Genomic DNA, 72,089 nt, shown 5'->3' with positions numbered 1-72,089 from the left:
AAAACCCTGGTACTGGGCCCAAGTGGTAGCTGAGCTGGTCAGCCCACTGGCTCTCCCTTATCTGCACCACCAGTGGAGCTGTCTAGCACTGCTCCTGCTAAGCCACACAATGCTGCCATTAGCAGGAGGCAGGGCCAGCTCTTCTGCTCTCATATCCTTGGGGCTGGCTCACCTGTGCTTTTGCCTTGGGGCCAATTCCGCTGTTATACCCAGGTGAGATGTTGGGCCACTCTCATGACCTCAAGGCCAGCTCTCCTGTGCTCACATCCATTGGAACCAGCTCACCTGTGCCTCCTCTATCAGGGCCAGCTCTACTATGCTACCTATGCTAGGTGCAGGGCCCATTCTCCCAAGTGCTGCAGCTGGCAAGGGACAGGGCCAGCTTTTTTTTGTTTGTTTTGTTTTTTTTGTTTTGTTTTGTTTTTTGTATTTTTTTTCTGTGTATTGGTGCGAGCTGTCTTGGAACTCCCTCTGTAGATCAAGCTGGCCTCAAAAACTAATCTGCCTGCCTCTCCCTCCTGAGTGCTAGGATAAAAGGTGTGCACTCTCTTACACACACACAAACACATTCATGGGGGTGGAGGGAGAGGAAGGTAGAGAGAAATGTAAGAAATGTACGAAAGAGAATTTAGTCCTTAGAAAACAAATATTCAGCATTTAGGAACAAAGGGGATGTTTTTACAACTCTTCTGTCATTTTTAAATTTTTCAAAATTTGAGTATACCAGCCAAAGCAGCAGCTCTTCTCTGGAGAAATCTGAAGAGGGTGAAGCCTAGGGGCAGCAGACTCCAGGAAAGGAAGAAATCCTGAGATGACCATCGGAATCTTTAACCGAGAAACCACATCTGAGCTGGACTTGGTGGTTCACACCCTGGTCCCTGCTACATAGTATTGCTAATGCTAACGTTTTCTCCTCCTGTGACCCAGGCCATGGCTACAGTTTATTATGAGAACTCTCAGGGTCCTGTTCTGCTTTCTCTCCTGGATGGTCTCTTTAAGGCAGAATTTGTTGCTGGGCCTCTAGCTCAGTGGTATAGTGCTTCCCTATCATCTTCAAGGCCCGAGATCCCATCCCAAGCATCTCTCCAGATGCCTTATATGGGTTTTTCCAGGGATGGTGGTTCATGCCTATAATCCCAGTATTTGGGAGGCTGAGGCAGGAAGATTGTTGACAGATAGGCTTGGGCTTCATTGTGAGTTCCAGTACAGCTTGGGTACAGCGTTAATTAGGTTGGCAGTGGTGGCGCACACCTTTAATTCCTGCACTGGGGAGGCAGAGCAAGTAGATCCTCTGTAGTGGAAGTTTTGGTTTCTTTAAAAACTCAGTTATGTTATATAAGCAGTTTCTGTTTTAAACCCAAGTGTGGGATATTGGACTGCCTTACTTTGTCCACAGCTGATAATTGTCTGGTGCTTCACAGGAAGGGGTGTGGTCTTTGCCAGCTGCAGTTAGTATAAATATGAGAGCCCAGAGAGAGAAGGCATGAGTGCTTCAAGAGATGGAGGGAGAAGGAAGAAGGCTGCTTTTTCTTTCCACTTCTGATGTTTGCTGTTGCTGGACTGTTAGGCAGCCTGACAACTGATATTGGTATTTTCCTAAGGAGCCTGACACCCTAACCACCCAGAACTAAGACTAAAGAGGTCTATGTCCTCTTTCCCTTCTAACCTTCTTTCTCTCCTCTCTAGGGTTGAGGGGGCTGAAAGGGAGGTAGAGGCTTTAGGAATCCTGAATAAAATAGTTTAGAAAACAGTGCCTACAGAGCTCCTTGACTTTGATGCTAGCCTAGTCTACAGAGTGAGTTCCAGGATAGCCAAGGCTACATAAACAAATCCTGTCTCAAACAAACACGCACACACACACACACACACACACACACACACGCACACACACTTCAGATTGGCATGTTGGATGTCCTGTTTAGTGTTTAATGTCAACTTGACACAACCTGGAGTTACTTGAGGGTAGGAAACCTCAACTGAAGAATTGCCTGATTCTATTTGGTCGTGGCCATGGCTAAGGAGCTGTCTTAGTTGCTGATTGATGTGGGAAGGATCATGTTGGGTTCAAGGCCAGCCTGGTCCATGAAGCGAGTTCAGGACAGCCAAGGCTACACAGAGAAAATCTGTCAAAAAAAAAAAAAAAAAAAAAAACCTACCCAGGACTCAGACATGGGACTTAGGAAATGACCTCGGGCTGCTATCTGCCCACACACCTGGCAGTGCCATCCAGGCACGGAAGGAACACTTCACTCCAGTACAACAGACTAACCAACTCAGGGTGGCTACGCCTTGCCCATTGTGGAGGCTGAGGATCACACCACCCACCACACTTAGGGACTGGACTCCTGCCTCCCAGAGCCAGGAGGAAGAAGAACCCAGAGGCAAGTAATTAAGAGGCCAGCTGAGTTGGGGATATTCAGGCAGCTCCATGGCAGGCAGACAGACAGGTGGGTGAGCAGCAGACTGAGGAAGGAGTCTTTGGAGCTTGGCCAAGGCAGGGGCTTATTGCAGGGGCTTCTCCAGGGCTCACCCTGGCGCCAGCTCTGGAGTTAGAGGTGGGAATGCTGCAACAGGCCTGAGCCCCTCCCTTATAGTTTTCCCTGGGCCCCTCCCTGCCCCTCCCACCCTCTACCCCCGTTCCCATCCCGGAGCTTAGGGCAAGATGCATGTGGGTGGCTGTGGAGCCTCGCTTTAGCCTCCCTGGGTACCTCGGAGGCATCGGCCCAGCAAATGGGACAGATCTGGTTGACCTTCAACTACTTGTCAGCACATTTGGCATGGAACCCCTGTTTGTGGAGGAGGATTCGGAGCAGCTGCTGCACCTCAAAGTCGCTGAAGCAGACCACACAGAATCTTCTCAGACTGGTGGCCATCAGGGTTAAAGCAGTATGATGGCAGTTGTTCTAAGTCTGCTTTTCTGAGGCCTCCCAACCAGTGAGCCAGGGTTCACGAGAGCCTCACAATTCTTCATCTCCATGCCATCCACTTCCAGATCATCGGCCTCTGAGCTAAAATAGCCTTGGAAATCCCTAGTCCCGAGGCTCTGAAATCATCTTGTCAGTTTTACGTGACTGGTAGCAGAATCAACTTACCCTGAAAAGGCTGCTTCTGCTACAGTCCTCTCTAGCAAGTCTCTGAGACTGTTCTGTCATTCCTTCTAGAAGGCCCATTCTGTAGGCCAGGATGAACAGGACTTAACAGAGCTCAGTGTGGTGGTGCATACCTATAATCCTAGCACTCAGGAGGCTGATGCAGGAGCATTTTGAGTTTGAGTCCAGTCTGTATAACCGAGTTAGACCCTATCTAAAACAAATGAACTAATAGAAAAACTCTTCAGTGATGAAAAATAGTATGCAATAATAGAAATGTTCTGCATGTGCACAGTCCACTATAGAACCATTAGCAGCACCTGAAATGCTGCTAACAGTGCCTTTTCCCTGGAGTCTCTTGCTGGGAATGGAGAGTCCCCTTTTCTATTGCCACCCTTCTAAAAACAGTCCCCCACAGTTCTGATGACTTGTCTCACAGCTGAGTCTACACATGTGCATTTCCTGGATGTTTTCTTCTCTTCCATACAATTGTTGTTAGTACTGCAAGCAAGGCAGAAAGAAACAAAGAGGTCTCTCTCCTCAGTTCTGACCCCAACTGTAAATAAACCTTTTCCCCTTTACCAGTTCTCATTTTCTTTTGGTATGTTATGGCTGCATTCTATAGATTCACATTCCTATCTCCTGTAACAGTAGGACCAGGAACCATTTTTTTTAATTCAAATTTTTTATTCATGGGGCTGGAGCTATGGTTCAGTAGTTAAGAACATTTGCTGTCCTTATAGAGAACCCAGGTTCAATTCCTAACATCCACATCATGACTCACAACCATCCATAGGCGTGTACGTGGTAAACATACATGCAGGCGCAAAACACTCATCTACATACATATATACGTCTAAGTGAAATTTGTTATTATGACTGTATGTGTGCATGTATTAGCGTATCTGTGTGAGTGAGTGTGTGTGTGTGTCTACGTGTGCTCACGTGTGTGCACCATGGCACCTGTGTGCATGTCAGAGAACAATTTTCAGGGGCTGCTTCTCTCCTTTCACTATAGATTCTGGGCATTGAATTTAGGTCATCAGACTTGTGTGGCAAGCACCTTTACCACTGAGCTATCATGGTGGCTCTGTACTTTAAATTAAATTTTAATTAATTTAGACCTATATTTATGAAATTGTCACCTGCAGTTTGTGCCTTCTGTACCGGATGGTTCTATCTCACTTGCAGCAGGGACTTTAGTCAATTGTGAAGGAAAAATAGAAGCCCCCTGTGAAATGACCAAATTATTATGGCTCATTTATTAATTAATGGGCAAATATAGGAATTCTCTGGAGGACAGCGCAGGAGATGGAGCCACCGGTAACTACTTAGCCTGTGACAACCATGGGTAAGAACATAGTTTGAGGGGCTGGAGAGATGGCTCAGAGGTTAAGAGCACTGGCTGTTCTTCCCAAAGTATTGAGTTCAATTCCCAGAAAAACACATGGTGGCTCACAACCATCTATAATGAAGTCTGGTGCCCTCTTCTGGCGATCAGGTGTACATGCAAGCAGAACACTCAATAATAAATGAATACATTTTTTAAAAAGACATAGTTTGAAGGAACAGCTTATGAATAGAGAAGAGTTATACAAACTTACAGAATGTGAAAATCCACATGGTGGCACAATTGTCTGTAACTCCAGTTTCAGAGGATCTGATGCCCCCTTCTGGCCTCTGTGGGCACCAGGTGCCCACATGGTACATAAACATGCATGTATGCAAAACATACACACACATAAAATAATAATAAAAACCCATTTTGTTACTTTTATGAGCATGTGAGTTCATGTGGGTGTGCATGTGTCACTGGACAGATGTGGAGATCAGAGAACAGTTTATGGGACTTGTTCTCTCTCTCTCCATTACGTGGGTCTGAGGACGGAACGTAAGTTACCAGGCTTGGTGGAAAATTCCCTTACCAGATGAGCCCTTAGCCCTTCTTTCTCTTTCATTTAATTTTTCAATTAAATTTTCTTTGTGTTAGTATCTGTCACCCTGCACAAAAATCTATTCAAAATGGATAAAAGATTTTATTCAATATAAAATCCTAATCACTGAAACTACTCAAGGAAAACATTAGGGAAATGCTAAGATATGGGCAAGAACTTTCTGGAAAGGGTTCCAATAACACAATAAAAAAAAATGCCAAGTAATTAAAAGCCTTCTGCATTGCAAGGAAAACTTTCAGCAGAGACAAGAGACAGCCTACAGATTGGGTAAAAATCTTTGCCAGCTACACTTCAGAGGACTAATATCTAAACCATATAAAGATTGCTTCTCTCTTTGTCTTCACAGCTTTCTCTATACTGTGAATCCAAAATATAAAAGTCTATTATTGCATACATGAAGAATATATGAGCCAGCACAGTGATGCACTCCTTAATCCCAGCACTTGGGTAGGCAAACTCTGTGAGTTTTAGGCCAGCCTGGTCTACAAAGCCAGTCCAGGATGGCCAAGGCTACACAGAGAAATCCTGTCTCAAAAAAAAAATATGATATAGGGCTGGCAAGATGACTCAAGAGGTTAAGAGCACAAACTTCTCTTGAAGACCCAGGTTTGGTTGTCAGGGATCACATTAGGCAGCAAAGCTGTCTCTGTCTCCAGCCCCTTGGGATCTGACTCCTCTGGTCTTCTTACATAAACATAATTAAAACTAAAAACAATCTTTTTAAAAAAAGGGAGAGAGAAAAAGAATATATACCTAAGTGACTAAGTGACAGATTACTTACCTAGTATACACCCACTTCCACTAATTTTTTCTTTGTTTGTTTGTTTGTTTGTTGAGACAGGGTTTCTCTGTGTAGCTTTGGCTGTCCTGGGCTCACTTTGTAGACCAGGCTAGCCTACAAATTCACAGAGACTCTCCTGCCTTTTCCTCTCTGAGTATTGGGATTAGAGGCCAGCACTCCCCAGCTACTGGATGTGGTGGCAGGGACACGTGCCTGTAATGCCAGCATTCAGTGAGGCAGAGGCAGGAGAATCTTTGTGAATTCGTAGGCCAGCCTGGTCTACACAGTGAGTCAAGGAATGCCAGAGCTACACATAGAAACCTTGTCTTGAAATAAATAAAACAACAACAAAAAAGTTACATGAGCCAGGTTTGGCAGGTCACACCTGTACTTCTAGCAAACAAAGGGGGATCACTGCAAGTCTGAGGCTAGCCTACGTTACATAGGAGGTCCTAAGCTACACAGCAAGATGTCTCAAAAAGCACGTTATCATCACTAACATTTCCTATTACTGTAGTGATGAAGTTGGAACCCAGGACCTTGGACATGTTTATGACTTACCCCTCAAGCTCATAGTTACTACTTATGCTTTACTATCCGGTGCCACTCTTTTTGCTTGTGATGTGACAACATCAGGGTCATAAGATGAAGAAGCAAGGCTTTGGTAATAGTAATAAATGAGGAGAGCTACAAAGATGGGTGGAAGATGAGATAGCGTAACTGGAGTTCATCACAGTCTACACTCTTTTAAAAAAAACATGTTTCAAAAATGCATATGGATGTTTTGCCTTTTTGTATGTCCGTATACCAGGCATGTGTAAATTGTTCTTGGAGGGCAGAAGAGAGCGTTAGATATCCTGGAACTTAAGTTACAGATGATTGTGAGCCTAGATGTTGGGAATCAATTCTGGCTCCCCTGTAGCTAGTGTTCTTAACCGCTGAGCCACCTCTCAATCCTCATAGTCTGTACTTTTTTACTCAGCATTGCACAGCATACTTTTGTGGAAAGTTATGTGAAAAAAATCTCATACCTAGAGAGTCTGCAAAAGATAACATCTGGATGTCCTGTAACTGGAAAAAAGCAACTGACCTCACCGGTCTCAAAGGTTAGAGATAGCATCAGTAACTACAGGTTGGAGACAGTATCAGAGCCTACAAGTTGAGGGCTCTGTCTTACAAGACTCCTTTCCGCTTCAGGTGGCAATTTCAAGTACCAGACTGTGACCTGTAGTCCTGACCAGCCAGCCATTAAGCAGAGGTGCTCATGATAACCTCATATTCAGTTATTGCTAGGAGAGTTCATGTAGTCCAGGAAATAGACACTTAATGCTTAGCAGTCTACTCTAAAGGCTATTGTTACAAAAGGTGCAGACAAACATCCAGGTAAATGAGAAACAGAGTGGGGCATGGGTCTGACCATGGAGTACTCATGCTCTGTCTGGTCACACCATGTAGAGACAATGTGTTCAACATCCCAGAAAAGCACAACATCTTATTATTCAAGATGTTTTGAGATTGTGATATAATTACATTTCTCCCTTCAAACCCTCCCATATACACCTTTTCACTAGTTGTTATTGATGGTGTGTTTGTGTGTATTACCTCTAGTCTGTATAATGTTACTTGACTTTTTTGTTGTTGTTGTTGTTGTTTTTGAGACAGGGTTTCTTTGTGTAGCTGTGGTTTTGTAGACCAGACTGCCCTAGATCTCACAGAGATCTGCCTGCCTGTCTCCTTGAGTGCTGGGATTAGAGGCATGCACCACCTTTCCCAGCTTGTATAATGTTACTTGCATTTATATTTTCAGGGCTGACCATTTGGCACTGGGCAAACAGATGGTGTGCTCTTCCCTAGGGGAGATCACCTCTCCTGCTCCTAGCTTTCCATGGTTTCCTGTACTCCTCTGTGTCAGGTTGAGGCCTCATAGGCTTTTCCCCCATCCACTTTGGCATGTCTATTGGTGTCACCCTTGTATAACTCATGTATAGGCAGTCAGGCTGGTAAGACTTTATGGGTCCAGCTTTTGGCATTTCTAGGAGACATAATCTCACAGCAAACTCCCTGATCAAGATTCCAAGTTCAAGACTCTTTCATGGAGCTGTATTTCCCACACCCCAGATGTCATGTGTGAGACTCAAATTCCAAACCTCTAACCACTTAGTTGTCCATCCTGTGACAAGCCCCAAGGTTACCTCAGGTCTATATGTAAATCTCTATTAACACCCTCCCCTAGAATCAAATGGCGCTGGAGGCATAGCTCAGTGGCAGAGTGCTTGTCTAGCAGGTATGAGGTCCTGTACCACACACAAAAGAAAATGAGTTTACAGTGTTTGGCAGTGAGCCCCACATACCATCACTTCCCATTTTACTTTGACTAATCTCATCCCATCTGGACACAGGAAATACTTCTCCTCTGGGATGTGTGCCTTTTACTATGGAACATTGTGAAGAAACACACCATTAGTACAATATTTCTACTATTTACTAGGACACCTGAAATTTAATCACATGACATCAGACTAACCCAGCTGGAAGGGAATTCTGCAAGATAATTGGCTAGTACTCTTTAAAAATGACTAAATTGCAGCAGGCAGGGATTGAGAACTCCTGCAGGATAACAGAGATTAAGGAAATCAGGAAAGATAAACCAGGGATAGTGGTTTTGATCCGATCACTCAGGTGGTAAAGCCAAAGGCGGGTGAGTCTAAGGCCCGCCTGGTCTACATAGGAAGTTCCAGGCCAACCAGAGCTACATAGTGAGACCATGCCTCAAAAACAAACAAACAAACAAAGCTTTAAAAAAAGGAAAGATAACACATGCATCTGGATTGGAACCTAGTCCAGAAATATAGGGCACAACTGGATCTTCTAGCCAAAGACTCCTTACCTCTGGACCTGAATGAAAAGAGGGTAGAAGCAATGCAGATACACACACACACACACACACACACATATATATATATATTGGAATGTAATTTATGTAGTTAGTGCACACGTCTTTTACTCTTCTAATAAACTGAGCCCATCTTTTGAGAATGGATAGCCAGGTGTGGTGACATGTGCCTGTGATTATAGAACTTGGTGTATAGAGGCATGTTAGAAGTTCAATGTCATCCTAAGCTACAAAAAGAGCTCAAGGTGATCTGAGTTTTCTGACACTCTGTCTCTAACACACCTCCTCCAAAGAGTATAGATGGTGAGGGTTGAATGAAAACACATTGCTGAGGGGAACTTATGTTCAGTATATCAGAGAGGAGGTGACTTTGAACTCCTGATCCTACCTTTATCTGCCGAGTGCTGGAAAGCTTGTAAAGGATTACAGAAAGGTCCCCATGATGTGGAAATACAGTTAGGGTAACCAGAAGGAATTGCAGAGGAAGCAGATTACAGTCAGATTTGGTAAAGCATTACCCGTCCCAAGCTTACACCACCAGAGGAAGACTACACATCTTATTTTGCCTGTCCTGGTTTTTATGTTTTTCTAAAATTTCACTCAAGTCTCTCCCTCCCTCCTTTCCTTCCTTCAGGGTCTCTTGTGTCCAGGCTAACAAAAAAATTAATGTGAAGCTAAGAATGACCTCCAATTTCTGATCCTTCTGCATTTATCTTTCTTATGCTGGGATTACAGATGTGCAGCACACAATGAACAGATATGTGTATGTGTTATTTTGTGTGTGTTCCTGAATGTTTGTGTATGTGTGGTATTCTGTGTGTGTGCGTGCGTGGGTTCCAGAGGTTGATATCACATGTACTCTTCTATCACTTTCAGTCTTTTTGAAGCACAGTCTCTCCCCTGGAGGTTGCTTTTCAGCTAGGCTATCTGGCTAGTGAGCCCTTGGGATTCTCTTGCCTCTCCTTGCCCAGTACTGGAATTATATAAGCTTTTATATGGGTGCTGGGAAGTCATTGGCTACCCATCTTCCTGGTTGAGTACTCCTTGAGGTCTCTCTGTCACATAGGAGGTGTGGAGAGAGATTGACAGACCTGAGGTAAAAAGAGGGAAGGAGAGGGCTACACCCTCACCCATGAGCAACCAAGAAACACACAGACAGGGGGTGATTTTGCCAATGCTGAGTGGACCAAGGCCACATTGGCCTAGTTGGGAAAAGAGGCCTACTCACTGAAACAAGGTGTGTCTCACCAACATAGAAGGGGCCAAGGCCACGTTGGACACAAGATGTTGGTCCTCCTCCCAAGGGTCCAGCCCATGGGTGAGAATAGGGGGTACAGGCTGAAGGGCTGAAAGGCACGGAATCACCACAAAGACACCAGGAGTTGGGCGAATGTAATCGAAGGGTGAATGTAATCCAAGGGCGAATGGATACAGACCCATTTATTCCCGGAAGAAAGAGCATGGCAAGATATACAGCTTTGGGAGACCAATCAGGTTCCTCCAAACCATCTCCTAGCCTGCCATTTGGTTGTTGGTCTCCAGGAAGGGTCCCCAATGTCAGGTCTTGTACTCTCTGCCCAACTACTTCCATAGTCATGTCAGCAGAAGCTGCCCTAATGGCCCTTTGCTGGGGATGCCCACAAAACACAGATAACCCTTCCCCCTTTCTCTTATCTTTTCCAAATACAATATAACTTAAGATCCCTCTCTCAAGGGCAGCATGCAGAGAATCCGCTAATAACAGAACAAATGATTTACCTAGGGACACGAAACTCATTCCATTCCCAGGAGGGCATGGGAAGAGCACAGGCAGTTGTGTGCCCTGGTGCATATATGCTATACTGGCCAATTTTACACATGCCAAAGCCTAAAAATTAAAGGAAGCTGCTAGGTCATTACTCACTAGGCCAGTCCACAGAGGAAACCCATATGGACATGTTTGTAAAATACATTCAGGAAACAAAGATAAAGGAATTTTGTTAGAGAGTGTGTAGCTCGTAGTCTGAATGTCCTTGGTCCAATGTTTATGTTACTCATCATAGGAAACACATCTAAAACTCATTATTTGATTGATTGGTAAATTTCAAAATTGTGTAGAATAGTTTGGTATAGAAGTTCAAAAGCAAAAGCACCTAAATGATAAAAGATTAACCACTGAATTTGTTTCTCTTGAAAATTGATGACTGTGTAGCACTCAGACAACATTTGTCAATATTTATCATCTACCTTTTTGGCACAATATAATCAACCACACAAAAACAGGAAAAAAATCACATAAGAAAAGGGAATGCAATGCATCAGCAAATGCCTCAAGACCTGTGGTTATTTGTAGATGGGTATATCTAAAGGCAATGATCTACAAAGTTGCTACTGTCAAGAGGCTAGTTATACACCAACCTATGAATCCCATTTGCTTCCATAAAATAACTCTTTTTGCTCAGGTTCCATCTCAAGTTTCCTTGCACATTATGAAAAGCATTGTTACTAGTTAGTCACTGAACTTCACAGATAGTTTGAGAATGTGAGTCAGGTACTGGACATTTCAAATTTTATTTATTTTATGCATGAGTGCTCTATCTGTATGTGTGCCCGCATGCCTGAAGAGGGCATCAGACCCCAGTAATATATGGTTGCGAGTTACCATGTGGTTGCTGGGAATTGAACTCAAGACCTCTGGAAGAGCAGACAGTGCTCTTAACCATGGAACCATCTCTCTAGCCCAGTACTGGACATTTCAACTAGAAAATCATTTCTATTAGTTGAGGTTTTCCTTTTCCACAGAAACACCCTGTCTATCTATCTATCTATCTATCTATCTATCTATCTATCTATCTATCTATCTATCTATCTATCTATCTTATCTCTCCAGATATTTATTTGGGGAGAGATGAGGTGGGGTAAGAGAATTGTTAAAATTTGACTTACGTGACTGTGGAGGCCCTGGTGAGTCCCAGTTTGGTGGGGGTAGTCCCAATAGTTTGGAGACTCTGAGAAGAGCTGACATTCTAATCCAAAGGCAGTCGGATGGGAAAATACCTTCTCACTCAAGGAAGGTCATTGTTTGCTCTTTTGTTGTCATCAACTGAGGAGGCCCACCCACACTGTGGAGGGTAATCTGCTCTGGTAAAAACCCACTGATGTAAATGTTAATCTCATGCAAAAGTGCCTTCACATAAACATGCAGAATAACATCTGACCAAATATCTAGGGATTAACAACTGGCCAAGTTGACATAAAATCCATCATCACTTTCTTCTATGTCAGTAATGATTCAGTGTAGCATCCAATTCATGCAAAGTAGTTGTAGAGATGTATTTTGATGAAAGTCACTTTAAAAATTCCATCCTTGTGGGTTAGAGTACTTGCTGAGCAAGCATGAGGACCATGTGATCTCCTGTTAGTCTGTAATCCTAAAGCTTCTGGAGGTAGGGACAAGTGGAGGATGGTGACAGGACAGCATGGAAGTGGACAGCCCTGAATGGAGAGAGGAGAACTATGAGGCTGTCTGGCTGCCAGCCTAGTTTCAGGGTCAGTAAAAGATCCTGTCTTAAAGGAATAAAGTAGAGAGTGACAGAGCCTTCTGTCGCCTCCATGCTCACAGGGACACATTGGACATGAACACATATATCATACACACACAGACACACACATACAGACACACTCAGATACTAAACAAATTAAAACTGTTTTTTTGTTTTTTTTTTGATAAAGAGTTTCTTTGTGTAGATTTGGCTGTTCCGGACTCACTTTGTGGAACAGGCTGGCCTCAAACTTGCAGAGATCTGCTTGTTTCTGTCTCCCAGAGTGCTAGGATTATAGGCAAGTGCTACCACACCAAGTTAACTTTTTTTTTTTTTTTGAGACAGATTTCTTTGTGTAGTCTTAGCTGTCTGGACTTACTCTGAAGACCAGGCTGGCCTTCAAACTCACAGATATCTACGTGCCTCTGCCTCCCCAAGTGCTGGGATTACAGGTGTGTGCCACTGTTCTCTCCTTAAAAGTCAATGTTAAGTGTGTCTTTTTAAAATAGTATTTCTCATAGAAATACACATGTATATAAATTCTTCTTTTTTTCATTTTGAAATAGGGTCTTCTGTAGTCCAAGCTGCCCTCAAATGTGCTATAGCCAAAACCAGTCTTGAACTTCTATATTGTTTTATTATTTTTTATTTTTTGTTTTTTGAGCAGGTTTTCTCAGTTAGAGAACCAGGCCTGACAGCCCCCAAAGTCACCAGGAACTAAGCCATAAATCACCAATTCTAGAAACAAGGTCGTAGAATTCTCTATCCAAGGAACAGCCTGGGGATAATAACAAGAATGGGAAGGTATCTTATCTCAGGGTGGAGCTTCTATGCCAGAAAACCCACTGACCTTGTAGTAGAGCATTTCTTGGCACAGAAAACTCCTAACACTCCTGATGTCTACAGATAGCTCGCTCAATGTTTTATTAGTTAACCAGTCACCTTGTAATAAGCTTGTCCTTGCTGAATATCATTCAATTGTGTAACTGCTAAGCTGGGAATTCCCAGTTCTTGTTCAAACCTCAGCAAAATCCCTGCCATGCAGCTAGCTGCTTGGGGGCTCTCCTCTCTGATCCACTGTGTTGGTGATGGTGGAGAAACCGAGTTTAAGACCAAATAACACCCTTTGTTCTTTCATACGTGGTCCAGCTCCTGGTAGTCTTTGGAGACCTTAAGATCTGGGCAAGTATAACAGATCTTGGCTGTCCTGGTACTCTCTCTGTAGACCAGGCTGGCCTCAAACTCACAGAAATCCAACTACCTCTGCCTCCTTGAATGCTGGGATTAAAGGCATGGGTCACCACACCCAGTTTGGCCTTGAAGGTCACCACACCCAGTTTGGCCTTGAATTCCTTCTCCTTCAGCTTCCCAAGTGCTGGGATTAACAAGCATGAGCTATCACAGCCAACTCTCGAAATTTGAAGGCCTCTAACACCAAAGTAAAAAAAAAAAAAAAATGAGGTTCTTGAGAACTGGGGACATGGCTCAGCGTGTAAAACACTTTCTCTTAACTGGTGAACCATCTCTCCAGCCCGTAAAACACTTTCTATATCAGCATGAGAACCAGAGTTCAGATCACTAACAACTATATAAATGTTGGTCGATGGGTAGTAGCCATCTGTAATTCCAGCACACATTAGGGAGAGACAGAAAATACCTGGAGTAAATTAGCTAGACTAGCCAAGTAGCTCTGTGACCCTGCTTCAGTGTATAAGATGGAGAGTGATTGAGAAAGATGGCAACATTGATCTCTGACCCCCACATGCACATATCTTTTCCAACACACATACAAACATACACATACACATGAAAACAATAAGAAGAAAGCCAAGGCTCGTGCTTGACATAGTGACTTATGTGTATAATCCTAACACTTCAGGGTGCAAAAAAGCAGGCAATCACCCTAAATTCAAATCTGTCTACATAACGAGTTATAAAACAGCATGGGCTAAGAGGGATGTCTTTAAAAAGAAAGAAATCAAAGAAAAAATGAATATTAAATTAAGAAACTTGTGGGGCAGAAACATATTTGGAAATGTTTGCCGTGCACAGAGAGTTCATAATTAAGTCCAGACAAAGGTAGGAGTGAGGTGTTATTTTTCTCTTTTTGAGGTGCTTAGCACCGGTCTCAAGCCTGGCTCATGTTTAGCAAATGCTACAACTGTGCCGCGCCATATCCAAGGCAGAGAAAATCTGATTTCAAACAAAATTTTGAATGAATAAACTTAAAATTTCAGTTTTCAATGTAATGTTTGATTTCAGTGAAGCAGTTCATATATGAACTATTTGTTCACTTTCCAAAAAAAAAAAAAAAATGGCATTAACTTCTTTCAGCTTGCACTCTGTGAATTGCTTTCCACTATGCACTGAGGCAAGATGTTTGCAAGTTACAGGCCATCTGGGACTACATAGTGAACCCTGACTCAAAACAAACAAAACAAAGCTGGGCAAGGTGGTGCACTCCTGTAATCTCAGCACTCTGGGAGGCAGAGGCAGAGGCACACCCAGTTTGGTGTGGCGACCCATGCCTTTAATGGGAGCATTCAAGGAGGCAGAGGCAGTTGGATTTCTGTGAGTTTGAGGCCAGCCAGCGTGGTCTACAAAAACATGTCCTGGACAGCCAGGGCTACACAGAGAAACCCTATCTCAAAAATCCAAAAACGAACAAACAGAACCCAGTAAATGCATTGTTAAAATGTAGGAAGAAGAGCTGGGTGGTGGTGGTGGTTGCACGCCTTTAATCCCAGTACCCCAGAGGCAGAAGAAGGGGAACTCTGTGAGTTCAAGGCCAGCCTGGGCTACTGCCAGGGCTACAGCCAGGGCTACACAGAGAAACCTGTCTTGGAAACAAAACAAACAAACAAATACCCACCCCCCAAAACCCAAACCCTCCAAAATTATGATCTTATTTCTCATTTCAGTATCCTTAAAAACAGAGAGGCCACTAACTATGTACAGTTCTGTGATGGGTGCTAGAGATTCCATATTGGACAATGAGCTGCCTATAATCCCAGTACTTGGGAGATGGAGACAAGAGGAACAGGGGTTCCAGGGGATTCTCAGCCACATAATAATTTTGTGGTCAGCCTGGGCTATGGGAAGGCCTGTCTCAAAAACAAACTAATAAACAAACAAAATATAAAACACATTTCATGTAGGAAATTCTGGAGACAAAATAAATGTCAATAACAGCCATAGTTTTCATATATTGTGCACTTTATGTTGTGTCCCTTATGTATGCTCACACAAACCACGTGTAATCTTTTAATTCCTATATTCTGATCATGTACTGTTAGTGTGCTCATTTTACTATTTATTTGTTCATTCATTCTTTTTGTGGTATAAAAGATTGAACCTAGAGCTTCCCACATACAATACTGCTGCATTATGTTCCTGGATCTTTTATTTTTTTTTTTCAAGCATTAGTGAGTTAGTTGTGTTTTGAGTCAGGGTCTCACTTTGTAACCCAGGCTTGCCTTGAATTCACAATTACAGCTCTCCTACCTCTGCCTCTGTAGTGCTGGAATTACAAGTGTGTGTCACTACACCTGGCTAAAATTCCACATGGAAGAAATGACAACATTTTACTTGGCAACACATGAATATCAGCATTTCTTTCCTTTGTGTGTGTGTGTGTGTCACCATCATGTGCAGGTGCTTGAGGAGTTCAGAGGTTGATGGCAAGATGTCTTTCTCAATCCCTATTCCACCTTATCAAATTTTATTTTGAAGAAAGATCTTGCTAAATTGCTGGGGTAGGTAGAATATGCATGCATTCCTCCTTTCTTGGTAGCTGGGCATATAAGCTTTGTCACCATACCCGGCTTAAAATGTTCATCTTATGTAAATTAAAAGAGCAGTTTGGGGTCTAATTTTCTTTTTTTCTTCAAGACAGGGTGTCTCTGTGTAGCCTAGGCTGTCTTGGACTTGCTTTGTAGACCAGGCCGGCCTTGAACTCATAGAGATCCACCTGCTTCTGCCTCCTTGAGTGCTGGGGTTACAGGTGTGCGCCACCATGCCCTGCTTGGGGTGCAATTTTCATAAGGTTACCAGGCATTCTTTTCTCTTGATTTGTACCCAGATATGGCTGTTCAAGGGCTGCACATCTCAATTCTTACAGCTAAGTAAGGATTTTTGTAATAACTGCGCTTAAATCAAGAAAATGGAAACCAGCCACCATGTAGGCGTAGGGAAGGGGAAGGTAATGAATGGAAGCTTCAAGAGCTGATGACCAGTTCAGAGTCATGAGGAGGGAAAAAATTGCGGAAGGAGGTAAGTTTGGTTATTTGGGGCTCCTCCAGGATGCTACAAGGGGGTTGGAGGCTGCAGTATGGCCAGTACAAGATTCTTCTAGAAGAAAATTCCCAAGGCCACCTGGCCTGAGGAGACACCAGTAATGGCCAGTGGAGGCGCACAGGAGAACCGCCAGAGACGCCGCTGGGGGCTGTGTCTGGGCGGGCTTAGGGCGGGCCGAGGGGCGGGGTCTGGCCGGCGTTGTCTCTGAGCGGTTGCCGAGGTGGCGACGCGGAACGTAGGGGCTTTATCTTACGGCTTTCCTGGAGGTGTTGCGCCTCCTCTGCCGCCTTCCTCTTCAGACCGCCTTTTTCCCCCGTTAGTTCACGGGCTCCGTCATGGCGACCCGCAGTCCCAGCATCGTGGTGAGCAGTGGACTTCTCAGCAGAGGCGGGCCCACGCGGCGGGCGGCCCAAGGACGCGGGCCGTGGGCGCGGGGGAGGCGGGAAAGGCCGGGGGCCGGGGGCGGTCACAGGTTCCTGGAGCCTGGTGGTCCCCACGGGGGCGGCGGGCTGGAAGGAATGACGGGCTTCGGGGGTGAGCTGTCCATCCAGGGAGCCCCCCGAGAGAGAGTGGGAGAGAGAGAGGGCTGGCTCCGTGTGGCCCAAGAAGGTGGAAATGGCGTTGGGCTTGATGTGTGTGGCCGGCGGGCGCGCCGCGCGGACAGGCGGAGGGCAGCTTCGGGAATGATCCGGCGCGGGGAGGGCGGGGGAGCTTTCTCGAGAGAGGCCCAGCTCTGGAAGTTTTGGGGCTTGGCGACTTCCGAGCACCTCTAAAAAGGATCTTCAGCACCCAACACGACAGCATGGGAGGGCATGTTCAGGCCTGGGCTTTGCCTCTAATTCTGCAGATGCCATCATTCATATTTGTGGGAATGCGCAGTTGCTCCATTTAATCCGAGTTGCAGCCAGGGTAGGGGGAAATCACGCCTATTTTCCACCTGAAGAGTGGGAAGGCGGCTCATTTCCCCCATGACCCAGAATAATGGGCTTTAGATTCAGATACGCTTGGCTCAGTAACCTATGCCCTTGGATGCTACGGGTAGTTTTTTGAAAAACAGGGATTTGGTTTTTATGCTAAAGGACAGTTTTTCCCACTTCCCCAGTTGGCTCTATTATCTCTTATCTTTCCTCTTCCCCAGTTGGCTCAATTTTTTGTAACCTGTCAAGCTGCTGTCCCCCCATTCTCCTCCTACAACCTTGCTGATCATGCTTATTAAAGTCGCCCAAAGCTCCTGCCTCCCATTACTTTAGCTTGCTTTATTCTGATTATTGCCCCTGCTACTACTCATGTTATATTGTGCTTTATATAATGTCAGTGTCGTACATTTAGCAGTTACCTGGTTACTTGTTGATTGTCCCACTTACACAAACTTTATTTTGATGTTTTCAGGCAGGGTCTTACTGTGTAGCTCTGGGTGGTCTGGAATAGGTGATGCAGACCACCAGGCTGGCCTTGAACTTGTGACAGTCCTCTTGACTCTTGCCACCAAGTGCTGCTCCACCATTTCCTGCTATTTTTTTTAATCCATTCTTGGAGTTGAACCCAGGACCTTGTTCCTGCTAGGTAAGCTTTCTACCACTGGGCCAAAAGCCTCAGCCCTGTAAACAAGCCTTATAAGGGCAGGGCGCAACCACTGTAGCTCTAGCATATATCCCAATGTATGGTTAGTGGGAAGTTTTCACTAAGTTTGTTGGATGAATTAATGGCCATTTGATCCCTGAAAAAAATGCTGTCTCGTATTGTATGAGGCATTGTGGCTTAAGGCAGAAACACTGTTTTTGTTTTGTTTTGTTTTTTGAGACAGGGTTCCATGTAGCCCAGGCTGCCCTGGACTCTTTGTAGACAAGGTTGGCCTCACAGAAATGCCTCTGCCTCTGCCTCCCAAGTGCTGGCTTGAAACCATGCCCTGCTTGACACTGTTCTTAATGACCTGGAATCCTGCTTGTTTAGAATATGTTCTGTGTGGCCTTCAGTATCTTCACCTAGGCTCAAGCTTTCATTTTAGACAATTTCTTGCTGTGTAGTCCTTGATACCCTGTGTAGACCAGGCCTTGAACTTACAGCCATCTTCTTGTTTCTACCTCTGTGGGGGATTATAAGCAAGCATGTGCTACCATCTGGTTTTAAATTTTCTTACATCTGAGATAGTGGCTGCTGGTGGTAAGACCATAAGATAATTTATGCAAATATAATCCTAATTAGTCTTCAAAGTAACCCTGTAACAATGGTATGTTCACATTAACAAATACACATAAGTTATTAAGAGGGGAGAGCTCTTAATGGTACTAAGCCCTGGTTTAGATGACCAGCACCAGAAGCAAGAATAAGTTTTAGAAAGTGGAGCTCTGTCTCAAACCTAGGTCTGTCTCTGGAGTCTATGCAAGTAAATACTGTGGTAACATACACTAGGTACTGAACAAATGGTAATGGCTGTTATTTTTATTCTGTTACTGAGGGAGTTAATACAGATGCTTTTAAGCTTTGAGATAGGGTACTTGGTCAGTGTAGAGTTAATTAGTTCTTACTGCTAGAAGTGGCTTGGCTATTCTTAGTTTTGTTTGAACATGAAGAAATTCACTGTATTTTTAGTTAGTAAATTCCCGTTCCTTTTTTTTTTTAAGTTTCCTTCCCCTAAATTGTTTGCATGTTAGAAATAACAAACACTTAAATAGTGCTTACTATGTTCTAGTTGTTATTCTTTTTTTTTTCTTTTTAATTTTTTTGAGACCTGGCTGTGTAGACCTGGCTGTCCTGGAACTCACTGTTAGACCAGGCTGTCCTCCAAACTCCCAGAGATCCACCTGCTTCTGCCTTCAGTGGCTTGTGCCACCACCACCCAACTCTAGTTGCTATTCTAAGTCCTTTAACTGACTTGACATTTTTATTTCTAATATTTTCTTTATATGGCTGTTTTGCCTGTATGTATGTATGTGAACCAGATGCTTGCCTTGTTCCTGTGCAGTCCAGAAGAGGTCATTGGATCCTCTGGAACTGGTGATAAATGATGATTGTGAGCTACTATAGGGCACTGGGAATTGAACATGGGTCCTCTGAAAGAGCAGTAATATTCAACTGCTGAGCCATCCTCCAACCCCTACCCGAATTGATCTTTAAAGAAAGTACACAGAGGAGTTAGTAACTTGCCTAAATCATTTGAACCTATTATCTGGCTCCAGATTCTACCCTTAAGAGTAAACATAAGGAGCTTCAGTAGATTAAATACTTGCTCTGTCTTAGGCATTGACAAATATTTTTGCAGAGTTTATCTGATGTCATTACCCTAAAGTTACGTAATATGTACCCCATTGTGTAGATGAGTACTAACAGGAGTACTAACATGACACAAGGTAGATGAAGAAACTGCGCTAGATCACTTTCATGAAGTTGGCCTCTAAATGTGCCTGATTTAAAACGTGCTGCTAGTAACTATTAAAATCTAGAAAAATCTTCTGGCTTTTTGCAGACTTATGTGAAACATCAGATACATTTCATAGGGCATATCCTTGAATTTCAGAATGGCTCAGATAAAATGTAATTTATTAACCAAACTTGAAAGCTTGTGAAATGATTTATTTTTTATTTGTAATGTTTCTTTTAGACAAAGACTTACTCAGTAGATTAGAACGGCCTGAAATTTACTATGTAGCGCCTGCCTGGCCTTAAACTAACATTATTCTCCTGCCTTAGTCTTCCACATGCTAGGATTACAATCATGAAGTACCACACTTAAATGATTTTTTTTTTTTTTTTTGGAGATACAGACTTTCTTTGTAGTTCTAGGCTGATCTCCCAACTCACTTTATTCTCGAGTGTGGGAAATAGATAAGTTCTCCCATGCCTAAAGTGCTATGAGAGAGTGAGGGTGTGTGTGCTGGTGATCCAACATGTACGTGTATATGTCTTACATGTACTAAGCATATATTTTACCACCGAGCTATCTACTTTATTCGTCTGCTAATCTTTTTCAGTTTTTAAGATCTATTTTTATGGATTGGAGAGATGGCTCAGAGGTTAAGAGCTCTGGCTGCTCTTCACAGGTCCTGAGTTCAATCCCAGCAACCACAGGGTGGCGCACAACCATTTATAATGAGATCTGGTGCCCTCTCCTGGTGTGTAGGCATACATGCAGACAGAACATTGTACATAGGATAAGTAAATCTTTTTTAAAAAGATTTATTTTTACCTCATGTGTATGAGTGTTTTGCCTGCATGTATGTATCTGTACCATTAGCATGCCTGGGAGGTCAGAAGAGGGCTTTTGATTCCCTGGAACTGGAGTTAGACTATTGTGAGCCTCCATGTGAGTGCTAGGAACCAAATGTAGATCCTCTTGCAAGAGCAACAAGTACTCCTAACCATGTTTTTTTTTTCTTTCCAGAATTGGTTAAAATATTCCAATTTTTGTCTATCACTATGTTATTATTACTAACGATGTTTAAAAGAACATACATGTATAAATAAGATCAACGGACTATTTTCATCACCAAAAAAATGAGAACAGTTCCTCTTAGGTTTCTTTATGTAAATTTTGTACTGTTACCTATGTTATATATCCATCTTAATTATTTAGTATCTGGATTATTGTAGCAGGTGTGAGATGCAGAGTTTTATTGTTTTGGGTGGGCTTCTTTTTGTGTCTGGTCTCTAGCTTGGAACCCTTCTTAATTTCTTTTTAAAATTTAATTTAATTTTATATGCATTGATGTGAGGGTGTCAAACCACCTGGAACTGGAGTTACATTTGTGAGCTGCCGTGTGGGTGCTAGGAGTTAAACCTGGGTCCTTTGGAAGAGCAGATAGTGCTCTTAACCACGGAGCCATCTCTCCAGCCCTCATTCTTAGTCTCTTTTTATTTATTTTTTTTCTTAGTCTCTTAAGTGTTGGGATTATAAGCATATACTACCATGCATGGCTCTTGTGGTTTTACTTTTTCATTTTGTACTTTTTTAGAAGAAAGCGGAAAAAGCCCAACTAATTAATTTTATTACAATGGCTATTATGAATTGAATTTTTATTTTTTTTCTTTTTTGTTCATAGTTCAGAGATCTTTACATTTTTTTAAATTCTATCCATTTTCTTTTTTAATTTTCACTTTTTATTTTATTTTAGTTTTTTGTTTTGAGACAGGGTCTCTTTATCTAGTCCATGTTCTTGGAACTCTGGCCTTGAATTTGAAGAGCTCTCCCTCCTGAGTGCTGAGATTAAAGGTGTGTCAGGAGTCACCATACTTGACAAATTTACACTTTCAAAAAATTGAAATAGAATTATTACTTTCCCTTTCTTTCTCCAGCCCTTTCCATTTGCCCTCCCTAGCGTCCCTTTCCATTGTTCCTACTCTCAAGTTGATAGCCATTTTTTCTTTGTTACTGTTACATATATACATATGTATGTATGTAGTGTAAATATATATCCTTGTTTGTGTGTAAATGGTTGCAAGGTTGATATCTCTGCAGTGGGTAGCCAGTAAGGAGGCTCTTCCCTGGGAGCAGCTCATTTTTCTCTTGGCAGTCATTAGTTGCTTGTAGTTCTTTGTCTAGGGGTGGGAGCAGAGACATTTCTCAAACTTGGAATCCTCCTGCCTTTATCTTCTAAAGGCTGGGATTATAGGCATGAACCCCCATGCCCAGCTTGGTGTATTTAGCTATTCATTTATTTATTCATTCATTCATACATCCACTTATTTATTGATTCATCCATTTATTTATTTATTTAGGTGGCATTATATAGCATCGGCTGTTGAGGAACTCTCTATGCAGACCAGGCTGGCCTCAGACTCAGAGGAAGATTCACTTCCCTCTGCCAAGTGCTAGGATTAAAGGCATACACCACCACACCCAGTCTAGTTGTTTTTTTAGTTTTTTTGAGACAGGGTTTCTCTGTGTAGCCTGGCTATCCTGGACTCCCTTTGTCAACTAGGCTGGCCTTGAACTCAGAGATCCACCTACCCCTGCCTTCCAAGCACCACATTAAAGGTGTGTGCCACTATCGCCGGGCATTATTTGTTTTTTTTTGAGACAAGGCTTTCTGTGCAGCCTTGGATGTCCTGGACTTTGCAGACCAGGCTGATCTCAAAGTCACAGAGATCCATCTGCCTCTTCCTTCCTTAGCACTGGGAATATAGGCGTGCACCGCTGTGCCTGGCTCTCTTGTATTTTTTTTAAAGATTTTTAAATTCATGTGTGTGTGTGTTTGTGTGTTTGTGTGTTTGCTTGCGCACAATTTTGCAGTTGTGCTTGTGCTTTAGCTATTATGTGTGTTTTTGCTGGGGTGTGTGTGTATGTAGAGCTCAGAGGACAACTTGCCATAGTTGATTTTTACCTCCATTGTGTGAATCCTGAGGATTCAAACTCAGATCAAGTTTGGCAGCAATTGCTTTTACCCACTATGCCATCTCAGCAACCCGAGATGGGGTCTGTCTGTGTTGCCCAGGCTAGCCCTGCCTTAACTTTTCAAATAGTTAGGACTATAGGCACATCACCCCATACCCAGTGGAAAATTTTTTATTCTTCCATAATTAATTAGGTAGTCAATGGTCCATGCCATTTTTCTCTTTTAATAAGGGGGTACTAAAAATGTGTTTGTTCAGTCTTTCTGTAATGTGTTATATGGATTCACTAACAGTGATAGAGTACATGATAGCATTAATTACTACCAATGATAGTAATATTGAGCCTCACTTGTTATTTTCCTGTTGAGGACTGCCAAAATAATTAGCATTTAAATAATCTGCTGCTGATAGGGTTTTAAACACTTCAAATTGCTTTGAAACTACCTTCAGTTTTTGTTATTATATAGTGTGGACTTACCTATTTTACTATGTATATTACTAAAAGGAAAGATGATGGTGTTCTTTTCATTTATGTCCTTCCAGATATTACCATGCCTGGGGTGGTTATAATTTATTCCTGGGCTGAATAGTTCACTAACTTATTTAATTTTTTTTTTATAGCTTTAACCCTTGGAAGGGAAGCAAGCACTATATCTAACTTATTTGTAGGTCTGATTAAAAAGGAAAAAAAAAAAAACTAAAAGATGAGCATAGTGCTAGTTTAAGTTTTCACATTTAGGGCTATCAATAAGTTGTAATTTTGGTTTAATCATATCCAGAGGTAATATAAATTATTTCAGAAGGATAGCCTATCATCTGCTTAAATGTTTGGAGAATATTTACATTTGAATTAAGTTAGTGTCTCACTAGGTAGCCAAGGCTGGCTTCAAACTTGTGACTCTTCTGTCTCAATCTTCTGAATGTTGAGATTATAGGTATGTGCCACCATGCCCAGCACAAATCCCTATTATAAACTATGCACATTTGTTTTTTAATAAATATTTATCTTATGTGTATGAGTGCTCTGTATACTTGCATGCCAGAAGAGGGCATGAGATCACATTATAGATGGTTGTGAGCCACCATGTGGTTGCTGGGAATTAAACTCAGGACCTCTGGAAGAGCAGACAGTGCTCTTAACCACTGAGCCATCTCTCCAGCCGCCAAATATGCACATTTGTAATAATGGCAGTCACATGAAAATTCTTACAGTCTACACATAAAATTTCTTGTTACACATACACATCATCAAAAATTATATCAAAAAAGAAATGAACCTAAGATAATACAATCTTTGGAACATTGGTTCATCATCTACAAGTAGGATTGTTTAAGTCTCTTTGTATTAAAAAAAGTCATTATTCATGAATCCAAACAAGACTAGATTAATGGAACTGAGTCTTAAAATGAACTATGTGTGTTAAGCATGGTGGTAAAAGCCTGTAATGACAGCATTTGGGAGGCTGAAACAGGATGGCTTCAGTCATCCTCAGCTACATAGTGAGTACAAAGCCAGTGTGAGCTCATGAGACTATCTCAAAAAAGAAAACTTGTGAATTAAGAATAAGCCAGGTGTAGTGGAACATACTTGTAATCCCCGAACTTGAAAGGTAGAAACAGAAAGATTGCTAGATGAGGATACATAGTGATGGGACAGGAACATGGGGGTGAGAATAACAAATAAATAGAAAAATGCATTTAATTTTATAACTGGTAATTAACATGTCCAAACTTCTAGAATGGACAGAACTTGCTGGGTGTGGCCTCTGTATATGTGCACCTGAGTTTACACCTGCATACCCACATGAATACCCACAGGTATCTCAAGTGACAATAGGTAAGACTCTTTGTTTTTGCCTTTTAGGGAAGAATTGTATCAGTATGGTTTCAATAAACTAGATATAATAGCTCATCCCTGTAAACCCTATCATTTGGGAAGCTGAAGCAGGAAGATTGCCCCAGACTTGAGGATAGCTTGTACTGTGTCATAAGATTCAGATTAGGGTAGGCTACATAGTCAAGACCGCCTGATGTCATCATAAACAAACGCTTACTTTTTTTTTTTTCGAGACAGGATTTCTCTGTGTCCTGGCTATCCTAGAACTTGATTTGTAGACCAGGTTAGCCTTGAACTCAAATCCACCTGCTTTTGCCTCCCTAGGGCTGAGATTACGGGTGTGCACCACCAAGCCTGGCTAAAACTCTTACTCTTTTTTTTTTCAATTTTATTTTTCTTATTAGTTACATTTTGTTAACTTTGTATCCCAGCTGTATCCTGCTCCCTCATTCCCTCCCCAACCCCATACTCCCTCCCTGGTCTCCTCCCTGCCCCTTTCCAAGCCCAATGATAGGGGAGGACCTCCTCCCCTTAAACTCTTACTCTTGAAATAACAAAATATCAATATTTTGAAGGAACAAAATAAGAATTCTGAGACATAAACCTGTTTTAATTAGAAATTTTGCATTGGAAAACAGTTTGTGTTGCTAGAAGTGGAATTCTTATTTTGGGGTAACTCATGCTGATCTGTTATATTCTTAGAATACATGACTGGGAGTTGGATGCACACCCGTAATCCTAGCACTCAAGAAACAGAGGGAGGAGGGTCACAGCAAGTTTGAAGCCAGCTTGGTCTATATATCTAGATCTAGGGCAGCTAGAGTTTTTATACTAAGACCCTGTCTCAAACACACATAAAAAGACTGGGATGAACTGGGCAGAGTTCACACTGAATTTGTCTTTTGACAGAAACAATCCTAGAAGTTCTTAGGTTACTTGAGGTACTGAGCCATTTTAGTAGGTGGAGACAGTGGTCTGAAACTTGGGTGTGATATGGTTTGAACTCATGCCAGAAGCGGAGTGATTGGGTGGAGGACATGAGGGTGCCTCAGGAAAGACATTGTGGTATTCTAATCTTGAGTCTAAGGTACTTTGAAATGATTGAACTTCATTTTTGCTAGGTTATAGTACATACATTCTGACATGAATGTTTATTAGTATAAAATTGAGTAGTCTATCAATCTTTTATAATACTTACAAAAATGCTTTCTTGTAAAATACTGAGTGTTAAGCAGATACATTAGCTCTTCCAATTTTTTAAGAAATTGCCACGTATCCTAAACATTTTTTGTTATGTAAAAACATGTATATTTAAGAATAAATTAATATTTACTTCTGAAATTAAATACAATTCTACCAATAGACTTTTTGGGACTTAAAAGAGACTCCATAACCCTCTTTTTTTTCCCCCTCAGGGTGAAACCTCAAAATATATCTAAATTCTGAGCTGGGTGGGTGTTCACAGTTCCAGCACTTAGGAAGGAGAAGGGTTGTGAGTTTGAAACCAGCATGAGCTGTATGATGTGATTCTGTCTCAAAAACAATAGGAAGTGAATTCTGCAAAGAATGTAAATTTATGTATTTTTCATTTTTCAAACTTAAACTACTTGATGCCAAAGGATCCAATGCAATATTAACTGAAACAAACAAACAAAATAACTCAGTAGGAGCCAGGTGAAGTGCGGCATGCCTGTAATCCCAGCACTTGGAGAGGTGGAGGCAGGTGGATCTCTGTGAGTTTGAGGTCATCCTGGTCTACAAAGCAAGTCCAGGACAGCCAAGGCTATAAAAAGAAACTGTCTCAAAAAAAAGGGGGGGGGGCTGGAGAGATGGCTTAGAGGTTAAGAGCACTGGCTGATGATCCAGAGCTCCTGAGTTCAATTCCCAGGAACCACATAGTGTCTCATAACCATCTATAATGAGATCTAGTGCCCTCTCCTGTCATACAGACACACATGCAGGCAGAATACTGTATTAAAAAAAAACAACAAAAAATAACAGCAAAAAAGAACTCCGCAATGAACTAATAGGATGAGATTTAGTTATGATTTGATAATATTCCTTGAAAACTGCCAGAGCTTTTTACAACTAGGTTTTCTTTATTTAGGCTAGTTAGTTTGAAGGCTTTTTTTGGATTGGAGGAAGGAGCTCACTATGTAGGCCAACTTGGCCTCTAACTGTGATAATTCTGCCTTTGTCACCTGAGAGCTGGCTTTAGAAGTATGTGGCACCATGTGTAGCTTGATGTTCTAGTTCCTGTGATACATTTCCAGGTACTGCCAACTTATTAGATGGGGTTTGAAAGTCTTGAAGAATATCATGAAAGATACTCTTCCTGGCTTATTTCTTTCAATAAGTTTTGATTATTAGATTAATGATCTTTTAAAGTTTTCTTGTTTTGTTGTGTAACTAGGGCTGGGAATATAGCTCTGTCGGTAGAGTGCTTGCCTTGTATGACATGAAGCCCTGAGTTTGCCACCTAACCCCATAAACTGGCAATGATAGCTCATTGGCCAGGGAGAAACACATGGTTCAGATGTCTATGGTCATCTACGTAGTGAGTTTGAGGCCAGCCTAGGATACATGAGACCCCCATCTCCCTATAACACTCGCTGTCAAAGATAGCGGCTTTTATGATTTTGAAGTTTGGAAGTATTTTTAAAGACAGGATCTTGCTTTGTAGTCCCTAGCTGGCCTGGAATTCACTTAATAAACCATGCTGGCCTCAAACTCGGGAACTTCTACTTCAGCTTCCTAAGTACTGGGTTAACAGGTGCGCCCAGCAGATTTAGCCTGCTTTTATGATTTTGCTGTACTTTTCCCCCCCTGTGTGTCTAGGTACATGTATATTTATAAAATGACCACAATATATTTTTCCAAAAATGTACCGTATCATTAATGTCACTGAATGTTCTATATACTGGGCTCTGGGCATACTGATATAACCAATATTATACAACTCAAAACAATTTTGGAGTATCTTCTGTGATACCATCTCAAGACTTTTGAAAGTTTGAGTTTTTAAAGAATAAGTTTCTTTTTCTTTTCGCTTTGTTTTGGTCACACACACACACACACACACACACACACTTTAAGAGGATTCTTTGAATTTGGATGCTTAACACCAGCTGTAGTTTTTATTCTGTATGATGTTTTAACTTACTAAAATATACTGTGTTGAGTTAAAACATATTTTTAGGGATTGGGAAGATGGCTCACTCTATAATGTGCCTGCCATGTCATCTTCATTCAGGACCTGAGTTTGGAACACCAGTACCTGGATAAGAAGCACATTCTTATGACCCCAGCACAGGGGAGGCAGAGACAGGGGGTTTCTGGGACTTCCTGACCAGCTAGACTATCCAAATTGTTTAACCAGGTTCAAGGAAAGATCTTGTCTCAAAACATAAGTAATTTTTTCATATTTTTATTTTAAAATAATTTATGTATTTTTTAAATGTAGAAGTCCTCTGTCTGCATATACACCTGCATGCCAGAAGAGGGCACTAGATCCCTTTATAGATGGTCTTGAGCCACCATGTGATGCTGAGAAAGAATTGAACTCTGAAAGCACAGCTAGTAAATTTTTAGAGCCAGTTTCAATCATATTTACGTGCACCTGCCTGTAAATATGTACACATACACAAACATACACAAAAAATGTTGAAATGTACTCAAAATGTATAAAGTAGAAACTGCCTGTGTATACTAGTCTTTCATGCTTAAAATATTTTTGCCACATTTGTACTTCTAAATTTTTCTTTTTGTTACCCAAAGAATATTCTATGTTGTTTTACTTCTCATTCTTGACTTTATTTAGCAATAAGAGACCTGGCTTTCTTAGAGAAGTGTAGTTTATTACAAAAACGATAAAATTAGCTTCCCTTCATACCCTCTCATACCTAAATTCCTCTGGTGAATTAAGACTTATTATCTAAATTTAATTAAACATGGATATTTTGTAATACTCTGCTTTGAAACACTGTCTTTCTTTTTCAGATTGGCGATGATGAACCAGGCTATGACCTGGATTTATTTTGTATACCTAAACATTATGCCGAGGATTTGGAGAAAGTGTTTATTCCTCATGGACTGATTATGGACAGGTTAGTAAGCGCTCAGTTGAAGGTTGATTTTACTTCTAGGTGTTAATGTGTGTGTGATATGTGTACATGTGATATGTGTATATGTGATGTGTGGGTATGTTTGATATATGTGTAGTGTATGCATATATCAGGAAGCTAGAGAAGGACACTAGGTGTTCTGTTGCTCCGTGTCTTATTCCCTTGAGTCAGTGTTTCTCACTGAACCTGGACATTACTGATTTGGCTAGGCTGCCTGGCTAGCAAGAGCCAGGGATCTGTCTTTCTCTGCCCCCAAGTGCTGAGATTGCAAGCAAGTGCAGCCACACCTGGTTTTCATATTAGTACCGGGGGGTAGGGGGAGTCTGAATTTACGTTTTCTATTTTTATTTTTATTTCTATTTTTGAGACAGTTTCTCTGTGTAGCCTTGGCTGTCCTGGAACTTGCTCTGTAGACCAGGCTGGCCTTCAACTCACAGAGATTTGCCTATCCCTGCCTCCCAGAGTGCTGAGGCGTGTGCCACTGCATCAGCTAGATATTTTAAAGTTTTTTTTTTTTTTAAATTGTTGTTATTTTATTTGTATGTGTGAGTACCTTCATGTATGTATGTGCAGCATATGTATTCCAGGAGGCCAGAAAAGTGTGTGTAAAGGATCCTCTGGAACTAGAGTTGTGAACCATTGTATGGGTGCTGGGAACTGAACTTAGGTGCTCTCCAAAAACAGCAAGTGCTCTTACTTGCCTAACTCTCTAGCCCCAATATTTTCTGTTTTAAAGTCCTTTTTTTCGGGGGCTGGAGAGATGGCTCAGCGGTTAAGAGCACTGTCTGCTCTTTCAGAGATCCTGAGTTCAATTCCCAGCAACCACATGGCGGCTCACAACCATCTATACCCTCTACTGCCCTCTTCTGGCCTGCAGGTGCACATGCAGATAGAGCACTGCTAGGCATAAAATAAAATCTTAAAAAAAAAAAAAGAAATGTTAAAACAAAGGTCCTTTTCTCTCTATCTCACTCACACACAGACACCAGCAGGAAGCTAATTAATTTTGAGGTGTAAATAGTGGGAATCCATAGAGTACATTGAAGAGAGGCTACAAGAATAGTCTTCCAATAGTCTATCTATGGAGGCTATAAATGAGATTATAATTCTGTTTTCTTAGCTCCCTATACACATTTCCTACCTAGACACTGCCTGTGCTCATATACTGTATGTAAAGTGTACACACAATCACACACTTTACATATTATCATATAGTACTAAATTGTGGACTTTTTAATATTAGTACATCTAGAGCTATTCAGATGTTTTTTATTATCTTTTAAACATAATCGAGGAGTGTGTGTGATTGTGTGTGGGCATGTGTGTGTGAAATATTTGCTCTTTGAGATCGGGTCTCACTGTTTAGCTCAGTCTGGCTTGAAAGTTTGTGTGTACCCCAGATTGGCCTCAACTCAGCAGTCCTCCCCAACAGCCTCCCCCGTGTCGGGATCACAGGTATATGCCCCGGTGCCCAGCCATACATGTTACTTTGCTTTTGAAATGGCGCCTCGAATTGCTTGGACTGGCTTCAAAATCACTGTAGCTGAGGATGGCCTGACTTTTCTGTTCCTACTGCTTCAACTCCTGGTGTCCATCATGCTCAGTTTGCAGAGTTCTGAGGATAGAACCCAGGACCTCCTGTGGATACTAGGCATGGACCCTACCAGCTGATCCCCACCCCCATCCCCAGTGATATCCATGGATGTACCATAACTGATGTAACCAGTGTACTGTTGGTGGACACTTAAGATCTCCATTATTTTGCACTTACAAGAGTATATTAGAGGGAATATCTTATACATATTTTGACACTCGCTCAGCTTTAGGTAAGGGAAAATTAGGGAACAAGGAATGGGTATTTATTGAATTTTTATACTGCCAGATTGTCCTCTAAAAAGTTATATCATTTTATACTTTCAATGGTATGTGAGAGTTCTTTTTTTTTCTCAGTCTCGTAATATTTTATATTAGAGAAGTACAGTTTCATTTTGACAGTCTAGTAAGCTTTGAAAAATATCCTGTTTTTATTTATATTTTTAAATTTTATGATACATGTTATAGTGTACCTGTCTTCTCGACAGGATCTTGTTTTGTAGCTTAAAGTGACTTATTACTTACTCTGCAGTCCAGGCTGCCCTTCAACTCAGGAATCCTTATGTCTCAGCCTATAAAATGGTGGATTATAATAATATACCATCATGCCTAGCATGTACCTTGTTTTTTCCCCCTAAGACAGAGTTTCTCTGTGCAGCCCTATCTGTCCTGGAAATCTTTTGTACACCAGGATGGCCTTGAACTCAACAGAGATCAACCCGCCTCTGCTTCCCAAGTGCTGGGATTAAGGCATGTATCACCGCACCTGGTTATGTGCCTTGTTTTTAAAGATACCGAGTTTACTTTTGGTTGAGCTGCGTGTATTAGTGTTTATCTATAATCTCAGCATGATTTATAGTCTAGCCTGGTGTATATAGAGGGATTCTGGGTTACCTTCCCCTACCCCCCAAAAATCTTACCTTTGGCATATGGGAAATTAAGTGCCCAACTTTATAAAACATTGCTTTATGAAGCAATAATCCTCTTCATGCTGACAAAGAGGAAGTTTAATGCTTAAGAGATTTCTTATAAAACATATTCAGAATCTTTTTTAATTCTTGATTGTATTTCTGCAGGACTGAAAGACTTGCTCGAGATGTCATGAAAGAGATGGGAGGCCATCACATTGTGGCCCTCTGTGTGCTCAAGGGGGGCTATAAATTCTTTGCTGACCTACTGGATTACATTAAATCACTGAATAGAAATACTGATAGATCCATTCCTATGACTGTAGATTTTATAAGATTGAAGAGCTATTGTGTAAGTATAACTTTATAATTTTTTAAAAAATAGGGCAATTTTAGTTTTATGTATATTTTCTTTAAAGTTCTCACCTGGTTATAGTGGAGTCACTGTGGTTATTGCATTTTTCTCTTCTGACGTTGGAACCCAAGACCTGACTAAATACTCCAAAACTGAGTTTCATCCAATTCTTTTTTTTTTTTTTTTTTTGAAGATTTTTATTATTTATAATGTTCTGCCCGCATGTACACTTGCATGATAGAAGAGGGCACCAGATCTCACTATAGATGGTTGTGCCTCCATGTGGTTGCTGGCAATGGAACTCAGGACCTTTGGAAGAACAGCCAGTGCTCTTAACCTCTGAGCCTGATCCCATTCATTTATTAAAATTTTAGTTTGAGATCCTTTTTCACTAACTTGCTCAGACATTTTTCTGTTCCTAGTGCTCTGTAACCTTCAGAAAAATGTAAATTTGATAAGTACACAAACGTGTTTCTTTTCTTTTTTTATTTCAATTTGATAAAATTCTACTAAAATGGTTGGAGAAGAAAAAATGAGACCTAGGAAGAAAGGATTGTTAGTAAACAATGTTTTGAGTTTTGTTTTTAAATTTGTAATTATTTTATTTTGAGTGTAATTATTTTATTTTGACTCAAGTATGCTAAGCAAATATGCTCTAAAGCTGGAGCTCTAGTTGTTATTAAGAGGTTTTCAGAAATCCTAGGGATGGAAAAATAGAAATGAACCTTTCCTGTCACCCCCATTTTCTCTTCTGGACTCTAAGAGATAGACAAAGAAACAAACACTAAATTTTTATTTACCGACCCCAAAGCTTCTCTGGGAATTATATGTGTGTGTATATATGTATATGAGTGTTTTGCCTGCATACATGTTTGTACCGTGTGTGTACCTGAAGTCCACAGAGGTTAGAATACAGTGTCTGATCCCCTCGAATTGAAGTTACAGAAAGTTGCTAACTGCCATGTAGGTGTTAGGAATTGAACCTGGATCTTCTGGAAGGCGATGCTCTGAGCTACCTCTTTGGACTCCTAGAAATTCAGGTGTAACTGACAGTGAATGAAGGTGTAACTGACACCTGAATGAAGGATACCTTGGGCACTTCTACCTAATGAAGGGAAAGGGGAAAAAAAAGGGGAAGAAGGAGAGCAGAACAAATCTGGAGAGGACTGTCCTTTCATTCATTCCAGTCATGTCTCCATAGAGGTTTCCGTCATAATTAAAGACAAGGACTCTGAGAGGCACCAAGTTAAGGGGTACAGTGAGATTTGTATTCCTAACAGGGGTGGGTTGCTGTAGGTTTTCTAGTCATTTAGGTAGTTTATTAAATGAACCTTTTTTATTAGCTTCCATGTAAAAGGAGGCTGTTTCCTTGGGAAAACAAACAAACAAACAAACAAACAAACTTTCGAAAACCATAAGCTGAAACATTGAGGTTAATGGGACTGTAGAGTGCCAGTGTTTTGTATGTGTTGGAGTTCTGTTGCCTCAGACCGTATAGTCATAGCCTTTGGATCACAGTTCCATTCTTAGATATTTCTTTTGTCCTCCTTTGCAAAAGGAAGTAATTGACATTAGACTGTAATACCACCTTTCTGCAGAAGATGTCAGTATTTACCAAGTTCTGTTTTTGCTATGTCTCACTTAGCTTAATTCCTTCTTAAATAGTTTCAGGTTTGGTACAGTTCTTTTTCTTTGTGTCATTAATCAGTTCTGTGTGTTTGAAATTCTGGGTTTTAGGCTAGATTAATACAAGAAATATTATGAAGAACTTAAATTGAAAAGCCATATATTTAGTTTATAGCATGGACTAATAGAATATTTGTTCCTCTTTTCCTAACTCCCCCTTACACATGCTAGGTAAACATTTTACCAACTGAGCTATCACTTAAAAAAATTTTTTTTTGAGATAAGGTCCTTTGGAAGAACAACTAGTGCTCTTAACCTCTGAACCTGATCTCACTCTTTTTTTTTTTTAATTTTAGACTGAGATCCTTTTTCATTAACTTGCTCAGACATTTTTCTGTTCCTAGTGCTCTGTAACCTTCAGAAAAATGTAAATTTTTATGTAGCCCACAGTGATCTCAGAATCTCAGTCCTTCCTCAGCCTCCATAGTGTTCTGATTACAGATATCATGAATGTCATGAATACCTTTCCCAACATACTTTAAATACAGAATAAAAACAGTTATATAGTAGCATATTGGTCTGCTACTTGGTGATATTAATTATTATTGATCCATATAAGTATACATTGTGTGATTATTTTTAATAGTTCCATCATATTACTGTTACGTTTTGTTTGTTTTTTTGAAACAGGTTTTCTCTGTGTAACAGAGCCCTCCTGTCCTGATCCTGTAGAGCAGGCTGGCCTCGAACTCACAAAGATATGACTGCCTCTGCCTACCAAATGCTAGGATTAAAGGTGTGTGCCACCAAGCCTGGCTATTGTTTTGTGTATATTAACCTCATTGATTTATGTAATTCCCTATTAAGAGACATATTGATTTTTTTATGAATAACTGATAATAGTGAACATCCTTGAATGTTCCTTTGCATGCTTATTAATGTTTTTTTTGTGACATTGATTCTTGGAAATGGGATAGTTATACCAATATGGTTTGCATGTTTACAATTTTAATAGACATTATTTTTTTTTCAAAAGAGTTCATAATTGGTTTCTCTAATTGGAACCAGCAACTTGAATATGTGTTTTCCCTCAGTGTATTGCCAGGCTTAAGTTCTGTAAATGTGGATGGATGAACAGTTGAATCACATTTAGTATTTGTTAAGTAGCCGTCATTTATGGACTTCTGTAAATGGTCTACTTTTGTTTGCTATTTTCCAGTAGTTCTTTTTAAAAAAAAAAAAAAAGGCTTGTTTATGTGTTTGGGTGATGTCAACATGTAGTGCACCGTGTGCATGCCTGATGCATTTGAGGCCAGAAGAGGAGGTTAGATCGCCTAAAACTGGAGTTACAGGCAATTGTGAGCCACCATGTAGGTGCTGGGAATTAAACCCAGGTCCTTTACAAAAATCAACAAGTGCTCTTAACGGCTAAGCCAGCTCTCCAGTGCTATCTGGTGGGTTCTTATTTTGAAGAGTAATGTGCATTAGGGATACTGGTTACATTAATTTGGGTTTTGACTAACTTTTTGCCCTTTCTAAGAATGGAGGTAAAAAATATATCCCTACATTTTCTTCTAATCCACTTATAGTTTTATTTTTTACATTTAGATTTTAATCCATGTGGAATTTATTGTTGTGCATGGTGAGGTAGGAACCATGCTTTATTTTTTCCCAAATGGACAAGTAATTGATCAGACACCATTTGTTGAATAATTCATCTTTTAATTACTGACTCAAAATACCATCTTTGTCATATACTAAATTGACATGTTTTTGGGTCTGTTTCTGGGTTTTACTTGGTTCCTTGAACTTTTTGTCAGTCATTGTGCTGGTACCATACCAAAGTAATTGCTGTGATTTATGATACACTTTGCTATTCCAGTAGAGCAAGTCCAAGGTCTTTTACTCACCTGTTTTCAATTCAGTTTTGTCTTGATTCCAGCACATCCAAATTATAGTTATTCCTACCAATTATAGTGAGTGTTAATCACTCTCCTTTGAAACCCCTGTTAAGTTTTCTGCTGATTTCTCTGAGAGCAGAATGTGAGAACCTAAGCAGTATGTTCTAACAGACTAGTAATGAGACCTGGTTTCTCAGACAGTTCAGAAGATGACCTGGATATGGGCATATCCAGGATATGGGCTTATTTTAGGGGGCCATATCCTCAGGGTGACATGTGACAAAGACTAGCTCCTATTAGTAATGTGATTCACAGGAATAATACAGGGCCAGAAGCAGACACCTGCTGTGCTAATAAATTGTCCTTTGTGGTTGGGAAGTATTTGATGAGTAGCTATAATATGGCCACTCAGAAGTGAATGTTCTTGATTTTTAGTACTCTTCAGAGCATCAAATACTAGGAATGACCATTTAGGATTTTTAATTTTTACTAATCTCTATGTGAAATTTACCTAGTCATTCATTTCTAGAAACCTAATTCTTACAATTTTTATAATTTAAGAATATGATAATGTTGTGGCCATTAGATAGCTAACTTCTTAAATCTTACAGCTTATATCTAATAATTTGAGAAGTTTATTTGTACACAAGAATATGCATATATATATATTTTTTTAAACTAGAATGATCAGTCAACAGGGGACATAAAAGTTATTGGTGGAGATGATCTCTCAGCTTTAACTGGAAAGGTATGTATCTTTAACTGGAAAGAAAATTTTATACCAGGAATTAATAACTGTGCTTTCAATCACTCATTCAGAGGGTCTGTATTAGTAAAAATAAGCAAGTATTGTTTACTTTTAGAAGTAACTAAGATATAGTTTGATATTATCTCCTGTACCCCTGAGCCATCTCAGTAGCATTTATTTTGTTTTTCTGAGACATGGTCTCACTTTGTAGTCCACATCAATCTTAAACATCTATGTAAGCTAGATAGGCCTTGAACTCATGGTGGTCCTCCTGCCTCAGCTTCCCAAATGCTAGCTAGGATCACGAGACTGTACTAATAGACTACATGTTTTCTAAGCTGCTAGTTATTGTTTACTTGCAGAGAGTGTGCCATATGTAAATGTAATCCGGTAAATTTCACAGTAATCTGGTGTGGGGAGTTATATTTCCATTTTACAGATCAGGAAATTAAGGAGTACACTTAAAATTTCAAAAACTGCATGGGATTATGAGATGAAAACCGCCTCATAGTCTCCAAGTCACACAACACAAGTAGAAGAGCTTGAATGCAGACACCAAAGCTCTTTCTTTCCTCTAGCTTTTAGATTTTAGTGCTCATTAGTCACTTCACTGAACATCTGTAGGGGAACCTTAACCTAAAACACTTGTGAAATCCTATAATTCTCTATTGGGGTCATGCCAAACTAATGTTGCCTTGAGCAGTGTTTAGAAACTAAAGAGGAGAACTTGTCATGTGTTGGTTCTTTCCCCTGCTGTCCATTTAATGTACACCTGCCAGACCTCCTTCCCTTTCAGCACACTTTGTCCATATTTAGAAGCTATTTGAAACCTGCACTTCTATAATCAGTTTTCGGTGCTGGCAGGTGCCTAGCCTTCAAATCCTTCTGTGATTTAGTTTGACCTTGTCTTTTTCGCCTAATGGCTCTGTCCCACTACAGAGCTCTGTGATTGTAAACATATCTCTTCTTCTAAAATAACTTTATGACAGCCACAGTAGATTCCATTTATTATGGAAAAGAAATCAAGGAATAAAAATTAAGCAAAGTTAAATCTTGGTGATGAGATTATGGATTATTTGAAACATTTTTATTTTTTTCTTTGGAAATGTATCTAAAGTGCGTGCAAGTCACAGAAATGCCAACATTTTCCCATTAATGCTTAAGAACACAGGCTTTGGATCCAAAGTTCACTTTTATTCCAATCCTTCCTTTTTTCTATGTTTACTACTTTTAGGTAAGTCATTTGATGCCTGAGCCTCATTGTTTAATTATTAAGTAGACATGTAGACATGTAGCTAGCTGACATAAAATAAATTAAATTCTCAGCAGTAGCAATTCTCAGTCTCTGTATTAGAATAATAGTCTAGTACAGTTTTGTACTGTTCATTTAATCTTTCTGGGCTTTATTGATTTGAATAAGGTGTCTTATACTAATAAAATCTAGTGATGGGCCAGCAAGATGGCTTGATGTGGGAAGACACTTGCTACTAAGCCTGATGACCTCTACATGTGAGTTGTGTTACAACCTCCCAACTGAAATGTAAAATAAATGTAAAGAATTAAAATGCATAATTAGATCTCAACCAAGGTTATTTAGTGTTAGGCACAAGTAATTCAGTCTCTGTCCCAGAAGCCCATGCTGCTTGCCAATCTATAACTATTAGGTGACAGAACCACAGTTTGAACATATGAATGTCTTAGTCCTGTATCTAGGTTTCTTATACTATACTGGTTATCATTTAAATAGATAAATTGCTTTTTTCCCTCAGTATATTAATGTATTTTGAGTTCACTCAGAATTTATATACGACCTCATAATAAAAAAAAAAAAACATAATTGCTTTGTACCTTAAGATTGTCCCAATTTTTTTTATATCTGTTTTCTTTTCTATGCATATCCTGAGATTTAAAGTGACCTTTTTTCCTGTCTATAGAACAGGCTTCAGTTGTGGGTTGCCTGCCAGAAGTTCTGAGCTAACCTTGCTTGATTCTATTCTTAGACCCATGCAGGACAATGAGATACTGCCTTCTATGATAAACTGCTTTGAAACATAGGCATATTAGAAGTTTTTCTTTATTATAATTTACTTTTAATGCATAAGCTGTGATCCTCCAGACTTTGGTTTTCGTGCTCAGTTGCTAAACAGTTTTCAAGGACTTACCACAGCATATGTATTTATACATTAAATATGAATTTTGGTAGTAATTTATCTCGTAAAGTACTTAAAACTATAGGTTAAACAAGATGGAGTATGTCTTTAGTTTCTTTTACTGTGAATATACATCATGACCAAAGTAACTTAGGAAAGAATGCATTTAATTGGCAGTTTGCTCACAGTTTCATAGGGTGAGTCCATAGCCTGGTGGCAGACAGCATGGCACAGTAGTAGCTGGGAGCTTATATTTTATCTGCATGTTGGATACAGAGAGTACTAGAGCCTGTTGTGGACTTTTGAAACTGCAGAGCCCACTCCCAGTGACACACCTCCTACAACAAGACCCACACCTACTAATCCTTCCCAAAACATCCACAAACTAGAGACCAGGCATTCCAATGTAACAGCCTGTGAGGGCCATTCTCAAAGTACCACAAGGTAGAAAAGAGTTTTGAATTTTCATGAAACTGAAATGGATTCTGTGTACTCTATTTTGATAATCACTAGCTTAAAATAAGAGAGATCTGATGTTAAGGTTGTTTGACAGAGTGCATTGAGAACCACATAGATAAACAGTATAGAATAAATCTGTACAGTCAATATTGTGGGCATGTGAAATGCTGCCTTGTTTCTCTTAACTAGTATAAATACAGGTGGGTGAGTGTGGAACCAGGCATGGTAAATCATAGCTGTAATCTTAGCTTTCAGCCTAATGAGACAGGAATGTTACCAGTTTAAGGGCAGTTTTGGCTACATATGAGTTCTGGGCCAGCCTGGGCTACAGAGTAAAAGAGTAGGTTGAGATGGGCTTAGGGTTTATAGTGGAAGTAAGTATTCGTATCTTTACTTATTGCAATTTCCCAAATATGTGCACAACCATACTAGTTTTAGCTTATGGGAAAGTAAAACTTTAATTGTATTCTCTGTTATATTAAATACATGATTTTTGGAGGCATTTATACTGTTTACATTTCATGGAATATTAGGGTCAAGATATATAAAGGGCCAGCTGGTTCAAGTTTATTGTTTTACATATGGGACACTGAGACCCAGAGAGATTTCAACAAGTTGCTGAAGATCTTATATAAAGGGTTAAAAGCTTTTTTTTTTATAAAAAAGTGAACATATAAACTAAATATTCTTTTTATGAAAGACTTAATATTAAGAACTTCTGATTTCTAATAGTCCACTTTTTCAAGCAGGATTCAGTATAATAAAGTACTTATAAGAGTTTGGGTAGTTTCTTAGAGTTTGTTATAATTTAACTGATAATTGGAAATGCAATCTCACTTTGTACTAATTTTCATTTTTCTTTTTTCTTTTAGAATGTCTTGATTGTTGAAGTAAGTTCTGCATCAACTTTTAATATACTGTTTACAATTTTCTAATTAGTGTGTGACATAATAAAGGTAAGCCAGGGAGACTTGTGTTTTCTAACACTAAGAGAAGCCAGGTACAGTAGGGCATGCCTGGAATCCTAGACACTCAGGAGGTTCACGAATTCCATATAGGTTAGCCTGGGCTACATAGTGAGTTCAAAGCCAGAGAGAGTCCTTGTTTTAAAAACAACAAAAAGACACAAACAAAAAAAATGTTTTTTTCTAAGTGTTATATTTTGCTGCTCATGAAAAAAAGTTATATGCTTCCTCATTTGGTTTTGATATTTTTTTCTTTTAAAACTAGCAGTGACTATGGAGGGATGTGTCTGCATGTGTGTGTGATTTATTTAGTGTCTTAAATTTCATTTTATGGAGTGTCATAAGGTTCCTAACATTTCATTTAAATAATATGAGTATCAAATATTCTTATAAAGGAAAGAAAAAATAAAAAATACAGTCCGTTTGTTATCACATCCTTGAGTACTTTGTATGTAATAACAGTAATGTTTATCCAGTGCTCACTTTGTCAGCTACTACTGTAAATGATGGAGAATCAAGCACAGGGAGGGCAAACAGATTCCCAAGGTTACCAGGCAGTGAGTGGAGTAAAAACTCAAACCTTCACTATCTGTAGCTCATTGCTTTTCAGTGAGCAAAAGCAAAATCCAAAAGCATCAGCCGGGAGCCTGCTGACTCAGAATCTTGATGAAAACCAGCAAACCTTGGGCAAACCTTGAGCTGATTCTGATGCAGGCTAAGCTTGAAGAACCATTGTTTATCTAGAAGTCACTTTCTCATTAAGGCTTCTTTGGCTATCCTATATAAAATCTTCCATTTCCATGTCTCCTACTTCCTGTTCCTTTCAGTATTTTTTTACTCACCATTGTTTAACAGCACACACATGTGCCCAAACTTATTTTTTTGTCTGTAGTCTTCCTATTTATTATATATCTGCTTTACTGAACTATACATACCTATACAGCATATATTATGATCATCCTCCTGTCTTGACTCTATTCTTCAGTTCTTCAGTATACATTTTCCAGTATGACTTCAGAATACATATCAGCCTCATTCTCCATCACCTTTCGTTTTCTCTATACTTTGCCCATTTCCCAGACCATCATTTTTCCATCATCATTTTCTGCCCCTAGTTGCTTATTTCACTCTTATTTCCTTTCTGCTTTTTGTAATATTACTTTTGTACATTGTTTTGTGTGCTTGAGTGTATAATCATGTGTATGCATGTTTGCATGCCCATGGACAAGAACAGAGGCCAGGAGAGGATGCATGCCCTCCTTTTGTGCTGTCTATTCATTTGAGGCAGGGTCTCTCCCTGAACCTGGGGCTCACCTTTTCTTCTGTAGGCTGGAAGCCAGTAAACCCCAGCAATTCTCCTGCCTCTTGTCTTCTTAGACCTGGATTGCAGGTCCGAGCAAGATGCTGGTTTTTGTAAGTGCTGAGATACAAAGTCCAGGATTGGGGGTTTAGTTCAGTGGTAGAGCACTGGCTAGGCGCAAGGCCCTGGTTCAGTCCTCAGCTCTGGAAAAGAAAAAAAACAAACAAACAAAAAACAAGCTGAGATACAAAGTCCAGTTAGTATATTTAACCACTGAGCTACCTCTCCAGCCCTTTTTATTTTTTAACAAAAGACATTTTCTTTGTTTTTATGTGTGCTGCTAGGGATCAAACCCAGAGCATGCTAAACAGGTATTCTATCACTAGGCTTCACCCTCAGGTTTTGTTTTGTTTTGTTTGTCTGTGTGTTTGTGTTTGAGAAAGAGATAGATAAATAGCCCAGGCTAGACTCTTTTTAAGACAGGGTTTCTTTGTGTAGCTTTGGCTGTCCTGGAACTCACTGTATAGACTGTCCTCGAATTCACAGAAATCTACCTGCCTCTGCATCTGGAGTGCTGGGATTAATGGTATGCCCACCACTGCACACCCCAGGCTAGACTCTTAACTCCATCCACCTTCCTATACCTCCTAAGTCAAGTGCTGGGATTACAGGCATCTACCATCATTCACCTCCCCTTTTCCCTCCCTCTCTTTCTTATTCCATCTCTGCTGCCCACCTTCCCATTCTCCCTCCCTCCTTTTTCCTTCAGCAGGAACTTGTTCAACTCAAGATGGCTTTTTTTTTCCCCTTAGTGTAGATGTGGACCAGGATGACCTGCCTCTGCATGGCAGAGGCATCTGGTGGACCGAAATTAAGTAACAATATAAAAACATTGTTTCTGGTCTGAAGAAATGGCTCAAAGGTTAAGAGCACTTTCTGCTCTTCCGAAGGTCCTGAGTTCAATTCTTAGCAAACACATGGTGGCTTACACCATCTATAATGAGATCTGGTGCCCTCTTCTGGAGTGCTGATGTATGTGGCGGCAGAACAATATACATAATAAATCTTAAAAAGAAACAAAACATTGTTTCTCTACAGAGAGATCCAATTCCTTTGGCCATCATTTCTTACTTCTTTCCCCTTCTCTGCTTTCTAAGATTTGCTTTTTGAGGACATACATAAATGGAATTACATAGTAACTGCGTTTTGTATCTGGCTTCTTTCACTTTTTTTTTTTTTTTTTAAGATACGGTCTCACTATATGGCCCTGGCTGTCTTGGAACTTGCTATATAGACTAGGCTGGTCTTGAACCATGGCAGGTTTTATGTATGCACACCCCACAAATAAATACATGGAAATTTTAAAAAAGAGCACTCAGGATGAAAGCACCTTATAGTTCTTCTTTGTTTAATTGTCCAAATGAGGGACAGTTTTCTTTCTGATTGGCCCGGGGTGGCTATGAGCTACAAAGATCATCGCTCATGTCTTGCTACTCAGACCTGTCACAATCTGTCAGCTGACTTCTTCAAAACCAGCAGTAGAGTTCTCTCTCTAGCTACTGAAATTATTTTATATAAGGTATGGTTACAGATCCCAATCACCTCCCGGAGGTAGAAGTTCTTCCAGTGTGTACTCTAGAGGGCAGTAATTTCGGCACCTGTCAACCTTCTTTCCTGTCACACCCTAGAATCTGCATTTTTCACAAGTTGCTATCGCTGATATTTCTTGCTTTATGGATTTTTATTTCCTAATTATTTTTTATAGTGCTGGCGATCTCAGTCGCAGTGGATCTTACAAGGGTGTTTTACCACTGAAACAGACATTTTATATAGTAAAACTTAGCAAATTGGATGCCTTTAAAGATAAAGTGAAGCAACTGGGCGCCATGGCACACACTTGTCATCCCAGCACTCTGGGAAGCAGAGGCAGGCGGATCTCTGAGTTCAAGGCCAGCCTGGTCTACAAGGTGAGTCCAGGACAGCCAAGGCTACACAGAGAAACCCTACCTCAAAAAACCAAATTAAATAAATAAATAAAATGGAGTAGGATTTCTTAGAATATTAAGAGTTTGGGATGAAGAATCCTTATATTTAATTTACAAAGAAAAATGTAGTATGTCTTTTATAGACTTAAACATGGTAGTTTATGCCTGCAATCCCAACTGTTAGGAGTCTAAAGCAGAAGGATCTTGAGTTTAAGGCCACCAACCTGAGCTAGACCCTGTGTGAAAAAACAAAAGATTGTGTGTATGTATAATGCTTACATGTACACAGTTCTTTCGTTTTTCTCTCTGTGTTTATCCCTGGCTGTCGTGGAATTCACTCTGTATACCAGGCTTTCCTCACAGAGATCCGCCTGCCTCTGCCTCCCAAGTGCTGGGATTAAAGGCATGTACCCCTACAGCCTGGGCATGTACACATTTCAATTCACTGTTTTTGACCTTGCCACACCTATGCAATCTAGTTCTGGGGACTGACATTCCTACTGCTTCCTGACAGCCAGACAGGTTACAAGTTTCAGCTTAACTCTGTGTTAATTGTGAGATTTTGTGTATGTGCTGAAAAAATAATGTTGTACCACGAAATTACTGGGTTCTAGTGTTTTGTGTTTGTATAATAACTGATTTTAAAATTATGCTGGGTTTATTTACCATTAAATATCTCCCTTTTTTTAAAGGATATAATTGACACTGGTAAAACAATGCAAACTTTGCTTTCCTTGGTCCAGAAGTACAGTCCCAAAATGGTTAAGGTTGCAAGGTATGTATGATATTTTAAAGTGGAATGTTTTCTTTAGTTTGAGCATTAAGTAATTGCTTTTTTGTAAGGAGAAATGCTTTCCACTCTCACTTTATCTTTAAAGAAAAATGTAATATTAAATATTAACCCTTTATAATTTTATTGTGTGTTAATAAAGTCCTTTATTATAATCAACTTGTCTAATCCAGTATGTACTGGGCCTTGGAGTCAGAACCACCTCAGACACTAAGCTCACTAGATGCTCAAGTCCTTCATAAAGAATGCTAGAGGGGCTGGTAAGATGTCTCAGTGGATGAAGTCACCTGCTGCCAAGCCTGACAGCCTAACTTCAATTCCTGGGATCCTTGTGGTGGAAGGAGAGAACTGACTCTGACCTCCATGTGTGTACCATGACACATGCTACTACCACACACACAAATAAATGGAATTAATTTTTTAATTTCAAGAGTGTTTGGACAGAACCTATGCATATTCTCATATATTTAATACCTATTACACTGTTAATGTCGTGATTATGTTAATCATCTAGGAAAATATGTATATCTGTGGTATAGTTACTTAGAATATTTTTTTATTTATGTGTGTAGTGTGCGAGTTATATGTAGGTGCATACACACTCAAGTGCACAGATGCAAAGGCCAAACCAGGAATGAATATCTTCCTCTATTGTCATTTACTCGGTCTGAAACAGGGTCTCTGAAAACTGAGCTGTAAGCTCAAAGTTTTAGTTGTGTAGGCTGGTGAGTGGATTTTTGGAATCTATCTCCAACCCCAGTGCTGGGGTCACAAGCACATGTAGCCATGGCCAGCTTTTTATGTCAATACTGGGAGTCTTTTTTGTTTCCCCTCAAAACAGGGTTTCTCTATGTAGCCTCAGTTGTCCTGTACTCACTTTGTAGACCAGGCTGGCCTCGAACTCACAGAGATCCTCCTGTTTCGACTCTCCAAGTGCTGGGATCACAGGTTTGTGCCACCGCATCAGGCTCCGAATACTGAGTGTATATCTAACTTGTCCTTAGTAGCATGGCAGAGGATCCAGGGTCCCCTTGTGAAACTGAAACCAGTCATACCAAAGATGGTAGCAAGTGGTGGGCTCTGAACATTTGCATCTCCTGGATTTGAGTGGTGAATAAGGCATCCTGTTTTGTGTTGTCATTGAAATTTTATAATGCTTGCTTCCTTTTTCTGAAGCAGTCTCACATCTTGCTATACCTGGATGTTGGCTTTTGCTTTCTTTCATAATTCTTCCTGTTTTTATCTTTAGTTTTATAGTTTGATCCTACAACAGTTGTTATCTCTACCTTATAGTTGAGGATGCTGAAGCCTAGGAAATTGCCCATAGATACAGAGTTAATAAACTATAGAGAGAAGATGTGAACATGGGGAACCTGGTTCAGTTGATGCTCCTGTGATTTCAAATTTGGTTTTATTGTTAAAAGCAATATCTTTTTAGTTTTGTTGCTGATGGTTTCTGCTTTGTTTTTACTTTATAATTTCATTTTTATTTTATTTTTGGTTTGGTTTGGTTTGAATTTTTTGAGACAGGTTTCTCTCTGTCCTGGACTTGCTTTGTAGACCAGGCTGGCCTCCAACTCACAGGGATTTGCCTGCCTCCCAAGGACTGGGATTACAGGTGTGTGCCACCGTGTCAACTGACTTCATTTTGTTTTTTAAAATCTTAAAATCTTTTATTCTTAAAATCTTAACTTACATGTGATTTGTGTGTGCGTGTGCCCGAGTGTGTAGACAAAAGGTCAACTCTTTTCCTGAATGATTAACTGGTTCTCAAATTTTTAATTACACTTATTTATTGTGCCTGGGATATGGGCATGTGGCACGTGCACTTGTGTAGGTCAGAGGACAGCCTGGGGGGAGTTGGTTGTCTCTACCTTGTTTGTCCTGGTTCAGGTGGAACACAGGATGGCAGTGTTTGTAAAGTCTTTGAATCTCTATAATTTTAAAAAATACTAGAGCAGTTCATCCTCATGGACTTTTCTGATAGATGGTGCAAATATACCTCAGTGAGTTTCTGTCTTGCTGGAGGTGAGATGTGCTCAAAGAATACTTGAGTATGTACTTGTCCTACACAAGTGTGTTTGGTCTTTCCCAAACTAAATATGAAAATTTTTTTTATTTCATAGGAATGTAAGATAGTATGGCCACTCTAGAAAGCAGTTTCTTTTCTTTCTTTCTTTCTTTCTTTCTTTCTTTCTTTCTTTCTTTCTTTCTTTCTTTCTTTCTTTCTTTCTTTCTTTCTTTCTTTCTTCCTTTCTTCCTTTCTTCCTTTCTTCCTTTCTTCCTTTCTTCCTTTCTTCCTTTCTTCCTTCCTTCCTTCCTTCCTTCCTTCCTTCCTTCCTTCCTTCCTTCCTTCCTTCTTTCCTTTCCTTTCCTTCCTTTCTTTCCTTTCTTTCCTTTCTTACAGGATTTCTCTGTGTAGGCCTGGTTGTAAACCAGGCTGGTCTCAAAGTGAAAGAGATCAGACTGCCTCAGCCTCCGTGAGTGCTGGGATTACAGCTGTGTGCTACCACGCCCGGCTTACAAAGTAGTTTCTTTAAAAACTACACACTTCACTACCAGAAGGCCTCAGAAACTGTACTGAGTACTTATCCCTTAGAAGTGAAAATATATGTTGATGTACAAGTCTGTATAAGTTGACAGCCAGGTATGGTAGTTCACCCCTGTGATCTCAGCATTTGAAAGTGGAGGCAGGAGGATCACATTCATTGAATTTGAAACAAGCAGCCTGAGCTATATATAGTGAGGACCTGTCTTATACCTCCCTACTCAAATCTGTATATGAATGTTCACATCATTTATGGCAGGCCAGAATTAAAAGCAACGAAATTTGAACACAACTGCAGTACACCTATGCGATCAAATCAGCAATAAGTAGGAACAGCTGTCAATATGTCGCAGCTGAGATGAGTATTACAGGAACCATACCAATTATGGCACTTTCAGCAGTGTATAAAGCAGGTGTTTTGCTCTTTCTGTTTAAACTGCTTATCTGCCCCTGTTTTTGATATATGTAAAAATTCCCCATTTTTTTTTCCCAAGGCTAGTAGGACACTGTCCCCAAGGGCAAAGTAATGAAACTATGATTCTACTTATATAGTCCTGGTTGAAATGACAAAATTATATAGATAAGAACAGGTCAGGGTTGCCACGGCTTAAGAGAGTACAGGGTGGGAGCCTTGTATGAATCAATGTATCTTGATTGTGATAGTGATGGGATTAATCTATATGTGATTAAACTGTCTGAACTGGACAGAGAGATGTAAATTTGGTGAAGTCTGCACAAGGTCACTTAGGTCACCAATGCCCACGTTCGGGTTGTGACAATCTGCTGAAAAAGGACCCAAGAGACCTCCTTTCTGTGATTTTTTTTTTTTCTTTTGTGACTTAGTGCGAAAATTTGAAAGCCATTGTTTTTTTTGGGGGGGGGTGGGGGTACTACGGATTCAACTCAGGTTGTGTGAGAACACGACAAGCATTCAAATAATTACATTTAACTTTATATATAGTTATAATTATATAATTCAACTACATTTGCAAAGTCATGATTTCTATAAATAACGGCAGTGTAACTTTAAAAAATAAAACTGCTCAAAACTTATTTTTAGCAAGAGTCAAATAATTGAAAATGTAGTTAACTAAAAAATGAAGTGGGTGGGGGATTCAGCAGTAGAGTTCTTTCTTCCTTCCTCCTACCATCCCTTCCCATTCCCACCCCCTCTTTCTCTCTTTCTCCTTCTGGTTTTTCAAGACAGGGTTTCTCTCATTCTGACTGTCCTGGAACTCCAGACCAGGCTGACCTCCAATTCATAGAGAATTCCCCATCCTCTCCCTCCCAAGTGCTGTCATTAATGGTGCGCGCCACCACTGCCCAACTTAGAGCACACTCTCCTCCTCCGCCCCAGTCAGGATTTCTCCCTTGGCCTTGTAGACCTGGCTGGCCTCAAACTAACAGAGATCTGCCTGCCCCTGGTTCCCTGCATGCTGCGATTACAGAGTGTGCCATTGTTCCTGGGTACTACAGTATGTTCTTAGCATCAACAAGGCTCTGGACCACACAAAAAAAAAAAATTTTTTTTTCACACACTACTATTTTTTTCTTTTAAGACTTAAAAGCAGAATGTTGTATAAATAATAAATTTAAGTCTATTAAGTAGTAATACACCAGATATTACTATAGATGGTTATGAGCTACCATATGGTTGCTGGCAATTGAACTTAGGACCTTTGGAAGAGCAGTGAGTGTTCTTAACCTCTGAGCCATCTCTCCAGCCTCCACACTTATTCTTTGCAGCTTGAAGTTCCCATTTGTGAGCCAGTTATTAAAAGTCCTGATGAAAGAGCATTTTTTACCCACCTTCTTTACTAGTTTAAGGGTTGTTTACTAGTTAGGTTTCTGGATCTAGATCCCTTCCTTTGCTTATTGGCACTCCCCAACCATTCATCCCCCTCAGTAGCAGTGTTTCAATAGATATACAGGTAGTTAAAATTCTGCTCTCAGAAGCATCTTACAAGGTTCCAGGTGCTGATCAGTCAGGGGCCATGACGTTCATGTGAACTCAGATTTAGTTCTCCATTTCAGTCTCCCTATGGGTATTCTGAATGCAGATGATACTAGTTAAGATCACTGATGTTTTCTTTTGTAATGCTCTGTTGTCTTTCCATATGTCACATGTAATTTTTGTTTTTTTTAATTAACAGCTTGCTGGTGAAAAGGACCCCTCGAAGTGTTGGATACAGGCCAGACTGTAAGTAGATGCCCTTTGGTCAATCATTAAAACTGAAAAAGCTAACTATGGAATGGCTTAGAGTTACTTTACAGAACATTTGTAAAGAAGGCACATTTGCAAGTATTAAATTTGAAAGTACGAGTTTCTCTACCTAAAGAATAAACTGATTCTTTGTTTACAGTTGTTGGATTTGAAATTCCAGACAAGTTTGTTGTTGGATATGCCCTTGACTATAATGAGTACTTCAGGGATTTGAATGTAAGTAATGCTTTTTCTTCTTCTTCTTATTTTTTTTTTCTCGCTCTCATTTTTCAAAAACCCACATAAAAATTTAGGAAAGGGAAGAATTGTTTTCTCCTTCCAGCACCTCGTAATTTGACCAGACTGATGGTTCCCATTAGTCACATAAAGCTGTAGTCAAGTACAGACGTCCTTAGAACTGGAACTTGGCCAGGCTAGGGTGACACTTCTTGCTGGCTGAAATAGTTGAACAGCTTTAATATACAGTAACTGTCTCGTTGTTATTTCACATGATAAATATGGTCATAAGTAAAAAAATAAACGGTTTTGTTTAAAATCTCATAATGGACTCTGCTTCAGATACCCGCCTCCCACTCTCTGGGAGTTCATGAACATGGTCCAGGAGCAGTTAGGAACAGTTAGATAATGCTGTTAGATATGGAAGCATTCGCTAAAGCATAGGTTTTAGTACATCTTTTTTAATCACTTACCCTGGCCACTAATGTGTTTCTTTTCTTTTATAGCATGTTTGTGTCATTAGCGAAAGTGGAAAAGCCAAATACAAAGCCTAAGACAAGAGTGCAAGTTGAATCTTCAAACACGAGGAGTCCCGTTGATGTTGCCAGTAAATAGCGAGCTTTCTAGTTCCGTGGCCATCTGCTTACTAAAGCTTTTTGCATGACCCTTCTGAGTTTTATGTCTGTTTATTTTTAGAAATGTATGTTGCTGAGGTCCTGAACTTTTGATTTGCACTATGAGCCTATAGGCAGTCTATCAGTTCCCTTCGGTAGGATTATTGCTTACCTTGTGAGTAAAACAAATCCCTTAAATTACCACTATTAAATAATAATACTGAGATTGTATCTGTAAGAAGCATTTAAAGAGAAGATATATTAGTTTTTTAATTGGTATTTTAATTTTTATATATTCAAGAGAGAATGATGTGAATGAATATTGTTAATTATGCTACCATGTGTCTAGAACAGTCTGAAGCACTCAGTTTCATGTCAGTAACAGTATCTAAGAGGTTTTGCTCGGTGAGATAAACACATTTTAGCAGTGTTGGCTGTATTTTCCCACTTGAATTATTTCAGTGAATCTTTGTCAACAGTTCCTTTTCAATGCAAATCAATAAAAATATAAAATTTTATCACTTTAAATTCTTTAGTGTAAAAGTTCTTAACTAAGGGCTATCTCTTAAGGGAATGCTACATGCCTATTATTTCTCTAGAAATTCACTTAGTACAGTTTTCCACTGATTACCTTTTCCTTAAGTTTTAGACCTAATTTAATTGTAATCCTCACCAAGCATTGCAAGTAACCTGTATTGGGTTGAGCCAAGTGAGATGGTTAGTTTTTGTAGGTAAAACAGTAACCCCTAATAAGCACTATTGGCAGTATGAAGTGAACGCCATGTAATTTTCATTTGTATTCATTTTTTTTTTCTATTTGCCCAACCCCCTGCTAGAATGTAAGTTCCATAGCAGGCAAAGCACTTTGTTTGTGACAAGGTCCCTCTTATTGAGTTTGAGCTGTCCTGCAACTATGTAGACCAGGCTGCCTTCTGAACTCACAGAGATCCATATGCCTCTACTTCCCTAGTGCTTGGATCAAAGGGGTGTGCCATCATATCCAGGTGGCAAAAAAAAAACAAAACACTCATCTTTTTGACTTGTCTGCATCAAGGCAGGGCCTTCTTAGCCCTCGCTGGCCTCAAATTCATGACACTTCTGCCTCTGCCTCCCAAGGATGTGGAGGATGTGGATTATAGCTGACTTGCCATCTGTCTCATTCGCTGGTGTGCATTAGGTGAGTTGATCGGTGCCCAGAAAATAGGAACTCAAATGATGGTTGTTGAATGAATAGGTAGCTAAGAGCTCTGGCCCTACTCTGGGGTAGATTATCTGCTTACTTAATAGTGATTGGGCATCCAATTACTTATCTTTAGAACCTGGTAGTGGGGGTGGTGTCATCTCTTTCTCTTTATATCTTTTGGAGTGGTGCACTCATGCCATAGAAGGTGTGTGGAGGTCGGAGGACAAGTTTTTCAAATAGGTTCTCTTCTTCTATCTTGTAGGTGTCAGAACTTGAACTCATGTCATCAGGTATGGCAGCAAGGTCCTTTACCACTAGCCCAGTCCTGTCTTCTCCGCTATAGTAATAATGCAGGTGAAACAGGACAGTAAGCTGACACATAGCAAATGCTCTAGTAGCATTAGTTATTATTTGGAAAACAAATGAATTTTTCAAGTTCTCGCTAAACCATGACACAGCCTAGATTTTATTAACCCAGATCTGCCTGACATTTGCTGCAGTTTATCATGAAGAATTTTTAGGTTTTAGTATAATGTTTTAGCTGATTGCCTAACCCAGCCAGAAGTGTAGCTAACAGCTGGGGGGAAAAAAGCCTCTTGCAGTTACATACATATAATGCCAATAATTTTGTTGAGATCTCGCTGGGCCGGGCCTGGCCTTGAGCTGAACTCTGTTGCTGAGAATGACCTTGGACTCTTGATCCTTCCTCCTGCCTCTGCCTCCCTGGTTCTGGAATTACACCCAATTTCTTTGTCCATGTTAGACACTGCTTCCTGAGTTATATTACCACCTCCCTAATTATGTCATTTTTACAAACCAACACTTTTTTTGAGACAGGGTTTCTCTGTGTAGCCCTGGCTGTCCTCAACTCGCTTTGTAGACCAGGCTGGCCTCAAACTCAGAGATCTTCCTGCCAATGCCTCCCTGAGTGCTGGGATTACAGGGTTAATCCACTGTGCCTGGATTAAAAACCAACTCTCAACAGATCAAAAATAGTCAGTTTGTAAGACAGGGAATGGGAGTTATTATGAGGGAGCAGTCATTTTTGGGGTAATAGTCTAAGATAGAGGAAGAATAAAATTTGAAAGAAGCTGTACTTTCCTGTGGCTATTTAGTTTGGAGTGAATGCCCATAACTTACCTCAGTCCTCCAGGGTTTCATTTTCATTACAGTCCTGTAAAATGGATGCTAATAAAGACAGAAAACAAAATTATATTGAACTTGTTTAGAGAGATAGGAAAGCATATATCCATTTTAGGAATTGTAACTGGGGGTTTTATGGGGGGTGGGAGGCAGAAACCCCGGCCCAAGCAACCCTAACAAGTTAGACTCAGCCACCCATTCCCCAATATGCACTTAAGAGACAAATCACTGTGAAAAGGAGATTCAATGTTTCAGTGTTGAGAAGGATAAATAAAGGGGTCCGGCGACTCCAAGATAATCTTTCCAGAGGACCAGCATGAGGTTTAGAGCAACTGAGAAAGCTGGGGAAAGAATGTAAGAGAGGTATAATTAAGTAGTCCTGATTAAGGTATGATCTGGTTGATAATTGTCTCAGTTTTGGTTTTGCAAGATGAGCCCAAGAAACCCTTATCCCTCTTATCTTTTCTCCCTTGAGGGAGTCATCTTGGTTCCTCCAGATATCTCTCTGCTGCAGGGTATGCCCTCATGGATAATTACTACCATCTGTCCTGCAAGATTCTCCTGCCCCATGATTCCTAGGTAACTCGAAGAAAGGTTAAGGATGACTTAACTCTGCCCTTTCAGCTGAAGTCAACAAAACAGAAAATGCAGGCAAAGACTCCAGGTTTTTATACTGTTTTTATTTACCTTGGTTTGGTGCAAGTCAATGTGTTTTAACAGAAAAATCCAAGTGCTTGTTTCAGGAATATTGATGTCTAAGAAAGTTGGTGGTTTGTTACATAAAAACATTTGCAGTTCACCTTTACAGATGCTTAGAATCATATCTGTAAATATTGATAGGTCTTTATTTTAATTCCCTATGTAAATTTATAAATGTTAATTGTGCTGCTATTAGGCTTGTAAGGTTAACCAACTGGTGTCCTTCCCTGCATTTGAGATTCTAGAAACAGTATTATTTGTCCCAGGTTGGAGAACACAAACTAGATTCATTCTAGTTAGAGAAACAGTAAACTATATATTTTTATTTCATTTATATTGCTTTATTTTTGCAACAGGGTTTCTTGTTGGCCAGACTGAGATTACTGGTGTGTACCTACTACCACACCAGGCTTAAAAATTAAACTGAGAAATGAACCCAAGGCCTCATGCATGCTAGCCAGGTTTTCTACCGCTGAGCTACAGCAGCAGTAAGATAATCTGTGCCGTGAAAGAACTAAATATGGTGTGCTGGCCATGAGAAGCAGGCCCTGTGATTAGGGAGGGTGATGATTGAGATGAAATGGAATAAATCTACCACAGGGAAAAATCTAGAGAAAGAGAAAACAGAAGAAACTGAGATGGTGACAAGCCATCAGAGTTGCTTAGGGGAAGAGTGGTAGAACCTAAGACTAAAAAGATTAAAAACAAAGGCCAGAGCCAGACCTTGAAAGTTAGGGAAAGAAGTATGAATTTTCTGCATTCCACAATGGAAAGGCCCTTGAGGCTTTTAAGCCAGAAATGAGATTTCATTTGCATTTTTAAGAGCACAAGCACCTCTAAGAGCCTTCTGAAAAGCAGGCTCCCGTGCTTCAGGAGTGATAGCAGCAATGGCAGCTAACTGCTGTTTACTGTATATAGTCAGATCCTATGCTAAGTGCTTTGTACACATTCTTTTCATTCACAGCACATTTCGAAGAGGAAAGGCCATCTCGGGTATTATATAGCCAAATTTGGCAAGTCTGCCATGGGAAACTGACCATGATTGCTTGTCTGACTGTTGCACTAGTCTATGTCCTAATCTGCTTCCATCTTGCCCCAACTTTCAATATACCCTCTTTTCCCTCCATTCCTCCTTCTCTCTTCCTCTCTCTCCCTTCCTCATTCCCCCCTCTCTCTTTCTATCTCTTGTAAAGCCCAGACTAGTACTTACACAAGCACAATCCGAGATAAATAAATCTTTAAAAAAAAAATGGAGCTCAACAGTCAATTGGACTTGTCAGTGCCAAGGACCTGGGTTCAGTTCCCATCAGCAACATGGTGATTTAAAGCCATCCATGATTCCATTTTCAGGAGATCAGTGCACTCTTCTGGCTTCTGTGGGCACCAGGCATGCATGTGGCCCACAGACATATATGCAGGCAAAACACCCATAAAGATGACTGAAAATAAAAACAAAAGAGTATACTCTTGTCATGAATCCCAGCACTGGAAAGGTAGAGACAGGAGGACCAGAAATTCAAAGTTATCCTCAGCTACATAGGGAGTCCCAGATTAGTCCCTGGCCTATGTGAGACCCTGTCTTGTGGAGACTGGAGCGATGGCTCAGTGGTTAAGAGCACTATCTGCTCTTCTAAAGGACCCAGGTTCAATTCCCAGCACCCACATGGCAACTCACGACTGTCTGTAACCCCAATTTTAAGAGATCTAACACCTTCACACTAATGCACATGAAACAAAATCAAATTATTAAAAAAAAGTAACCAAGCAAACAAAAACAAAATCCTTTAGTTGGAGCTAGAAGTGATGGTGAGTGCTGTTCATTTCAGTTACTTATGAGACAAAGGCAGGAACATCACAACCCCAAAAGTTTGAAGCCAGCCTGGGCAATAAAGCAAGATTCCATCTGAAAGATAATTAAAAGAAAAGGAAAAAAATTCATAATGAGTTTCTGTTCTGCTGGAATCCTTTGTGGAACTCAGTTTAACAGAAAAAGCCAAGTCCTTTTAGTGGTGGAGAATCCATTCCCCCTCATGACAACCTGGTTACTGCCAAGCAGGCTCTGGCATCTTTGAGCTGGCCTCTGACTTAGTTCAAGTGCTAAGATTGCCATAAATGCCTCCCAACTGACCTCTCATACCATTGAGTCTGCATCCTGCACTTAAAGTGATCTCTCTGCTTTATTTCACATTTAGAGTGTGTATGTGTACCTTGCTGTTCATGTAGAGGACAGCCTGTACAAGTTGGTTCTCTTCTACCATGAAAGGTCTGAAATGGAACCCAGATTGTTAGGCTTGGTGACAAGTGTCTTTGCCCACTGAGCCAGCTTGCCAGCCCTGTTTTTATTTTTACTATTTCTAAACTTAATTTGTTTTACTTTTGGGAGGAAGATGATCATTTCAAGATATAAATTAGATCACATCATTTTCTTAGCACCTCAGTATCACTTTCCATTAATTACTTCAGTTATTTTACCCATAACTCTCAGCATTAACAAAGCCAAGCAGACCTTATGTAGCAACACCAACAAAGGCTGGCTTGGACTCATCACTCTGGCCTAGATTTGGCTAAGAGGGAAGCAAGCCAAAGTGCATGTTGAGATTTTTTACTTAGACCCTGGAAACCAGCATGGTGTCAGGCTCCCAGGTCCCTGGTCCCACAGGATTACCGAAACAGTGGGTTGCTCTGTCAATGGAGGTCAGTTCTAGACTCCAACCTAATCATTTTATGGCGGGCATATGGAAAGGCAAGGTCAAAAGTTCCATGCCTTTCCAGGACCCGGGAGGCAACCTCCACAAAATAGGGAGGTGGGTGAAAAATGGCCAAGGTACAGCTCACAAGACTGTGATCTGGGGGTATTCTTTCAAGACAGTTTACCTTGTCAGTAAGTCTGAATAAATTTATAATACCACCTCTGGTATACTTAAAATCATCTTTAGATTACGAAAATATATAGCAGTATATAAAAGCTACATAAATAGTTATACTGTATTGTTGAGGGAATGAGACACAAAATCCTGTTCAATGCACATGTGATTCTGTTTTTCAAAAATTTATAATCTGAGTCTGGTTGAATCCAAATACATGGAACCCACAGGTGCGGATGAAAAACATGTTTTTCGTCTGAGGGGGAAAGAGACCTTATTGTTGCCTATTACAAATAGCTAACTATGTGTCTGTTAGGCAAAAGAACTGCTCTAAGCACTTTTGGGATCTCATGATAAGAAAGTTGGGTTTGCTTTTTGTTTCATCCCAACTTTACAGATAAAGAAATGCGGGTCCAGAGAGGGTTGCATGACTTTCCCAGGTCATGTAGTAAGTAAGTATCAGATAAGGAATTTAAGCAGGCAATTTTACTCCAAAATCTTCCTGAGTAATGCACTGCTACTTAAGCCAGCTTTTCTGTAGAAACTAATACGCTAACAACAAAAGAAATGCATTAAGCTGATTGCAGGTAATAATCAGAAATGACCTGAACATCTCACATGGCTTTTGGAGGTCTCAGCTGAACTTTAAGCATGCCACTTGACTTCCTATGGCATTAAGGCAGCATTTTCAAAGACTTGTAGACCTTTTCACCAATGTGCTTTTCACGTTTTTATTCTGGCTTATTTTACAATCTTGTGAGCAGTTTCAGACAAAATAACTTTCTAATATGAAGGATTATGGGTGCTCTTTGCCATTTGTAAATGTGAATTTTATAGACACTCCCAGTCACTTGAAAGAGTAATGCTCTCTAAATGTTTTTTATGGTTATTTGTAACCTCAAGTGTTACTGATAAACTGTCAAATTAAACTTCAAGTTTTTGCTTTCTACTGTAGGAATGTGCTTTGTAATGGGCGTCCTCATTCTGATTCATGACCAAAGTGACTTTCAAACTTGGTAGCTTTTCAGCAGAACTTCCTTTCCTGACATCACCCCCCCTTCCCCATTTAAGGTTCTTTTGTAGCACACATGGCTTTCTCTGCCTAGAACTTTTACTTTGCATCTAGACATGGTATGTGTAGTGTGTGTAATGTGTGTGTGTGTGTGTGTGTGTGTGTGTGTGTGTGTATGTGTGTTTATCTAAAAATGATGCCACGTACAGAACAGGTATATGAAATATGTTTATTGGATGGAGGGGTGGAGAGTGAGAACCCCAACAGAAAGAGGGGAAGAGCAAGAGAGAGAGAAGGAGTGGCTGACAGGTCACTGTCTACCTGGTCCAGATGATGTCATAGGACACAGGAACTGACATAGGACATTGTCAGGACCCTAAAGGTCCCTAAGGGAAGGCCAGTTGAATTGCCTGCACAACATAACTGTGTGTGTGTGTAGGCCAGAGGTTGTCACTGGACGCTTTCCTCAATCCTTCATTTTATTTACTGAATTGGAGCTTCTTCCTGAATTTGGAGCTTGCTAATTCAGCTACTCTAGCTCTTGCCCTTGAACCCATCTCACCTCCGTGTCACTGGGATTGCATTTGGGGCACATACTGAGATTTTCTTTCTTTTTATCCATTGAGCTATCTACCTAGCCATACCTAGAATTTATTGCTCTACATTTTCCCATCACCCCTTGTGCTTTTCTGTCACTTCTCTATAACCCTTTTTGGAGCACAAGACATTACAGACTCACCTGTGTTTTCCCTTTCCTGGTCTAGACTCAGGCACTTTCTTTTTTAAAAATTTTATTTGTTACTATTTATTCATTTTTATTATGCTGTATCCCCTCCCTCACCTTCTCCCAGTCCCACCCACCCTCCCTTTTCTCCCCCTATGCCCCTCCCCCAGTCCACTGATAGGTGAGGGCCTCCTCCCCTACTATCTGACCCTAGCCTGTCAGGTCTCATCAGGTCTGGCTGCATCCTCTTTCTCTGTGGCCTGGCATTTTCTTATGAGCTCTGGTTCCTTTAGTGGGAAATGGAAGTAGAATTGAGGATATGGATACTAGGGACGCTCATTGTTGTTGAGATGCCACTGATTCTCAGGGGACAGTGCTAGGCTAAAAAAAAAGCAGTCATATTAATCTATGCTGACCTATGTCAAAATCTGTTTCTGTGTCTGTCTATACACATGTTAAAGTAAATACACATCTACACCAATGTCTACACTCTGGTTCACACCACAGGTTTCATTCTAGCCTGCCCACTTTCCAAAAAATTATATTTTTCTTTAACTTTTTTAATTTGTATTTTTGATGTATGGAGGATATATATGTACAACAGCATGGATGTGGAAGTCAGAGAACCACTGTGGAACTGATTCTCTCCTACTGTTATATGGGTATCAAGGACTGAACCCAGGTCATCAGGCTTGCACAGCTATCTCTTTACCTGCTGAGCAATCTTTCCAGTTCCTCATTCCTTACTGTCAATTTGTTTCTTCAACAGTAAGAAATATGTTTCTTGTTACACACACACACACACACACACACACACACACACACACTGGTAGGAAGCTGACTAGACAGGCTGTTATATATGTATAGATCTTTTAATCCTAAGTCTTTTGGTACCCAATCAAAACTCAGCTTTCCAAAGCCACGTAGTTATTTTCTTCCTCCCCAATTTGAATATTGCTGTGTTATTTGTAGCAGTTTGCTCGGTTGGCATTTATATTCCGATTAGGCCCTAATTTCCCATCCTGTAGTTTTAATTCATGTCACAATGAAACAAAACAAGTCAGAACTACACAGAAAGGTCTGTTCAAAGGAGCTGTGTTCCTTCCTTTTCCTTCCTGTCTTCTTCAACTTCTAGTTTCCATCTCTCACCACTTACCACCATATGAGCAGCGGCATCCCTGTTTTGACTGAGCATTACTGCAAGTAGGCATTCTGTATGTATTGCTTCATTTAGAGTCCACTTTAACCCTGCATAGTAGCCACAAATCTTGTAGATGAAGCTACTGAGTGGCATCTCGTACACAACCTGGAATGTTGGTACTAGTGTGTAAACCATGCCATTCTGCTTTCCTTCCTTCCTTCCTTCCTTCCTTCCTTCCTTCCTTCCTTCCTTCCTTCCTTCCCTCCCTTCTTCCCTTCCCTTCTTCTTTTTCTTCTTGTCTTTCTTCTCTTTTCCCTTCCTCCCCTCCCTCTCCCTGTCCATATTCTTCTTCTTTCCCTCTCTTTCTTTATTAGGGATGAGGCCTAGGTCCTTATGCATACTAAATTCACTTTGCCAGTTGACCACACTTCTAGATACCTGTTTTTTTCTTCAAGTTTTCTGTGTCTTTCTAAACCTCAGAACTTCCTAAAGTTGCCTTTCTTCAAGCATAGTGAAAGCTCACTTGGCTACTCATACAGTCTTTTGTTGGTACTTGGGAATATTCTCTTCAGTTGGTCCCTACCTCTATTTCTTAAATGTGGAGTCACTAAGCCTTCAGAGAAAGCACTTGTCTAAGGCCACATAAGCAAAAGAGCAGCCAAATTCAGTAGATAATTCTAGGCCTTCCTGGGTCTTGAACTCTGGTCATCAAGCTTGGCACTAGTTGTCTTGGCTCTTTAAAGGGCTGATAATATATTCTACCTGCCCTTGAGAGACTTAAGATCAAATATTCATTGTGACACATGCCTTATTATTCCCAGCCTTCTAGAGGCAGAGGCAGGTAGATGTGTGATTTTGAGGCCAGTTTGGTCTACACAGTGAGTTCCAGACCACAAAGTTCCAAAGCTACAAAGACCCTGTCTCAAAGGAAAGGGGTGCTATTCAAAGGAAGAGACAGAGTTGGGGATTTAATTCATCAGGAAGAAGCAGTGTTAAGGACACTTGTAGAAAGATTTGGCCAGATAGGAGGAAAACAGACAGAAGGCTTTTGCTATAGGATCTGCCTTAGCAAAGGGTTAGGTTAAAAAAAAAAATCACAGGACAGTTTGAGAAAATGTTGACTTCCTGAAGTTGATTGTGGCAATAAAGAGGAAGGTAAAAATGAAAGGAAAAAGGAAGCTCTGCATGATAGGTAGTCAGTTCAGAGCAACCTCTGTACCAGTCAGGATGGTTGAGGCTTTCTAGTCAGACTGCCCATCTCAAACCTGCTTTCCTAACAGGATCTTATTGACTACCTAAGTGGGAAGTCCAGAGATGTTTGGTGCACTGCTCCACGGTGATGCCAAGTACCCACATGATTTCTATTCTTCACACTGCTGTTCAGAGTCTAGTCCTGGGCTGAGAGTGTAGCTCAGTTATAGAGCATGTGCTAGCTCAAGATCCTAAGAGTCTAAGGAAGGAAAGTGAGGAGAAGAGGAAGGAAAGGAAAGGAAAGGGAGAGAGAGAAAGAGAGAGAGATAAACAGTTGTCTTGAACAAGTTACCTCAAAATGAACTTCTGTGTCAACTGTCTTCAAAGGACTCAAGACCCTGCTCAGGTCTCACCTGCCAAAATGGATGCTCATACCAAGCCCAGCAGTGGTGGTACATGCCTTTAATCCTAGCATTTAGGGAGGCAGAGGCAGGTTTTGTGGGTTTGAGGCTGGCCTGGTCTACACAGTGAGTTCTAGGACAGCCAAAGCTATACAGAAAAACCCTGTCTTGAACAAAAAAAAAAAGTATCATAATTTTTAATATTTGTTTGTGTGTTTTGAGACAGTGTCACTCTGTAGTCCTTGCTAGCCTGGAACTTGTAGCTTGGAACTAGCTTTGTAGACCAGGCTGGTCAAATGCCTAGAAATCCACCTTCCTCTGCCTCCTGAGTTCTGGGATTAAAGGTGTGTGTCGCCATGCCCAGTCTTAAAATTAATTTTTATTGTTGGATAGCTCCATACATATATGTATAATGAATTTTTGAACTTTTCACCCCCCAGTGCTCTATTTTTGCCTCTTTCCCCTGGCAGCCTTCTTGTTGGTCTGATGAGGTGGTTCAGCTGGTAGAGGCACTTGCTGTCATGCTTGATATACTTGAATTCAGACCCTGGGACTGGCATAGTGGAAGGAAAGAATGGATTCTCAAAAGTTGGTTTCTGACCTCCACATGGGTGCCGTGGCATGGGTACACTCATACACTCACACACTGCAAACAATGAATGAATAAATGAGAAAGTACTCTTCTTGTTATAACAAATCATCTTCCTAATTCTTATATCTCCTTTTGAAAGCACTCATGGCAATTGTGTGTCCAGGAAAGCTCTTTTCTGGAACAAAGATGGCAGTCCATCTTTTTCAGAATGGATTGAACTTTTTTCAGGATTTGATAAAGATGGAAGAAGTGGAGAATCATGTGTGAGAAACAGCTAGTAATAAGTGGTGTGCTCTCTAATAAGAGTTCTGTGCTTCTTGAGACAAAAATAGGGATCATGGGAAAAGTTTTAGGGTTTTTTGGGGGGAGCTTTCTATTTTTGAGGGGCAGGTATAACGCAGGATTGTCTCAAACTCTACATACCTGAGTGTGGCCTTGAAATTCTGATCCTCTACCCTCCAAAGCACTGAGTAGGACTGGAGGGGTAGCTCAACCAGGACATTCAATCACCAGGCCTCACACAGTGGAAGAGAAAACTGACAGCTGCAGTTTGTCCTCTGACCTCCATACACTCACGATTAAATGTGCACTGACTTCAACCCCAGTAAATAAATGTAAAAATACTGTTGTTTTCCATATAATAGATTCATAATTGAACCCTAAGTGAAAAGTTAACAATTTAACTTGCATTAGGTAAAAAACAGAACATTGATGAGTCAGAGCCCTGGAAACTGTGACATGTGTGTTACTGTCACCTGCTTTTCCAGGGTGCCTTCTGCCCCAGAGCCAGTTGCCCCTGGCCACATCCATCTACTGGCACTTGAAAACAGCTATTATCATATTGTTTTTATGCCAGATAACATTTTCCCCAATTTTAAATATTTTGTATTTTGAACTGCGCATGTTGAATTTGAGTTCACCTTGGGCTATATAGAGATAGTCTTTCTCCAAAAAAATAAGTAATGCATCTGGATAAATAAAAGAACTTTTAAAATTAGAGAAATACAAACTAAAGTTAAGCTACAATGATCAAGTCTTTGTATGTTTAACTTAATACTAGGGATATAGAATAAACTTTTTTGTTTGGTTATTTTTAGTTTTTTGGTTTTTCAAGACAGGGTTTCTCTGTGTAGCCACCTGGCTGTCCTGAAACTCGTTTCTGGTAGACCAGGCTGGCCTCAGACTCACAGAGATCTGCCTACGTCTGCCTCCTGAGTGCACGGTATACCTTTTTCTCCCTTGCTGCCTCCTCACAAGTATTGCTCTGTTCCCCACACAGTTTCTGCCCTTGGCAGGCCCCATCTCTCTAGGTTTCCATCTTCCTCTCTGTTTATTGTTCTTCTCAGGTACAGAGAGTGGGAACAATCCATTAGTCTGATATAAAAGCATCACAGTTTGGGGATAGACTGATTTGAAAATAAAATGTTTGGTAGTATACTGAAAAGCAATATCAAGTTTTCTAAATAAAATACAGCCACCAAAATTCATATTCATGTTGGGCAGTGGTAGCACACGCCTTTAATCCCAACACTCAGGCGGCAGAGGTTTATGCATCTCTGAAATCATCAGTCTGTTAGAGATGTGAGTGCCCTGGAGGCCAAGTTCCCAAGGATTAAGAGCTCTTTGGAGACAAGGCCTCTCATTCACATACTCCAAGCTACCTGGCCTAAGAGCTTCCAGGGATTCTCCAACCTTGGACAGCAATTTCCAGACGAGGCTCTCTTCAAATTCACAAACAACTACCTGCTTCTGCCTCCTGAGTGCTGGAATTTAAAGTCATGCCTGAATGCCTGGCCCACTCACTATTTGTTTTTTGTTTGTTTTTTGTTTTTGTTGTTTATTCATTCATTTTCTTCTTTCTTTCTGTCTGTTGCTCTTTGTTTTTGTTGTTGAGACAGGGTCTCTCTATTATGTAGCCCTGGCTATCCTGGAATTCACTTTGTAAACCAGGATGGTCTCAAATTCTCAGAGCTCCATCTGCCTCTGCCTTCTGAGTGCTGGGATTAAAGACAGGTACCACCATTGTTGTCCCTTCTCTCTCTCTCTCTTTCTTAAGTTAGGGTCTAATGTATCACAGGTGTCCTCAAACTTGCTACATAGAGGAGGATGGCCTTGAACTTCTGAACCTCCTGTCTCCCCCTCACAAGCATATGGATTACAGGAGTGTAGCACTCCATCTGCTTTCCACTGAGGATAGAACCTGGGGCTCTGTGAACACTAGGAAAACATTTGACCTGTTGAGCTTCAGCCCCTATGTCTCACACATGGTGTAAATATATGACATATAGATAACTTTTTGCATTGTTTTCAGTGCACCTTGGTTTTGACTATGAGACATGACACAAAATAAGATGTGTCATTCTCACTTGTAACATTATTTCAGGACTCAGAAACTTTCAGACTCTATTGTACTTTGGTCTTGGGCTTTTTAGATTAAGGATACTCAACCAGAACTGGTTCTGACATAATATGTTCACTGGATAAACAAGTTGGTCAAAAGTTCTTTTTACCACTTTTGTAACTTTTCTGTGACATTTGGGCTCACGTCTAGGTTAAAAGTTTACAAATGAAATAAGACAGCAACACTATTAAAAATGTAGAGGGGTTCTGGAGTGATGGATCAGAAGATAAGAGCACTTCAAAGTCTGCCCACATGTCCACAGAAGACTTCATTTTATTATGGTAGTTATCTTTGGCATCTGTGCGATTAAATGTGTTCAGCGATTGAACTCCATCTCCCGAATATCAGGGATGGGCCAGCCGCTGTTCTAGGTAGTGGAGATAACGTCAGTGAGCAGGAGCAGCAACAAAACCACGTTAGTTCTTCAGTCTTGTGGCTCTGGTAATGCACGATAAAGAGAACATGCATTTAGCCAGTATAGCAGGGGAAGAGAGGGCAATGGCAAAACAAAGCAGGAGAGAGGAGACTGTGAGGCGGAAAGAAAAGCAAGCTTGGGGCTGGAAATATGATATGCAAGGTCTGCATTGTGACCCTGAAACATTCTTTCCCACTGCCAGCCACAGGGCTCCTTGGATAAATGGCTAATTCAAGGTCGGGGTCAAGAAGCATGCAAGAAGAACCTGGAACAATTTGTTGCACCAGAAGGATAAGCTAAAAACAACACTCAGCTCCTTAGTCGTCGTCGGAGGTTAGAAAAGCAATTTATAGCTTGGCATAGCCGTATAGGCCTGTAATTCCAGGACGGAGGAGCTTGAGGCAAGAGGATTGTGAACTTGAGGCCGGCCTAGGCTAAGGAGCAAGAGCTGTCTAAAAGAAAAAAAAAAAGAGAGAGAGAAAGAGAGGGGTATAACTGAGTTTTCGGCATTTGCTTATCGTGTGAAAGGTTCTGAGTTTTTGAACAATAAAAGATACCAAAATCAGGGCCTCATGTGTTCTTTGCAAGTTCTGTACACTAAAGAGTTTTTGGAAAAATTATTACAATATTAAATTATTATTTTATTACTATTGTATTGTGTGTATATGTGTGGGTCTGTGTGTGTGTGTGTACAAATGTTCACATGACATGGAAAGAATGTGGATGTGAGAGGACAACTTGAAGAAGTAAGTTCTCTCCTTTCACCTTGTGGGTCCCAGGAAGATCAAATTCAGGTCATCAGGCTTGACAGCCAATGCCTTTACTCACCTCACTAACTCTTCAAACTTTTTTTTTTTTTTTTTGAGATAGAGACTTGTTGTATAAACCAAGAATGTCTGGAACTCACAAGGTAGCCCAGGCTTTTCCCCATGTCTCAGCCTTATAAATCTTAGGATTACAGGTGTAAGCCTCCACAGAGCGGCTCCCCACTGGCTAAACTTTAATGGTTATTACCCCGGGAAGATTTTGAATTTTAAAATTGTAGTAATAGATGCAGAGCATAACATTTGCCTTTCTAAACATTCAAAATATACAGTTCAACATGTTTGATTGTTGTACTACCAACATCCACTATACAGTTCCAGAAGGGTCTTCATCCTCCCCCAACTAAAATCTATACTCATTAGTCATTAATTCCCTTCTTTCTATTGCTCAACTTGCAGTGCAAGCACCATTCTGTCTGTTTGTCTGTCTGTCTCTGTGTGTGTTTCTTTTCATTTTGACAGGGACTCATTACATAGTTTAAATTGGGCTTGAGCTCACAGCCTTGGCCTCCCGAATGCACGCATCATCACTTCTGGTTTAAATCATAGCTGTCTGGTATGGGGAGGGCTTGATGCAAGTGTACGTGTTCATGTTAGTACCACATGTGTGTGAAGGCAGAGGCCGGCATAAGATGTTGTGTTCCTGGCATCTGCATAGAGTGGCTCACAACTGCTTGTAACTCCAGCTCCTGGGGGGATCTGCTGCCTCTAGCCTCTACAGACGCCCACATTCATGTGTACACACCCACACCAAGACATACACAAATACATAACTGAAAATACAAATCAATCTCAAAACAAAAACACAATATTGAGCAAATCAAAGTATTCCCAAACTCCACCCTTCTATGGTCAGTGGGTAAAGGCACCTACCTGCTACCAAGCCGGCAGAGCAGAGTTCAACCTCCTGAGCTCACATGATGGGGGCAGGAAATGGACCACCCCAAATTTCTCCTCTGACCTCCACAAGAGCCATATGTGCAGCCATGCACTTGCACTCCCTCCCCATGGGCACACACAAAATAAGCAAAATGTAATAAAAAGGGCACATTTTTAAAAAAGGAAAGCAATCGGTTGGCGAGGTGGTTCAACAGTTAAGAAGACTTGTTGCTCTTCCAGAGGACCTGGTTTTTTTCCAACTCCCACGTGATGACTCACAATCATCTGTTACTCCAGTTCCAGAGGACCCAACCCCCTCTTCTGACCTCAGCAGGAAACAGGCACGTACATGGTGTACATACATACATACATATGGGCAAAAACAGCCATAAAATGAAATGATTCCTTAAAAAAAAAAGCATTAAAGGATGAAATATCTCAAACAAAACTCTTCAGCCTTTTGATTATTACTGACAGAGAACAGGGATAGTTTCATATCTGGACATTTATAAGGAATGTGTGATTTCTCTGAACTATCTTCAGCCAGAGAATGTTTTTAGTAGTCCTTTGTAAAAGGTAGCAAATCTTCCATAATTTGACAGGCAGCCCTGTTCCATCTAGCCCCTATGCAGCAGGAGAGAAAGTTTGCAAAGAACTCCTGGGTTTCCTTCTATTTTCAGACCCAGAATGGAGCCTGCCACTCAGAAAGTGCTTGATGCCCTACACTACAGCTGGACATCCCTCCTGGACTTTCCTGTCTTCGGAAACAAAGCAAGACTAACCTGCCTAGTCCTTGGGTGGGAGACCATGATGATTACATTTTTTTGAATGAATAAACGAGGTAGTTTTAAAAAGAAGTCTAACATACATTGTGGTAAGTGACAAAGAGTGGAGGTGACCACAGAACAACTTCGGCCTGGGGACACAAATGTCCCTTTTCCCTATCTTTCCTCTCTTCTCTAGCTCTTCTCTCCTCTTTTTCTCCCTCCTATGTCCCATCTTGCTCCTCCATCTTCTGTGTCATTTCTCTTTCTGGGTGTCCTCTGATGGTGAGATAGAGAGAACACTTTGTCCAGTCCTCATTCTACAAAAGAGGAAACTGAGGAAAGAATCCACAGATATCTGATGGAGGACTCTGCTACATGAAATTCTACAGTTAAAAACTGTCAAAGAAAAAGAGACCCTCTGGATCTCTATTTAATTAACAGATGCAAATCCAAGGACAGGCATTGTGATTCAGACCTTTAATCCCAGCACTAGGAGGTAGAGGCTGCAGGTTCAAGACAAGCTAGAGCTACATTGTGAGATCCTGAATCCCCCAAACACCAACACCACCTACCACCACCAATCCCTAGCACAGTACTCTGATTGGCTAGGCTACGGTCACAGGCGCTGGTTCTAGGCCAATCACTAGACAAAGGAAAAGATGCGAGGATTGTCTGCACCGGAAGGGGTCCTGTGGGAGATCCTTGACAGTTTACTATAACTGACAGCTCTTCCAGCGTCTTATGATTATGGTGGGGGAAGGGCACCTCACCAAAGCAAAGAGCCCCCAAACTGTTAGAAGACCCAGAGGCTAGTGTTTTGGCAGTAGTAACAGATGGAAAGCCAAATGTCTGGAGTCGGGTGCATGAATTCTCCCCTCGGGATGGGGCTGGCCTGGGAGGAGCCCAGAGGGGCCCAAGACAAATAGGAAAGTTGGAAATAGTCTTTGAGATCTTTGCTTCTTTTTTTTTTTTTTAAGAATCTGTTCTTTGAATAGAAAAACTGCTGTAAATTTCTCACTACTGAATCAAGTCTGCACCCTGGGAATTTGTGTCATCCGTTTTCTGGGGGCATTTTGTATCCCCCATTCCCCAAGATACTGTTCTACCCTCAGGGTATAGCCCAGACCGCATTTGGAAGCTGGATTTGTCCTTGACAGGTTCCTCCAGACGCTCCTGACTGTTCAGTGACAGAAGCCATCTGTTCCTGCCTTTTCCTGTGCCCCTGTCATTTTCGCCTGCTTGAAATTCACTCCCTCATTCTCTCTGCCCCTTCCAGCCCCACCCACCTTTGGAGGTGTTCCTCAAATCCCACATGCTAATCAGTGTCTTCTAAAGCCACCCTCTTTGTCCTTTAGGCCCATTGTATTACAGTAGAAAGAGGCCTGAAGATCAAGGATAAGGTTAGCCACCAACTCTTTGCATGACCTTACTGGGAGTTATTTCCTCTCTGCAACTGCATTTCCTCTTCTGTGCAAGGAGGGAAGACTAGTTTGTTAGAAAGGGAAGCCCTCCCTCCTTCTGCACCACCCCCATCCCAGAGGCTTTTGGCATCCTCCCAACTAGGAGGCTTGCTGTCTGCATCAGCCTAAGATATTCTGTGATTCAGAAATGTGACTTCAGTTTACTCCACTGCTCAATGAGAGGGCTTGAAGCTCAGTGCTTAAATTGGTGGAGTTCTCTCTTCCTCTGGCCTAGAAGTGAGAACTCCCATTTCAGGAAGGGTCTCACCCTGGCTCTTCCCCCTTTCCATAACCCTTGGCTAGCAAGGACCAGAGTGAGGCCTAAGGGGAAGGAGGTCGATTTGATCATTCAGGGTATGGAGGAAGTTCTCTGTGAGATTGGGCCTGGCCATTTCTGCTTCATACCATATAGAGCAATGGATTTGTGCATCCAAGGTCTTCCTGGTTCAGCTTCACCTTAACTTTTGTTTCTTTCCCATGCCCCTTCATCTCCCTGTTCCCTGTGCAGATAGAGGGGCTCAGTATAAGTGTTCTAACTAAATGTGACAGACTAAAGTATTTCTGAAAACTCATTGCCAAGAATATGTTTGACTGTGTGCTTGCTCCAAAGCAGAAGGGCAGGGTGGGAGGCCCTGGGATGAATGATCTCTCAGTATATTCATGAATAGATGCTTCTTCTTGACAGCAGTAGCTCCATTTTAATGAATATATGGACTTTGCTCTTAGGGGAGACTTTTCCTGGAGTGCTTATAAATGACTCACAATGACACTCTAGCTCCTTTTCTAATGTGTGGAATTTGAGGAACACTAATAAAACCCTGTCTTGGGAGGGAGTAGCAAGATGGCTCAGCTGGTAATAGAGCTTGCAGTCAAGCCTGAGGACCTGAGTTCAATCCCAGGAATCCACATGGTGGAAGGAGAGAACTGACTCCCACATGTTGTTTTCTGCTCTCCACAAGTGGGACAGAGCGTAGATATACCCTCTACCACAGATACCCACAAACACAATCAAAAAAAAACATAAAACAGCAATAAAGTCCCAAGAAACTAAAAACACCCCTGAGAGGAACCTTGCCACACTCTGGGTCTACTAAGTTACCAGGGAGTTCTGTCCTCTTTCCACTAGGAAAGAAAAGGGAAAGCTGAAAGGGGAAGCTCTCATGTGCTCAGAATCCAGGAATTTAGATAGAAGTGGGCAGTAGATGGAGAACTGTAGCCAGTTGCTGGCATCTGTATGCCCATGAAAGTGGGCTGTCTGGAGGGGTATTCCCTGGCTCAGGCATTTCCCAAACTAGCCAGTGTGTCTTGAGGACAGGGGCAATCATGCAAGGGCCAACTTCCTCAATTGCTCCTGGAGGAAAATGATCCTTTTCAAAGCCCTGTTTAGGGTGTTTGACTACATAACAACCAGCTTTCCAGTTAGCAGTCACTAGTATTACTCTGTGTATGCAGGGTTATGAGAGGGGGTCTCACTCTTTAGTCTAGACACAGTGCAAACTTTCCGGCCAACTTTCTCCCTCACTCTCCCCAGTGCTACTGGGATTACAGGCTCAAGCTACCACAACTAGCTATTATGGCTGTATTTTTATTTCATTTATTTCTCAAGAGCTCTCCATCTTGTTTTTTTTTTTTTCTTTCTTTTTCTTTGAAATAGGGACTCTCACTAGGACCTAGGGTCACCACTTTGGAAAGAGCCCCAAAGAACTACCTCCCCAGGACTCAAATACAAATTATTTTGAAAAATGGATTTGAGTCTTTTGTTCACATGTATGTATGTACAATACATGTGTAGAGTGCTCTTGAGGTAGAAGAGGGCTTCAGATCCCCTGGAGCTGGAGTTACTTTATGAGTGCTGGGAACCCAACTAGAGCCCTCTGCAAGGGCAGCAAGAGCTCTTAACTGCGCAGTCGCCTCTCCAAGCCCTCTTTAAACAGCAACTACAAAACAGCAGTTCTGAGAGCTGAATGCAGTAAAGAAGCTATAGTCAGAAACTATCCCACAACTTCTGTATTTTTTTTTAAGGTAGACTTTGTTTTACCTTTGTCCAGATAAATGAAAACATGCATCTGCAGTGCCAATCCTATGGAAGTCCTGTAGGGTTTTCCTAGACAGGCTGAAAAAACGTGTTTGAAGCCAACCACCGCCTTCACAGAAATCTTGCCTCCTACACGGGCTGGGGTTTTACGGTTTAAAAAAAAATAAATCAGTATAAAGCCAGCTGTAGTGGTGGCACATGCCTTTAATCCCAGCACTCTGGGAGGCAGAGGCTGACAGATCTCTGTGAGTTTGAGGGCAGCCTGGTCTATAAAGTGAGGCTATAGCCATGGCTACATTGGGAGACCTTGTTTTAACTTCCACCTCCCACAAAAATCAATGTAGACTCTAGTACTAAAATAAATGAGTTTAATTATTGTTATAAAAGAAAAACAGTCTGTTTGTACAATAATTGGAAAAACAATAAAAATACAAAGAGAAAAACAAACATCACCTGTAATACCAGAGACATAAGTGCTGTTAAAGTTTTGTCATGTTTCTTCCTAGTCTTTTCCCTGTATGTTGATACAAAATTATGTATGCAAAATGTTCCCAATATGTTTATGTTCTGTATTCAGTAACATACTGCAAAAACAATTCTGTATCTGAGTCCTACCATAAGAGCAAACCCTAAATAACTATGGTTAAATGTGCGGCTTCTTTCTTCCAGCCTTTTGCCTGTGTATTGATACAAAACTATTTATGCAAAATATCCCCAATATAATTGTAGTGCATATTAGGAACACATCGCAAAAACAGTCCAGTATCTTCCTTTAGTCACTGGTGGGGCCACAGGTTAGAGGTAACTGACTTCACCCCATATGACTGATGCAGAGCTATGACTGCAAAATGTCCCCAATATACTCATAATACATATTAGGGACACATCGTAAAAATGGTTCTGCATCATGGTTTCCCTCTCTCCTTCTTCGATCGATCATTTAACCACACCCTGAGGCCCCCAGCATATTTGTTCAATAACATTAAAGCACAGCTCAAAGATCACCATAATATTTCAATGACTTTCCTCTTAGCCTTATATCTGTATGTTGATCCAATGCACATGAAGTCAATGTGCAAATAAAAATATTTTGCATGTTGATCACAAAGCACTTTATCAGTGTTTGTGGCATGTCTTTATGTCACCAAAATTATTCATACCAATTTCAATTCTAGCATCCTATCCTATTGTCTTAGAAAAGCGTTTTTTTAATTTAGGCAACACCTTATTGTTAGTCATTCAGGATGTTCCTCATTTGATCCTTAAAATTCCTGAAGTGAAGGGAGGCCTATAATCACAGTGACATAGAGGACTGAGGCAAGTGAGCTACAGATTCAAATTCTGTCTGGCCTACAACAGAGTGAGTTTAAGACCAGCATGAGCAAATCGGTGAGACCCTGTCTCAAAGATAAAAATTTCAATCCGGGTAGGATGCCATACAGCTGTAATCCCAGCATAAAGGAGAAGCAATCAGGAGGATATGGAATTCAAGGTGAGCCTTTGCTATACAAGTTTGAGCCCAACCTGGGCTACACAAAGTCTTTTCTCAAAAATAGATAGATAGATAGATAGTAATAAACATCCTGAAGAGATTTCTTTTTTTCATTTTTTGTCACTTTCTGGTTCTGTGGCTTGTATATTTCTACATGCTCACTTATATGACTCAACATACTAAAGTTGACCTTGTGTTTCTCATGCTTAAAGCTAATATTTCTCTTGTTTGGGGAAAAAAATGTTTAAATATTTTAGCCTATATATGTAATTGTATAGCCTGTCTAGGTTTCAATGAACTGAATAGAAATGCGAATTCATAAAACCCCACTTATTATACTTCTATGAAAATACAACTCATACCTTCCCCCACTTCATGGCAACCCTTCTCCTTGCTTAGGGCCTACCTCCCTCCTGACCTCTCATCTCTTATAATACTCACCCACCTGTTCTTAGGAAGATGAGTGGCTCCCAAAATCTTTCAGTTATCAATCTGTCACAATGGCACAGTGGTATCTCATGACATGATGATCCCCAAGACGTCTAAGATTCTTGCATGTGGAACCTCAAGTTTCTGTATCTCCCAGGACCCTTCCTTAAACACTTTTTAGAGAGTAACATTTCACAATGCAGCAGAAACCAAAGCACAACAAAACAGAGAAACAACAAAGACTGTGAAGAAGGAAAAACGAACAAGCATATAAATAAATAAATAAATAAATAAATAAATAAACAAACAAATAAAACTTGGGGTCTAATCCTACAGATCTTTTTGCTTTGCAATTTCCCTTCAGTTTCTGCTCTACTTTCGGCCACCAGAGTTCATGTAAGTCTGTGGCCTTGATTTTTCAAAACTTGTTATCTTAAGCATTTTTCTAAGTTTCTAGGCAGTTTTTATGATTATTTGTAATGGTTCAAAAGGTTCTCGTGAGGACACCACTAAAAAACTCATGTTTGCTCCCTTAATTTAAGGTTTTGCAGATTAAATTACGCATGATAAGATAATTCATAGTCATTTTTAAATCGTGAGGCCAGTCTTGGGCCTCAATTAGGAAAGGGTTTAGTAGTTGTAGTCTCTTAGGATAAGGCAGTTTCACCTAGACCTTTTCTAACCAAACATGCTAGTTCTCAGCTCCATTCTCTGTTGTAGTCACTATGGTATAGACTTCTGATAACCAGGTAGGGCCATAAACTGGCACAGCATGAAGTCTGGATGATGAGGCCTCAGTGGCTAGGCTCCTGTATGTACATCCTTCATCTTCAGAATCCCCAGGTTTCTTGAAACTTTGTCTACCTTACTTATTTCTCATAGTTGTTGCAAACAACAAATCTACTAAGGCAGTTGGGAAAGTAAGTGAACAAAGGAAATAAAGACAAGTGCTGAGATGAAGATTGTAAAGATTTTGTTTCTAGGGCACAAAAATCCAGCTTTCCCTCTGCGAAGTGGAGGTGGGGGAGGGGTAGCAAAAAACCCCAGCAAGGGCACTGTCTCAGGTGATTCAGGCTGCAAAGCAAGCAGTATTCCCAGGGACACCCCTCCCCAACTTGGGACCAGGGCACCCTTTTCAATTTCCACCAGTTGCTCCAATGGATGATGGAGTTCAAGAGCTTAAGGGGAGTGCTCCAACTCTGAGGGGCCACAGGAAGTGGAAGTCTAAGAAA

General features: G+C 40.7%; 1 protein-coding gene across 2 annotated transcripts; it reads left to right on the top strand.

Moving 5' to 3' along the window:
* Nucleotides 1–16,714: 16,714 nt before the first annotated feature.
* On the top strand, nt 16,715–49,733 carry Hprt1 (hypoxanthine phosphoribosyltransferase 1). Of its 2 annotated transcripts, XM_060375728.1 has the most exons (10): nt 16,715–16,897; nt 28,699–28,805; nt 31,493–31,676; nt 34,914–34,952; nt 35,889–35,954; nt 39,436–39,453; nt 43,506–43,588; nt 48,305–48,351; nt 48,515–48,591; nt 49,098–49,733. In XM_060375728.1, exons 1-10 carry the CDS (start codon nt 16,871–16,873, stop codon nt 49,143–49,145), a joined length of 696 nt encoding a protein of 231 aa, XP_060231711.1. In that variant the 5' UTR covers nt 16,715–16,870; the 3' UTR covers nt 49,146–49,733. The 2 variants fall into 2 exon arrangements, with proteins under 2 accessions (XP_060231711.1, XP_021515786.1); XM_021660111.2 differs by lacking the exon at nt 34,914–34,952.
* The last annotated feature ends 22,356 nt before the right edge of the window (nt 49,734–72,089 follow it).

The sequence above is a fragment of the Meriones unguiculatus genome, chromosome X, assembly GCF_030254825.1.
Source record: "Meriones unguiculatus strain TT.TT164.6M chromosome X, Bangor_MerUng_6.1, whole genome shotgun sequence".
In the NCBI taxonomy this organism is placed as follows: Eukaryota; Metazoa; Chordata; class Mammalia; order Rodentia; family Muridae; genus Meriones; species Meriones unguiculatus.
The sequence above is the reverse complement of the archived record's forward strand: the minus strand, read 5'-3'. Positions and strand labels throughout refer to the sequence as shown.

Bases quoted from the DNA above. Each gene is read 5' to 3' on its own strand.
- Hprt1 (XM_060375728.1), top strand. From the start codon at position 16,871: ATGGCGACCCGCAGTCCCAGCATCGTG. The intron at 31,677-34,913 runs GTAAGTATAACT...TTTTACATTTAG, and splicing joins TAAGATTGAAGAGCTATTGT to ATTTTAATCCATGTGGAATT. The intron at 43,589-48,304 runs GTATGTATGATA...TTTAATTAACAG, and splicing joins AAAATGGTTAAGGTTGCAAG to CTTGCTGGTGAAAAGGACCC.